General features: G+C 36.1%; 5 protein-coding genes across 8 annotated transcripts; 3 read left to right on the top strand and 2 right to left on the bottom strand.

The window, feature by feature from the left end:
* The first annotated feature begins 31711 nt into the window (after nt 1–31711).
* On the top strand, nt 31712–36346 carry LOC104103089 (alpha-L-fucosidase 1). Its single transcript, XM_009610966.4, has 3 exons — nt 31712–32423; nt 34000–34239; nt 35371–36346. The coding sequence occupies exons 1-3, from the start codon at nt 31876–31878 to the stop codon at nt 36134–36136; spliced, it is 1554 nt and encodes a 517-aa protein (XP_009609261.1). The 5' UTR covers nt 31712–31875; the 3' UTR covers nt 36137–36346.
* Nucleotides 36347–37528: 1182 nt separating this feature from the next.
* Nucleotides 37529–46388, top strand: LOC104103087 (T-complex protein 1 subunit beta). The gene is made up of 12 exons (XM_070188460.1): nt 37529–37683; nt 38058–38119; nt 38213–38269; nt 38661–38726; nt 38820–38931; nt 39339–39467; nt 40243–40314; nt 40537–40652; nt 41935–42011; nt 42666–43151; nt 44826–45141; nt 45951–46388. Exons 2-12 carry the CDS (start codon nt 38114–38116, stop codon nt 46092–46094), a joined length of 1581 nt encoding a protein of 526 aa, XP_070044561.1. The 5' UTR covers nt 37529–37683; nt 38058–38113; the 3' UTR covers nt 46095–46388.
* Nucleotides 46389–50704: 4316 nt separating this feature from the next.
* Nucleotides 50705–55765, bottom strand: LOC104101362 (uncharacterized). Of its 2 annotated transcripts, none has more exons than XM_009608798.4 (11): nt 55613–55765; nt 55024–55080; nt 54512–54578; nt 53964–54029; nt 53584–53677; nt 53375–53491; nt 53026–53126; nt 52260–52334; nt 52072–52164; nt 51387–51707; nt 50705–51078 (listed from the first exon to the last, which is right to left on the bottom strand). In XM_009608798.4, the coding sequence occupies exons 2-10, from the start codon at nt 55035–55037 to the stop codon at nt 51396–51398; spliced, it is 939 nt and encodes a 312-aa protein (XP_009607093.1). In that variant the 5' UTR covers nt 55038–55080; nt 55613–55765; the 3' UTR covers nt 50705–51078; nt 51387–51395. The 2 variants fall into 2 exon arrangements, with proteins under 2 accessions (XP_009607093.1, XP_009607094.1); XM_009608799.4 differs by having other exon boundaries at nt 53381–53491; nt 55613–55764.
* A 4231-nt stretch (nt 55766–59996) lies between these two features.
* LOC104101364 (uncharacterized) lies at nt 59997–65575 on the top strand. 3 transcript variants are annotated; one of them, XM_070188461.1, is made up of 4 exons: nt 59997–60554; nt 60895–61015; nt 62824–63017; nt 65028–65575. In XM_070188461.1, exons 1-3 carry the CDS (start codon nt 60279–60281, stop codon nt 62994–62996), a joined length of 570 nt encoding a protein of 189 aa, XP_070044562.1. In that variant the 5' UTR covers nt 59997–60278; the 3' UTR covers nt 62997–63017; nt 65028–65575. The 3 variants fall into 3 exon arrangements, with proteins under 3 accessions (XP_070044562.1, XP_033513316.1, XP_033513318.1); XM_033657425.2 differs by having other exon boundaries at nt 59998–60554; nt 62824–63009; XM_033657427.2 differs by having other exon boundaries at nt 60000–60554; nt 62824–62985.
* Nucleotides 64545–67526, bottom strand: LOC104101363 (serine carboxypeptidase-like). Its single transcript, XM_009608801.4, has 8 exons — nt 67133–67526; nt 66677–66845; nt 66126–66245; nt 65880–66023; nt 65643–65793; nt 65410–65498; nt 65043–65304; nt 64545–64948 (listed from the first exon to the last, which is right to left on the bottom strand). Exons 1-8 carry the CDS (start codon nt 67477–67479, stop codon nt 64722–64724), a joined length of 1509 nt encoding a protein of 502 aa, XP_009607096.1. The 5' UTR covers nt 67480–67526; the 3' UTR covers nt 64545–64721.
* Between the last annotated feature and the right edge of the window lie 4563 nt (nt 67527–72089).

Below are 72089 nucleotides of genomic sequence, written 5' to 3'. Positions count from 1 at the left end.
CTCGCTCCACCATGGTGACCGTCATATGGTGAATAGTGGCAAGCCTCAAGAATTTCTACTTGTTCTTCCTCCGGCATACATCGTCGAATCACACCATCGGTGCAAATTCGGAAGAGAAATGGTTCATCCCAATAATAGGTAAAGCAATCCAGTTTGAGCTTCTTCCTTCCGTTTGAAGAGAACTCATTCGATACAATACCACTCACAAGATAATTTGCTAAGTCAGAGAACCATGGTATCTCAGTCATTGAAATGGCTAGAAGTTCTCATTGGGGAAGGAGTCATTAATCTCAAGGCTGTCATGTGGCCTCCCCTCCTCCTCCAAGCAAGACAAGTGGTCCGCCACTTGGTTTTCACTGCCTTTGCGGTCTTGAATTTCGAGATAGAACTCTTGCAATAAAAGCACCCACCGCATTAACCTCGCCTTTGAATCCTTTTTACTCATTAGGTACCGAAGCGCCGCATGATCGGTATGGACAATCACCTTTGTACCCATCAAGTACGGGCGAAACTTCTCCATAGCAAGGAGCTTATTTTCGATCATTGTGTAATTGACTTGGGCATCATTCATGGTCTTACTAGCATAGTAGACCGGATGGAAGATTTTGTTGATACGTTGCCCCAAAATTGCTCCGACTACCACATCACTTGCGTCACACATGAGTTCAAAAGGCAAGATCCAATCTGGTGCGGTGATAATATGAGTAGTAGTCAATTTGAACTTGAGCAATTCGAATGCCTTCATGCAATCCTCGTTGAAATGGAATTTGTCATCCTTCTCCAAAAGCTTACACAAGGGGTTCACCACTTTAGAAAAATCCTTGATGAAACGGCGATAGAACCCTGCATGACCCAAGAAGCTCCTCACTCCCTTCACGGATGTAGGGGTGAGAGTTTAGAAATCACCTCTATTTTAGCCTTGTTGACCTCAATACTATTCTTTGAAATTTTGTGGCCAAGGACAATGCATTCCTCCCCCATGAAGTGATATTTCTCCCAATTGAGCACCGAGTTTGTCTCCTCACATCTTGCCAAGACCTTATCCAAGTTTGTCAAGCAATCATTAAAGGAATTTCCAACCATAGAAAAATCATCCATGAAGACCTCAAGAAAATCCTCCACCATGTCGGTGAAGATAGCCATCATACACCGTTGAAAAGTCGTCGGTGCATTGCACAACCTAAATGGCATCCGCAAGAATACAAAAGTACCATAAGGACATGTGAAAGTAGTTTTCTCTTGGTCTTCCGGAGCAATAAGAATTTGATTGTAGCCGAAATATCCATCAAGGAAACAATAGAAAGCACGGCTGGCCAACCTATCAAGCATCTGATCAAGGAAGGGAAGTGGGAAATGATCTTTCCTTGTGACTTTGTTGAGCTTGCGATAGTCCATACACACTCTCCACCCGGTCACCGTTTTTATAGGAATCAACTCGTTCTTGTCATTGGTGCCCACAGGCATGCCCCTTTTCTTTGGGACACATTGCACCGGAAAGGTCCACGAGCTATAGGAAATAGGGTAAACAACCTCGACATCCAACCACTTTATGATCTCCTTCTTCACCACCTCTTGTATTGCTTCATTTAGTCTTCTTTGATGTTCAACGGAGGGTTTGGCATCCTCCTCCAAAATAATCTTGTGCATGAAAATGGCGGGGCTTATACCCCGAACATCCGCCAATGTCCATCCGATAGCTTTCTTCTTCTTTTGTAGCACTGCCAAAGTAGAGTGTACCTACACGTTAGTTAAACAAGAGAAAAGAATAACCGATAAAGTAGAACACGGGCCAATGAATTCATACCGGAGATGTGGAGGCAATGGCTTTAACTCCAAAGTGGGAGGCTCCTCGATTGAGGGCTTTGTTGGAGGAGTCTTCCGGTTTTCAGGATCTAAGGACAATTTGCGGGGTTCATAAGTGTAGGACCCCATTCCTTGCAATGCATTCACATATTCCACATAGCCATCCTTCTCATCATCATCATGATTAAGCAATACGGCCTCCAAAGTATCATCAACATTCATCATGGCACTAGCATCATCAACAATCACCTCGGTCACCAAGTCCATAAACGAACAAACTTCATTGCTATTTGGTTGCCTCATAGATTTGCACACATAGAAAACCACTTTTTCATCACCCACCCGGAAGGTGATCTCGCTGGCTTCCATATCAACAAGTGCCTTCCCCGTAGCAAGGAAAGGTCTACCCAAAATAATAGGCACCTCATAGTCCACTTCACAATCAAGAATCACAAAGTCTGTCGGGAGGATGAACTTATCAACTCGAAACAACACATCATCAATAATACCCAATGGTCTCTTCATAGTACGATCTGCCATTTGTAGCCTCATAGAAATGGGTCTTGGTTGCCCAATCCCCAATGTTTTGAAAATCGAGTAGGGCATCAAGTTGATACTCGCCCCTAGATCACAAAGACCTTTGGCAAAGTCGGCGCTTCCAATGGTGCAAGGGATTGTGAAAGCGCCGGGATCTTCCAATTTAGGAGCCATTGAGTGCATAATTGCGCTCACTTGATGTGCCATCTTTATAGTCTCACAATTCATCGACCTCTTCTTTGTCACCAAATCTTTCATGAGCTTTGCATATTCGGGCATTTGCTCCAAAGCCTCAACCAATGGCATATTAATATATAAGCTCTTTATCATGTCAATGAACTTTTTGAATTGGTTCTCGTCATTTTGCTTGGCAAGCCTTTGAGGGTATGGAGGAGGAGGCCTTGGCACTGGTGCCTTAGCCTTTGGCACTACCGGTTCCGGTATGTCAATAATGTGTTCCATAGACGGGTTCACTTCTTCTTGAGTCTCCTCCACATTTTCATCAATATCAATTCTCCCTTCGTCATTTGCTTGCACCACACTGTATGGAATCTCATCTTCTTGAGTCACGTGTTCATCATCCACAACTTTTCTTTGACTTGAGGTGGTTACATCCCTACCCTTTCCACTCCTTGTAGTCACGGCCATGTCATGTCCCGTATTATTCTCACCCTTCGGGTTCACCATCGTGTCACTTGGTAGTGCCCCCCTTGGGACGAGTGTTTAAAGCTTGCGTATTTGCCCCAATTGAACTTCCAAATTACGAATTGAATTGTTGTGAGAGGCTAGTTGAGCATCGGAGTCGGCATTCTTCTCCATCATTTGTTTAAACATGTTCTCAATTCGCCCTATCTCATTATTGGAAGAGCTAGGACCATAGGAAGGGTAAGGAGGCAGGTTGCTTGGTTGTTGATACATCGGGGGCCTTTGAAAATCCGACCCCCGGTTATCTTGATTATTGTTTCATCCCCCTTGGTTGTTGTCTCCCCAATATCCTTGACTATTGCCACCCCAATTGCTTTGGTTGTTTTGACCATTCCAATTACCTTGGTTGTTTTGATTGTTCCAATTCCCTTGATTACCTTGAGATCTCCATTGTTGATGGTTCGGGCCTTGAGAGTTATTTCTTTGCCCTTGGAAGTTATTCACATATAGTATTTCCTCCTCTTGTTCATTGTAAGATTCATCTTGGTCAAACCCACTATCTTCTTGCACATATTGTTCCGCATGGTTTTGCGCTTGTTGACCCTTTTGCCTTTGCTTGTTCACCATCATATTTACTTATTCCATTGAATTTACTTGCTTAGGGCCTTAAACTTGTTAAAGTTGAGCTTTGGCTAACTGATTCATTGTGGTGGTCAACTCGGCAATTGCTTGCCCATGATCATGTAATTCTTTATGTAGGTGAATCACATTTGGATCACCTTGAGGAACATTTGCTCTACTTTTACATGCCGATGAAGTATCTGCCATTTCATCTAAGATCTCACAAGCTTCGGCATATGGTATTGTCATGAAATTTCCACCGGCAAGTTGGCTGACCACGCATTGATTGGTAGTATTGATCCCCCTATAGAAAGTTTGTTGAATCATAGCCTCAGTCATGTCATTGTTCGGGCACTCTTTCATCATAGTTCGGTACCTCTTCCATATCTCATGCAAAGGCTCATTGGGTTCTTGTTTGAATGCTAGAATCTCGTCTCTAAGAGTAGCCATATGCCCGGGACAAAAGAACTTGGCAATGAATTTCTCCGCCAATTCATCCCATGTATGGATGGAATGGTGTGGCAACCTTTTAAACCAATCCAAGGCTTTCCCCCGTAGTGAAAAAGGAAATAGCCTCAACCTTAAAGCATCCTCAGAGACGTTTGTCTATTTACTCCCCTATCAAGTGTCCACAAATCCTTTCAAGCGATTGTACGCATTTTGATTCAGAGCCCCAGTGAAGAATTCCCGTTGCTCTAGCAATGTGATCATAACATTTATGATTTGAAAGTTTCCCGCCCTAATGCGGGTCGGGACTATGGAACATGCATACCCTTCATTCGGCAACACCCGGTGTGGAGCCGCTCTTGGTGGAGGTAGGGGTGGAACGGGAACGTTGTCTTGAGGTGGTCGACCTCGTCTATTTGCTTGAGGTTCATGATGAACCTCTTCAACTTGGTCATCTTCCATGTCCACATCCCCCAAAGTCATGTTTTCGAGAGGATCATTGTTGTTGAGAGCCATTGTTTCACCAAAACGATTAGTTACACAGAAGGAAATGAAGACAATTCAAAACACAAAATCAAAGATATAGCTAAATCCGTTTTTATGCTCCGCGGCAACGGCGCCAAAAATTGATCTCGCCCAAATCACACCTCAGTTTAGGGTTATGAAGCGGTCGATTGCAATAATAATACCCAATTATGAGTTAGAATCGAATCCACAGGGAGCGTAGATGGGATTAGGTATATATTTAGACTAAGCACGTAAAATGTCTAAGATGCACTTCCACAAACTGTGTTTTGATTCTACTTCTTAATTATGCTACAGTTTGCAAATGTAAAGCTAGAGAATAATATTTTTGGTGTTGTTTTTCAAGTATGTAAAAGATCTAGGGTTGTGACTTCCACCTACGTGTTTGCCTAACGAGTTGGGGGCTTTAGGGCAGGTTTGGTAGGTCAGGGTGTAATATAACAATCAACACGCAATTACCCAGTCAATACCTCTCGGTAATAGAGTGATTTTGCCCAATTTGGCTTTCTCAAGTCCAAATGGGTAATTCACAAAACAGTTGATAAATGCTCAAGTCGGATTTTACTATCTCTAGATTCAACCCTTTAATTGGGACTATCAATTTCTTGAGTTCACCTCAATTTCTTGTTAGCCAATTTTTTCTAGACTCAATCTCTCTTTCTCAAGTAGAGACTAAGTCAAATAGGCTTGAATCAATATTTGCAACAATTAATTTTACAATTAAATTAGGGCTGGCAAGTAGGCCAGTTCCGGGCCTAAACGGGCCAAGTGGGCCGGTCCAAACGGTCCCGGCCCCGGTCCCGGGCCGGTCCCAAATTAAACGGGCCAAACGGGCCCCGGCCAAAACAGGCTTTTTGTATGGACCGGCCGGGATCGGGACCGTTTGGTCCCGGGCTAAACGGGCTAAGTGGGCTAAGCGGGCCCAACATATATTTTTTAAAAAAAAAATTAAATAGATATTAGAGACAAAAGGATGTTAAAAAAAATATTTAAGGCAATGCTTTGTAAATTTTATTATAGAATTGTGACCTAAATTTTATTTAACATCCTAAATTTTAATATTCAATATTTAATATCGAATATATATAGTATATAAGATGTATATATAGTATATAAGATGTATATATAGTATATCGATATAAGATGTGTGTATATATATATATAAGCTATATTCTATAAGCTATATATACATCTTATATACTATATATAAGATGTATATATAGTATAGCATATATATTAAATGTATATATATATATATATATATAAGCTATATTCGATAAGCTATATATACATCTTATATATATACACATCTTATATACTATATATAAGATGTATATATAGTATAGTATATATATATATATTAGTCTAAATATATATATATATATATATATATATATATATATATAAGCTATATTCGATAAGCTATATATACATCTTATATACTATATATAAGATGTATATATAGTATAGTATAGTATAATATAGTATAGTATATATATTAAATGTATAATATATATATAAGCTATATTCGATAAGCTATATATACATCTTATATACTACATATAAGATGTATATATAGTATAGTATAGTATAGTATAGTATATATATATATATATATATATATATATATATATATATATATATATATATATATATATAAGATGTATTATTTTAACAGGATCAAGTGGCGGGCTGTAATCCGCGCGGCCTTCTCAACTAAGCTAAAACAGAAATCACCGTTTGACCGGGAACTGGAATTGTTTCATACCTCTGCTGACATTTATATGACCCCTGAGGTTTCCACCAGTTAAAGATTTCTATTTTAACACGTTTGAGAATTCTTAATCTAACTAATTCAGTACCCTTATATTTAAAGACTGGCGGTAATCCGCATAATCAGTAAGGATATAAGAATTGAAATATACTTGAGTTTTTTATATAGTTTAATGACTGTATGGAAGGTTAAAACCCTTTACTCAAGCAAGGGGCTTGTCCTAATATAATACATACTTTTATTGAGCCCATGTGTCTAGCAGTTCTAACCGTGAAAGAAGATACCCTTTTCAACTCCTTTAATCGGGCTAAGGTTCACGGCTGGCTAGACGAAGCCACTAAGGCAAAGCCAATAAAAGTAGTGCTATATTAGACTGTACCAACCATCTCGAAACCAAGTCAAAATACTATATATAAAACTCATTTATATTTTAATAGATGCCGTCGCTTTCATAGTTTATATAGGAGAGAAGTTAGATATTCAACATAGATATGAAGTCTCTTAGTCGGACATCGTCACGGCCAGAGAGGAGAGACTAGAAGAAAAACTAACTAAGAAAGAAATATGTACCTTTTGGCCAAGATGCAAGGCCCTGAAGATGAAAAACTGAAAACTTTATTTACTTTGTTCTTCTGTTACAAACTTCAAACTAAACTTCAAACTCTAATTACACTTGAAGAGAGAGAGAGAGAGAGAGAGAGAGAGAGAGAGAGAATTCTAGAGAGAGAGGGTCTTGACTCCTTCTCTTCTTCTGAACGAATGAAACGTATAAATAGAAAAGAAAAGAATCTATGAACAGTAAAAGTGAGTCCCGTGGGTCCCTGTTACAGTATTTTTACTATACGAAACAGTATTTCTACCGTTGATGAACAGTGTATCTATTGTTGATGAACAATATATCTACTGTTTGAGTGGGGTCCGGCGGCTTCACTGTGCTGTGGATCCGGCGGCTTCACTGTGCTTGTGGGGTCCAGCTGTTTCACGGTGCTGGTCTTTTGTCTGATTCTTTCATTTTGCGGAGGAATTCTTCCGCATCTTTTAAGTCTTCTTCAGATAACATCCTTTCTGCTTCAATGGGCTGAGAATCTTTAGCGATATTATCGTTGCTGGTTTCACTTTGCATTGAAGTATCTGATTTTTCATACTGATTTATTGAACGAAACAGATTTCTCTTTACTTCTTCCAAGTAATCATTAATCATTTCTTCTTTATCTCCCTCTTGAAAGGAGATCTTCCTAGCAATATGTTGTACTGAGTTGTCATCAACCTTCTCTTTTTGAGGGTTGCTCGAATATTCTTGGATTTTTGTTTTGATGGAATCCAAGAGTTCTTGACCTTGTGTCGATCATTATTATAGTAAAGCACTTTATCAAATGCTTGGATATAATCCCAATAGGTAAAACTCATTCGAGACTTGTTAAGGCTTATCTGCCTTTCTTTCATCGTGGATATACCCCAATATTCAACAGATATAATCTGTTTTATTATAATCTTCGAGAAATTATAAATGTTCTCGTCTGTGCTATAACCATAAAAGTACTGAAAACTGATGAGTATAGTTTTATAATAAGCACGGGTTTTGTATGACTCACCCGGATAATACAATTCATTTATTAAATACCTTTGGAATATCTTCCATGGCTCTTCTTTTCTCTGAATATCAAAATTTTCTAAAAGAAATATCATTTCTTTTTTGGATACTTTCTCATATGACTTGATATCATCATTGTCATTTTTTGTAATGGAAGCAAAAGTATCACTTTGCTTGGCAAAAGTATCTTTTTTGCTTTTGAGCAGTCAAATATGCCTGCAAGTGTGCGTATAACGGACTATCTTCTGGAATATCTTCTAGATGGACGGATGGTCCAATCGATGATTCATCTCTGAGAGATATCCTCTCATTGGTTAAACTTCTTCTTCCCATTTGTATAACTGGGGAGTTTGATGTGGATCCGTATAACGATCCTGGAGGTGGATGATCTTCCTCTGGACTGTGGGGATGATCTTTCCCAACCTCTACCTCTTCCCCTACCCCATGGGGGTTCCATCCTGTAAATATTCACGAGATAAGAAATCTAGCAAAGAATTATCAATTCCCTTCTTGTATTGTATTTCAAAATCAAAAGGGACAGAGCCTGCCATCTTGCAAATATCATTTTTGAGGCATCATGTTTAAAATCTTTGTTAAACATATATTTAACAGACTGTGCGTCAGTTTTTATCAAAAACTTTTGATTATACAAATCATCTTGAAATTTTAAAACACACTTAACTATGGTTAACATTTCATGTGCCACAATAGCGTATTTTCTCTGGGCTTCAGACCATTTACCAGAGTAAAATCTAATCAGATATTCTTACTTATTATTGGGATTTATCTGTTTTAAAATCCCTCCGTAACCAATATTAGATGCATCAGTCTCAATAATCTTTTGCCATGCAGGATTAGCAAGAGTTAAGCAAGGTAAAGATTTAACACGTTGCTTGATATTTTTAACTAAATTAGTATGACTATCAGTCCAAGAGTTTTAATAATCCTTTTTTAGCCTATCATATAAGGGGGCTAAATCTCGCGACAAATCTTTATAAAAAGGCGATATATAATTTAAACTTCCCAAAAATCTTTGTAATTGAGTTTTATCAGTGATAATATCGGAAAATTTTGAAGCAAAATCTATCGATCTTTGAATAGAAGTAATTTTTCCTTGACAAATATAATGTCCTAAAAATCGAATATTAGTTTGGAATAAACTCATTTATTGTTTTGAGATAACCAAACCATTTTGTATAACAATTCTTTTAAAAATATCTAGATGCTTAATATGCATTTCAAATATTTTGGAGAATACCAAAATGTCATCAATATAAACAATAATAAAATCTAGATAGGGGGTGAATATATCATTCATAATTTTTTGGAATTCAGAAGGGGCATTTTTTTAATCCAAAAGGCATAACATTCCATTCATATTGCCCAAATGGAACATTAAAAGTAGTTCTATAAGTGTGCTTTTTAAATATTTGAATCTGCCAATATCCAGATTTTAAATCGAACTTTAAAAATATATTGGCGTCATATAATCTAGACAATAAATCTATTTTGTTGGGAATTGGATATCTAACCCACTTCAAATATTTATTCAAAGGTTTGTAATTAATAACCAATCTAGGAATACCACGTTCCTTTTCAGCTGCGTTATTAACATAAAAAGTTGTGCAAGATCAAGGAGATTTTGAGGGTTTTATCAAATTCTTTTGTAATAAGTTATCAATCTCTTTTTTGCAGAATTCTACCAGTTCGGCGTTTATCTGACAAGGTCGAGATTTAGTAGGAATATCATCCTCAGAGAAATTATTATCATAAGGCAGAGTGACAATATGCTTTTTTCTATTCCAAAAAGCACTGGGATGCTCGGCACAAATATCAATAGCTATATTCTCGGAGATCAATTTGATCTTTTTCTGTACTTTAGTAGAATTTAAAGTATCAAATATATTCATACTAAACAATTCTAACTGTAAAGAATCAATATGTTTCTGCTTCATATCAATCAAAGCATTAATATCTTTAGTTACTGGATCTGTAACGAAAGTATAACTTATCTTATTTTCCCTATAAGTAGCTGTAAATCCTTTTGAGTCTATGCTGGTAAAAGGATAAATAGTATTAATAAAAGGTGTTCCAAGTATAATTGGAGGGTATAACTGATTTTTAACCAAGAAAAAGAAGTGAGGAATACAGACTTTATTCTGACATATAGCCGTATTAGGCAATTTATACTTTATATCTAAAGCATGTTCTGATGCAGATTTAACCATATGCGTAGTTTTTTGAAAATATTTAGAAGGTACTAAACCTTCTTGAATGCAGCTAACATCAGCTCCACTATCAATCATGGCAATATTTGTAATAGAAAAACTATTATTAATAAGAATAGTACATTTGATATACCATTTATGGGCAGTAACAATTTGCATCATTCTTAAAAACATATCATGTTTAGGATCAAAACTAATAGGTTTTTCTTCAATATCATTTTCAGAAATACCTTTATTTTTGTCATTGGATTTCTCAGCTAGAGAATTAATTTTCTCAATCTGAGTAATTCTATGATCACAAATCATTTGATTCTGTTTAAGAGATTTGATCTCTCTTTTCAAATTTTCAACTTAAATCTTTAAATCATCAAAAGAAGAATCTTTTATTAAAACTGTATTTTTAGAAATAAGACGGTTATTAACCTTAGATAAAGAATAAGGTGCAAAGTATTCAAATTCATTTTTTTATTTTTCAAAAGGTTTTGAAGAACTAGAACTTGAACTTGCAGCCAAATTAATAATTTTTTCACGAAGCTTTTCATCAGTAACTTCTTTTAAAAGTTCTATTATATTGTCAGATGTAATAGTTTTCATATTTAAATCTTGAAACTGTGATTGTAATTTATAAAATTCATCATCACAGGTGCATGTATCACCCTTGCATATTGTACAAGTATTATCAGCAATTTTATCATTATCAGATAAATCAAGCAAATCAACTTCAGTTTCAGATTCCGACTCAGAATAATAATAATCAGATTCTGACCCAGAAGTGTATAACAAACCATAAACCTTATCACGTAACTCATCGTCTAGTTCTAAGGTTTTCAGCTTTTGAAGCTTATAGTTTGGTGCTATATGGCCAAACTTTCCACATTTGTAACACTTAATATCAGCAAGATCACGCTTAGACCTATTTTTAGTAAATCTAGTGGACTTGCGATGGGCTTTCTTGGCTTCTCGTTCTTCTTTGGATCTATATCTAGATCTCTTTCTCCTATAAGGACTGTCTTGGTTGGGGTATCTATGATACTTATGTTTCTTCTTCTTATGAGTAGAAGTCTCTGGTAAACCAAACTGGGTGCAAAAGTTTCCTAATTGTGACTTTTTCTTAAGCTTATCCATCTTAAGCTGTCTAGACAATCTTAACTCATTGCACAGGTTTAACCCTTCCTGTGTGCAAATTTTTATTAACATACCATAGGTATAATCTTTATACGGAATTTCACCAAAGGTACCTCTTAGAGTCTTTCTAACTCTTTCAGCAAATAAGGAGGGAAGGCCATCTATAAACTTAGCTTTCCAATGTTCAAACTTATTTTTTGGTAGTTCCATCACTCTACTCATAAAAGTGTCCCTATACCATCTAAACTCGCTTAGGGTCCTACATCTAAGGCCATTAAGCATAGTACGGACAGTCTCATTCTGATTGGTAAATCTACCATTGAAGTGTTCTAATATGGTAAGAATAAGAGTGTAAATATCATCTTCTCTATTTGCTACTAGAGCCATGCCTAAGTTATCAACTCCTTCGTCAGTGGCTATTGCATTAATAACCATTGCCTTTTCATCAGTACTCAAATAATTATCCCACCAGCCACGAAGTTGGCCAGTAAAACCTGCAACAATCATTTTGCAAATAATTCTATCTGTATTTTTCACACTCTTACAGATAGTTGCATACATAAGTATTCTATGCACAAGAATAGTTAACTGTCTATCAGTCAGTCCATCAAGATTCCACTCATAAATTTCGGAACCACTATATGACGTATTAGTCTGATTCTAATCACGTTCCTCTATTAAGACATCTTGAGGAGTAGGACGATTATAATAATAAGTTTGCATTCTGGGTTTATCAGCATATCTGCTGTCAGCAAACTTACTATTCTTTTTGGGATAACCTCTGAGTTTATTAAACTCTGACCAAATCTCATTTTTGTAATCAAAAGTAGTATCTATTTTATCAACAAAATCATTTGATAAATCAATGGGTTTGATATTTAAACCAGATAACTTTTTATCAAGAAGTTCTTCTAAATCATTAAAAGATTTGAATTTAAAATCCTGAATCTCAGGGGGTCTTTGAACATGAGTAGGAACAATTTGAGCTTCTGATTTGCTTCCTGAAATAGATGCCATATCAGTTACTTTCTTGATAGTACTCATTTCTTTTATCAAAACTGTCAAATCAATAAATTTTTTATCAAGAGAACTGATATGTTCACCCAAAACTTTAACGTATAAACTCAAATAATTATTTTGAGAAATTAATTTATTAATTTCTACGATGCTAACTGCAGCAACATCTTCATCAATAAATTTTTGAAATGCAGTAAAAGTAATACCCGTATTATTAGGTAAGATAAAATGTGCTTGAAGAGGGTAGATGGCTTTAGTAATATTGCCACTCCCGTCTTTATAAGATCTTTGTAAAATATTTATATAAAGAGGTAAATAAGTGGTTATAAACCAAGGAACAAAATACATAATTTGATTATGTAAAGCACAAGTTTCATAAAATTCTTGAGAAATATTATTTAAATCTTCTTTACTATAAGTATCAAAAAAACAAGTTTTAAACTGGTTTCATTTATCGCTGAAAAATTCTTTTTGAATATAACCTCTAGCTTGTGACCCTAGACTAAAATCAATTTGGTGTGGGATCATTAAGTATCATTGGGGTTAAAATCTATTTCGGATGCAGAAGGAATATCATTATCAGAAATATTATCACTATCCTGAACAATATTTGTCAGGGGGTTAATCTTAACCCTTTCAACTGGCTTATCACCCACTTTAGTAGAAATTGTGTGTAAAGATGCAGCACAATTTCTAGCTGGTCCATAGACTGGTTCAACGGGAGAAATGTGTTGAATATCAGGCAACAGTCTACGATTGGTAAATGAATGTCTATTATAAATAGAACTAATAGCAGGCAAAAATCTATTATTAGAAAATGACTGCCTATTATAAGTGGAACTATTATCATCAAACTGAATGCAAATCTTACCATCCGGATTTTGAGTAATATGGGAATATTTAGTATTACTAACAGCATCAGTAATCTGACTAGGGGATATAACTGAATTCAAAGTCCAAGTAGTTGGAAAATTAATTTCTTCCCACTTAATAGGTCTCCTCGTGGTGACCTTAGACTTTGTAAAATTGGTTTCTACTAGAATAGTCTGATCAGATGTATCATATAATTTACATCTAGGGTTTAACGTGGATAGCAATTTAAAATAAATTCTATACGATAAACATATAAGTTTAGAACCGGGCGCATAATTATAACCATGCGTTTTCACATTTAATGTCAATGCATCAAGTATATTAATATCAGATAGAGATAATTGGAGATTGGGTTGAGTATTAAAATATACTGGACCGTAGGCCACAGTAGATTCAATAGAACCCATTAGAGACTGTCTGAAATTCAGATTTCTAGCATCTCTAAGAGCAGCTAAAAACGTCTCTGGTAACCCTTTAGGGGTTAATGGCTTAAAAGCAATTTGAACCATACCAATATGCAGATAATTATACTGATTTTTATAAATATCTACATCATGTTTGTTTAACAAACGAATAGTCTGTTCAGACGAATTTAAAGCTAAAGATTGCTCTGTTGTTTTAACAAGTTGTTTAGAAGAAAATTTATCAAACCATCCATAATCATAGATTGTTCTAATAGGGACTTTAGGAATCGTCCATTTGTTTAACAAATCAAGGTTTTGAGGTATATCTACCTCTTCCAATCTAGTATTTTTCATACTAGTTTCTCCTAAATCCATATTTCAGAAACATATCTATGTCGAATATTTCATATCTATCTCATATATACCATGAAAGTACCTAGGATAAGTTATATTCGATAAGCTATATATACATCTTATATACTATATATAAAATATATATATAGTATAGTATAGTATATATATAAAAGTTATATTCGATAAGCTATATATATAGCTTATATACTATATATAAGATGTATATATAGTATAGTATAGTATATATATTAGTCTAAAGATAAAAGGATGTTAAAAATAATATCTAAGTCTAAAGACAAAAATATTGTAAAGAGATATGCCTTGTAATTTTATTATAGCATTAAAAAATATGGCAATATCTTTCTTAGTCTTCATCCCCCTATGAAATGAGCACAACAAGGTGCTAATACCACCATTGAGAAGAAAAAGAAACTAATCAAGATGTGCCAAAATATAAGTTACATAATACATACTAATTTTTATTCATACAAGTTACATGGTATCTCTTACAAATTTCATAAATCTATCAAGGTCCGGAGGAATTTCCGTTGGTGGTGGCGGAAAAGTTGCTTGGTCATCGCCACTTCCGGGCGAAGCAACATCCTCCGCAAGTTCAGCTAGCATTTCTTCGTAAGTTTCGTCTTCATCTGGTTGTGATTCAGCAAGTTCAAAATTTCTTCTTTTTGACCGGATCTAATCTCTGAAAGGTACTGATTTTTCCAAACTCTCCCTCATAGACGCTCTATAATCACCGAGTTGAAGTCTTGCTTGACTGAAAGCGCTCTCTGATGCCACTATTGAAGCTTGAATAGTTAAAATATCTCGGGCCATCCTTGAAAGAACCGGAAAGTATTTTTCTTTATCCTTCCACCATTCCAAAAGATTAAAGGAACCGACGGATTTACTTCCTCAATTCCCTGCGATAAATAAACTTCAAGCTCATTTAATTGTGAAAAATCACTACTACTAGAACCTTGAGAACCCCTAAACCCCGCCCAAGCACTAAGTGCTCTTACTTCCGCAGTTCTTTTAGATGATTGAGAATCAGAAGAAGAATGAGTTGGAACATTTGGTCTAGCATGATTTAATGCAACTTGATAAGTATTAAAAATAGTTTGAGCATTTATTCTAATTGAGGCTATTGTTTCCGGAAGTTAAGACAATTCCTCATCTTTAAGTGCTAAACCATTATAAACAGTTTCATACCAAAAATAAGGACCTCCTAATTTTATACAAGGATTTAACAAAGCAGAAACACCATAAATAGGGGGAATAGGGAAAAAATATTTTTAAAACTTTTTTCTCATAGAATCAATAGCAAGTTTATAAATTTCCCCACCCTCTGAAAAATGAGCAAACAAATTTACAAGTTCTGCAATATAAACTAAACATTTAGAAATAGTAGGATAATATTGCCCAAAAAATTTATTTGTAGCAATATAAATTTTTTCTAAAAATTCTATAAGTATTTTAATATTAGCCCAATCCCCATTTGTAAGGTGCTCATCATCATCACTTACATGTGCATTAAATGTTGAGTTTATGGGATTTCTATATTCATATACAACAACCAAACTTTCATACATGTAATTCCATCTAGTTAGACAAGGTTTAGGAACCTTTCTTTCTCTTAGGCCAAATTCATCGCATCTTTTAAAATATTCTCTAAGTCTACTTCTACGGTTTGAATAAAAAGCCAGTTAAGAGCTATTTTAACCTTTTCAATTTCAATATTTAAAATTCTCATACCATCACCCACAATTAAATGGTAAATATGACAAATACATCTAACATGAAAAATATCACTAAATGTAGGATTTAGCATAGTGGTAAGCAAGGCTATAGCATTTGTGTTACTAGTAGCATTATCCATTGAAATTGACATTATTTTATCACTAATGCAAAAATATCTACAAATATCTGTAACTGAGCTAGCAATAAACTGCACTGTGTGACGTGAATTAATTATTCTATAAGAAATAATACGCTTTTGCATTATCCAATCCTCATCAATCCAATGACTGGTAACAGTAAGGTAATCACATTCGTTACCACTTCTACCAATATCAGTTGTAATAGCAACACGATAATTTATATGAGTAAATAAATAGCACAAATATTGTTCATATTCATGTTTATATTTATAAATATTACTCTTTACGGTTGTGCGAGGAAAACCTTTATAAGTAGGATTAAAAAAATTTCTAATATAATGCACAAAGTTAGGATCAGAAGGAAAATTATAGGGTAAACACATAACAGTTATCATTTTTGCCAATTCTTCCCGATCTTTTTTTGGATCATAATATAAAATATCATCGGTAACAGTGTTAATTCCCGGTTGAAATTGATTTGAACCGATACTAGGGTCAACCTGACTAGGAGTAGGTAGACTTTTCCCCTCGGCCAAAGTTTTCAGACGAAGATATCTCACTTTATCTTGAGGGTGTTTCATTATGTGTCTAGCCAAAGTCTCCTCCCCCCCTCCCCCGCGATCCAAAATATTTAAAAACTAACTCCGTGCCACAAGTAGCCTTATTTTCTGCAATTAGTTGAGTAAAAAATGGCCAAACGGGAGATGTTTCCGTCCGTTTGCTAGGTTGTCTAGAAAAAGTAGGGGTAGTAACAGGAGTATCAAATGGGGCATCATTTGGATTAGCAGGGTTACCACTAGTTGGGTTAACATCAGGAGCAGGACTAGTTGGTGTATCATCATCCGGTTGAGTTTCATCAAAATCTATTTCCTCATCATCATTTTCATCAATAGTTGGATTAGAATAAAGAGCATTCACTAATTCATGGTCTAATTGTTCACCAGATCTAATATTATGGCAAAATTGACTTTCAGTAAATTGTAATAAACTATTATCGCTATCAAGAATAGTAGGTGTAGGACGTATATGGAGTTTGGTTCGGGGAGCCTGGGGCAGTGGGGGAGGAACAGATTGAGCACTACATTCGTCACTCTTGGATTTTCCCTTATTTTTACCAAAAAGTTTTTTTAAGGAAGCCATCTTAAATAATAAAGTAATAGAAAATAAATAAAACAAACAAAATTATAATATTAAAACTTAAGAGTTGGAACGAGTTTACCGAATTGACGAACAACTTGTTGGAAATTGATTATCGTTGAATACTTCAATTCACCAACTTCACAATTATTTCACAAATTGTAACAATAAAGTAAGCAATAGTGGCAGTTATAAAAGTAAATTAGAGAGAGATTGCGATAGATTGATGATTTTGTAAGAAAAAATGAAAGAATAATGGGGTATTTATAATTGAAAATAGGAAAAAAGTATAATTATAAAAAGTTTGGGATTAAAACAAAGTTGGGGGGTTAAATGGCTATTTTATAAATAGCCAACGACTATATTTTTATTTATTTTTTAAAAATAAAATAATAAAAAAATAGCCGTTGGGACCGTTTGGCCCGCTAAGGGACCGGGCCGGTCCAGGGCCCTGGCGGACTAAACGATCCCGGGCCTGACGGGTCCAAATCATAGGACCGGACCACGAAACCGGCCCAGGCCCGCTAAAACCGGGCCAAACGGTCCTGGCCCGTTTAGCCCGTTTGGCCCGCGGTCCCGGGCCTGGACCGGCCCACTTGCCACCCTTAAATTAAAGTAAGAACTAGGCTAAATATTACACACTCAACCATAAACAAGCCCTAAATCAAACACCCATTAGGTACCCACACTAGGGTTGGGTCACAACCCTAGCTAGAAATTTAGCTACTCATAGATGCAAATGAAGAAATTAAAGAAGAATAAAAGATTAAAATCATATTCAATGATAAAGAAATAAAAATTCAATGTAAAATAGACAAACTAACATAAAATTTTCCTAAAGCAATAAATAAAAACGGCTCCCAAATTTCATATGTTCAAACTTAACCTAATTTTGTCAAAAAAGACTATTTATATATAGCTGAAATTTTCGAATAAAATTACCGTTTTGGAGGATTTGCGGCCACACAATTCTGTGTGCGGTCCGCACTTTGATGTAGAGCTTGACAGGAGGGACTTCTGCGGCCGTACAATTCTGAATTGCGGCCGCACTTCTTCAAATTATGCGGACCGCACATTTCTGAGTGCGGTTGCACTCTTGAGTTCTGCGGCCGCACAATAATAGTGCGGTCCGCACTTCTTGATGGACTTAAAATTGGGACTCTCTGATCTTCCTCTTCTGCGGTCGCACAATTATTGTGCGGACCACACTTTTCAAAGAAGCTCTGACAGAAATCCCTTCATGATCTGCGGGCGCAGACAAAATTCTGCGGTCCACACTTTACCCTTTTTGCTTGGTTTTAGTCCTTGTCCAAAAATACTCCTTCTTAAGTTGAACTTCATCGCTTTGGCTCATTTTCCAATACTCCTGCAAAAAATCATATTTTATCATTTTTCGAGAATACCTTTAAGCATTTTTGAGCTAAAACGAAAGTAAAAAGGGCGCAAATAAGTAGTCAAAATCTCCACTTATCAAGCTACACCTTGCATTTTTCTTGGCTATCCTTTTGCCAAGAAAGGGTACAAGTTATACAATTTATCTACTAAGAAATGTTTCATATCTAGGGATGTCATATTTCATGAGCATTATTTTTCTTTTTCCCTGTACAAAAATGTGCATGTCCCTTCTTCCTTCCCTTACCCTGTTTCTCATGTCCCTGATCCTCATGTCATTGATTATGATTCTTCTACTTCTGTTGTGTCTCTTGAACCTTCTCCTTCCTCTTCTATTTCTCCTTCTTCCCCATCTCCCTCTCCTCCTTCTCCTTCCCCTTCTTTTCCTCTTTCAGATTCTTCCTCTAATGCTGGTTCTCCTACTCCACCCATTATTTAGTCTCCTAGAAGATCTTCTAGAGATCATCATCCTCCTACTTATTTTCAAGACTACTTATGTAGTTTTTCTTCCACCTCTTCCTATTCTAATACAGTCCTTCAGCATGCTGAATTTGAACCTGGTACATATTCTCAAGCAGCCTTCATCCCAGCTTGGCAGAATGCCATGCAACAGGAGTTTGAGGCTTTAGATGCCAATCGCACTTGGGATATTGTTGAATTACCCAAAGGCAAGAAACTTATTGGTTGTAAATGGGTTTATAAGGTGAAATACAAAGATAATGGTAGTGTATAAAGGTATAAAGGTAGGCTTGTGATAAGGGGATATACACAGGTAGCACATATTAATTTTCATGAGACATTTTCTCCTGCTGTCAAATTGTCCACAGTTAAGTGTCTCATAGTAGTGGCTGTCAAAACAATGTGGCCTCTATTTTAGCTAGATGTAAATAATGCTTTTCTCCATGATGATTTGGATGAAGAGGTTTACATGAAGATTCCTTCCAGTCTTTCTATTTCTGCCCCTTCTCCTCCTTCTGCACCTTTAGTATGCAAGTTGAAGAAGTTTCTTTATGGTCTCTGACAAGCTTCTAAGCAATGGTATGCTAAGTTGTCATGTGCTTTATGTACTAGGGGTTTCACGCACTCTGTTAATGATTACTCTCTGTTTGTGAAAGTTTCTCCCGGTTCTTTGATTGTGTTGGCCGTGTATGTTGATGACATTATATTGACTGGGGATGATCCTAATGTTATTCTTGATTTGAAGTTGTTTTTAAATGACCAGTTCAAGATTAAAGATTTGGGTGCTTTGAATTATTTTTTGGGCATTGAGGTCTCCTCTTACTCTTCTGGTTTGTTGCTGAATCAAAAAAATTTTATTTCTCACCTTTTGTTTGAGTATCGTTGTTCAGATATTTCCTCTGTTGTATATCCCTTGGAGCTTAATAACAAGTTGTCTACTGATTTTGGTGATGTGTTGCCTCAGCCTGAGACATACAGGAGCCTAGTTGATAAATTTCTCTTCCTTACGCACACTAGGCCATATATCTGTTTTGTCGTTCAACACCTAAGTCAATTTTTAAAATGTCCTCGAGTTCCTCACATGTCTGATGATTTATACATTCTGAGATATCTAAAGGGTACTTTGGATGTTGGGTTATTTTTCTCCAACTCTTCTAATCTTACAGTGACTGTCTATAGTGATAGTGATTGGGGTGCTTGTGTTGATACCAAAAAGTCTGTGACTGGATTTTGCATTCTTCTAGGGGATAGTTTGATTGGATGAAAATCTAAAAAGCAGCCTATCATTTCCTTGTCTTCCGTCGAAGCTGAATATAGGGCAATTAGTAAGGTTGTTGCAGAGTTGACTTGGATAGTTCATCTTTTATCTGACTTGCATGTTTCTGTCTCACTTCCAATTTCAGTCTTTTGTGATAATCAGGTGGCTATCTACATTGCTAAGAACCCGGCTTTTCATGAGCGCACCAAGCACATTGAGGTGGATTGCCACTTCATTCGCACCAAATTGGTTGAGGGGCTCATTCACTTGGCTCATGTTTCTACTTCCAAGCAACTAGCAGATATTCTGACTAAGCCTCTGACTGGGCAGAGTCACCTTCATCTTCTTTCCAAGTTGCAGGTGCTTTCCCCCTCCAACTTGCGGGGTATTGAACTCGGAGACTATTTGGCTTCTGGGTCTCGGCAGAAATAGGCCCAAGTTTGTATAAGTTTATTTGTATAGTTTTTATTACTAGTTGAGTCCACTTTATTATTCCGGGTTTTGGCCCAATTTTTATATAACTTATTTTGTACACACTTGAACACTTATGTCGTTATGAGATAATGAAAGAGTCGGGAAGCTTCTTCTTTTCCTTTGTGTTCTCTTCAGAAACCCTAGTCAATTCTTTTTGACGATTTCATGATTTCCCAAGCTTTTCAGTATACAAGTTTGATCGCTCGTATGGGATATGGAAGATGGTAACTTCTTTTATATGATACTTTCCATATCAATTCTTCTGCAAAAGATTAGTACATAAGAATGTAAAAGATGCAATTCAAATTGCTTTACAGACTGCCTGTGTGCTTTAGAGCTTAGACTAAGTTGAATGTATAGTTTTTCTCCTTTGCTCTTACTTCATCTTTAGCTAACAAATTCTTAACTAATATTCTTTTCATTTTCGCTTATTAGCTTTGCTGTTATGGCAAATGAATGGTATAGTGGAAATCTTGCTTTATTCTACACACGGTGAAAATGCTACTCTTCGCAAGTGAGTTGGAAGCTAACAAAGCGTCTATCTAACATTTTGTAAGAATAGATTTATTATGCATTTATTTTTAAAACTTTTCAGTTTTTATATTTCTTATTTCTTTGTCTAATTTCTGTTTTCTTCTAACGCTCATTACTCTTATGTTCCCTTCAAATGAGTGACATAAATACGTCTCTCTCCAACACTCTAATTTCTTTTCTCCTGTCGCGATCCAATTTTATCTATAGGTTGTGATGACGCCCAACGCTATAGCTAGGCAAGCCAACTAGTAATTTAAACTCATATTCAATTCTTTTAAAAATTAACCGAGTAATTTAAACTCTTCTTACTTGCAAGGATTAAAACAATATGAAAAGATCTAGTAAATTAAAATAACCAAGAAAATAATTAAATCAAAATATTCTACTAGTGTGTGTGCCAAGACCTGGTGTCACAAGTGTATGAGTATCTAGTAGATTATACAAAAATTATAAATATTGTCTGGAATGAAATAGACAGAATAAAAATTCAGGAAGAGGCACTAGTTGCTGCAGAACGGCTCAGAAAGCAGCTCACCACTACGCCTCCGGATAACGCGGGTGCACGCCGATAGGTCCAACGATAGCAACTGTCTCAGGTCCTGCACAAAAAGTGCAGCAAGTGTAGCATGAGTACGTAAACAACGTATACCCAGTAAATATCAAGCCTAATCTCGAAGAGGTAGAGACGAGATGACCGACTTTGACACCCACTATGGGTCAATAATAATAATTGAAATAAAACTAGAATATCTAAATCAACATGATTCACAGAGTTAACAATAATTTTATTTAACCAGTAGAAATAATTAAATCCCTTCAAATGCAACAATTTCCAATCTATTAATTAAATTCATAAACTGCAATTAAAAATATCAAGGCATCGAGTAATTATTATTATTATTATTAGGCACGATTTCTGTCGAGGTCGTATGATCCGATCCAAAGTGTCGTGTACACTGCCGAGGGACGTGCGGCGCGATCCATAGATGCATCTATACTGCCGAGGCGTTAGACCCGCTACACAAGAAAGGGGAACATTTTCTTATGTATCTCCGGAAGAAGAGTATATTTATTAGAGGTTAATTCGAGAGGATAAATAAATTCTTTTAACAATTAAATTAATTCAAACAGAAAATTAAGTATATATGAGATTTCCATCTTACTATATTTCCCTAACAATTCACAATATATTTCAAATAATTTAATTGAGTAACGAATATAATTTATAAACGTAATTCATGATTTGAGTCCTAAACTACCCGGACTTTAGCATAAATAGTCGCTACGTACGGACTCTCGTCACCTCGTGCGTACGTAGCCCCCACATTTAGCAACAATTATTAATTTAAATCACCTATGGGTAAATTCCCCCTCACAAGATTAGACAAGAGACTTACCTTGTCTCAAAATCCGCTTTTCGGTTAAAATGTCGCATAAAAACCCCAATTCGGTGCCGAAAAATTCGAAACTATCCAAAAATTATATAAAATAATTAATACATGTTCAATAATTTAAAATTCATCTATTAAATAAATTACTCTATCCAAAATGGTAAGATTCCTAAAATTCACCCCTGGCCCACGTGTCCGGATTCCAGAAATTTTCGGATGAAAACGTTACCCATAATCTCAAGAACTCAAATATATAATTTTTATCCAATTCCATAACCATTTTTATGGTTAAAATCTCATTTTTATAAAAATCTAGGTTTTTCATCTAAACCTTTAATTTCTAAGATTTATCGGTTATAATCTACCCATAATCTATGTATTTAACTCAAAGTGTATAGAATTAACTTACCTTCCAATTGCTAGTTGAAATCCCCCCTCTCAAAAGCTCTGAAATCGCCCGAAAATTGAGAAAAAATGGGCTCAAAATGTGTGAGCCCCGATTTTTAACCATTCTGCCAAGCAGTGGTTTCACACCTGCTGATGGTGTACCGCACCTACGGAAAAGCCTCGCCAGTGTGAGTTTCACTCGACCTGCCTAGTTTCGCATCTGCGCATTCGCAGGTGCGTAAAAATTCTGCAATTGAGGTCAGTTGCCTGCCCTCCCCTTTGCGCTTCTGCGAGCCAAAGTCGCATCTGCGATGGTCGCACCTGCGGCTATCCAAGCGCAGGTGCGAACGTACCAGAAGCAGAAGGTTTCAACTCTTCTTCAAAATTTTAAAATTGGTCAGAGCCTCGTCCGGTTAACACTCGGGGCCCCCGGGGCCCCGCCCGAGCATACCAACAGGTTTGAAACATAAAACGGACTTACTCGAACTCTCGGAACATATAAAACAACATCAAATCTAAGAATCATACCCCAAACCAAATTGATTCAACTTAAAAATTTCAAATTCTTCAAACTTACTCCGAACGCGCCAAAATACATTTATACTACTCGGAATGACACCAAATTCACGCACATGCAAGTCTTAAATCACTATACGGAGCTATTCCCAGACTCAAATTCCAAACGGACCTCGATTACTCCGAAACCTATTCCAAACTAAATTTCAAGAATTTTAAACCTTCAAATAGTTGATTTTCACTATTAAGCGTTAAAACGCCCTCGAATTATCCAAAATTCGATTCGAACATACGCCCAAGTCCGAAATCATCATACGAACCTATTGGAACCGTCAAATCCCGATTCCGGGGTCGTTTTCTCAAAATGTTGACCGAAGTCAAACTTGGCCTTTTAAAGCCAAACTATGGAACCAAATGTTCTGATTTCAACCCGATCACTTTCAAATTCCGAACCAACTATCCCCGCAAGTCATAAATTATTAAAAGCACATCCGGGAAGTTTTATTTAGAGAAACGGAATTTTAAAAGTCAAAATAACCGGTTGGGTCATTACATCTCCAAATTCTCATTTTTTTTAAATTTCGATTCATAATAAATCTTACATAGATCAGAAAAAGAATGGTAATGATCTTGCTGAAAAGTAACTGAAAAGACATTAATCTAGGCACGGATAGTCAAAGTGTAGCTTTTTTTTTTTTTTAAAAAAAAAAAAAGTTTAGCTTTGAAATGAGAAATGTTAGAAGCAAGAAGTCACTTTTGTAACATTTTCTGCGGCCATTTTTGTTCCTACTCTTATCCGTTTGGCATAAAGTAGATACATTGTTCTACTTTGATTGTTCTATCTTGTGATTATAGATTTATATGTGTTTCTTTCACATAGTAAAGTGTGAATAATATCTTATTCGTTATTAGTAGCTCTATTTGTAAATTTATTAATGTTTTTTAAGACTTTATAAATTCAATGATATTCTTAAGACCGCGCGAAGCGCGATTAAATTTACTAGTGATGGTAATAATTACAATGTGTTCTTAGTTCCTACTTCCTACCTCTGAAAAATTACTAGCTTGTGTTACAAAAGCCCCAATTTTCCTTAATTATATAGGAAAAGTTTTAGCAACATAAATACCTTTTGCAGGAAAAGGAACCAGTGGATAAATCATGTTCGACTAATTTTAATATGGCTTGGTTTTCGTTACACATTGTGGTATACTCCTCGCAAGAGTGGGCTGTTCTAGTGGGGAGCACCCTCCACTTTCAACCAAGAGATTGTGAGTTCGATTCACCTCAAGAGCAAGGTAGGGAATTCTTGGAGGGAAGGAGCCGAGAGTCTATCGGAAACAGTATCTCTACCCAGGATAGGGGTAAGGTCCCAAACCCCACTAGTATATTATACTGGATTGTTGTTGTTGTATCGTGGCATACTTCTCTTACCTCAATATCATCTGTCCTGAATGATTACTTGATTCATCGACTTGAGAAAAAGAGAGAACAAACTCAGTGGAAGATGTATAGCTGCCTAGGTACGGTGGGCGCTAAATTGTGGATGCTGAAACATCAAACGATTACGAGAACAAATTAAAGTTCCTATCAACATAAATTGAAAATAAGTCGCGTATGTAACAAAATAATCTAAGAACTTGAGTAGTGAAAATGATTCAAATATAGTAAGGTAAACGGTTAAGATTTTATTGGAAAATCATCACAAGTTTCTTACAGAATCCTTGAGGCTTGTTTCATTCATGCAATAAGAAGATTAAAATTGGAAATGTGTAACGACCCGACTTGTCGTTTTAAAAATTTACGCCTCGATCAGTGACTTAAGATCTCGAGCAGTTTCACAATATGTATTATGACTCACAGGTGTGGTCGAGTTTGATTTTCGAAAGAATTCAGAATTTAATTAAAAGAACAATTCTTATTTAGAAGCTTAAATGGAAAGAGTTGACCAGGGAGTTGACTTTTGAGCAAACGACCCCATAATGGAATTTTTATGATGTCAATAGTTTCGTATGGTGATTTTTGACTTAGAAGCGTGTCCGAAATTTTTTTGGGAAGTCCGTAGGACAATTCGACGCATTTTGGCGAAAGTTGAAAAATAGAAAATTTTGAAAAAGAAATCCTACCGAAGGATGAATTTTTGATAACGAGGTCGGATTTCGATTCCGGAAATGAAAATAGCTCCATTAAGTCAATTATGACCTGTGTGCAAAATTTGAAGTCATTCCGGATTGATTTAATACGTTTCGGCGCAAAATATAGAAGTTGGAAGATTTGAAAACTCAAAATTTGATTTGACGCGTGATTCATAATTTCGGCGTTGTTTGATATGGTTTGAAGCCTCGACTAAGTTCGTATTGTATTTTGGGACGTGTTGGTATATTTGGTTGAGGTTCCGAGGGTCTCGGGTTAATTTCGGAAGGTTAACGGATCAATTAGGACATGAAGATAAGCTGCTAGAATTTTCTGGGCAGCAACATGAACAGTGATTCGCAGAAGCGTGAATAGTAATCGCAGAAGCGTGAACAGTAACCTCAGGTGCGGAACTGGGCAGAATCATTAAGGACCAAAATTGGTCATTTTGCCATTTTCGTTTTGGATTTTTGAAGCTCGGATTTGGACGATTCTGGAGGGATTTTTCACAAGCTTGGTTAGGGTAAGTGTTCTATATACTAAAGTGTTTATATTTCATGAATCCATGATTATATTCATCATTTAATTCGGATTTAAATGGAAGAAATCAAGAGTTTTGTAAAATCTTCCAAAAACGAAAATTTAAGATTTGGAGGTCGAGTTGTTATTGGAATTCGATAAAATTGGTATGGTTGAACTCGTATCGGAATGGGTGTTCGGATTTCGTAAAAATTATATTGGGTTCCGAGAAACGGGTCCCGCGTTGACTTTTGTTGACTTTTTGGAATAAATTTTTAAGTCGACGTATTATTATCCGGAATTATTTTCGATGAATTTTAATGAAGTTATGCAATTAATTTGGATAGATTTGAGCTATCCGGAGGTCAAGTCAAGCAAGACGGCTATTTTGGAATATCGGCCTAACTTCAAAAAGGTAAGTATCTTGTTTAACCTCGAGTGAGGAATTACCCCTTAGGCATTGAGTCTTATGTGCAATTTGGGTAATTGAAAATCAAGTACGCAAGGTGACAAGTACTACTTGGGTTATATGTGCAAATTACATTGGTTAAAATCCTTAGACATGCCTTATGTATTAAATGAAAAATTATTGCCACTTATTAAATCCTTTAATTATTTTGCCTAAATTCTAGTTTTGTTGGTTTTGTTTCTATATGATGATTTGGTGGTATTTCAACTTTGATTCTTATGTGAAATATTATTTATTGAGTTGTTCACTTCTGTATATATTTGTTAAAATTTTGTGCACATTATGGTCGAGCCATGGGCTCCTTATTATGAAAATTTATGTATTATTGAATTTTATGGCAAATTGTAATATTTGAGCACTTGATGTGCAATCTGTGATAAATTGTAATAATTGAGCACTTGATGTGCAATCTGTGATAAATTATAATAATTGAGCACTTGACGTGCAAATCTGTGATATATTATAATATTTGAGCACTTGAGGTGAAATTTATGAGATGTGATATTGGCACGTTATATTGTTGGGAAGTTTTGTTCGGGTGTTTGCACGAAATTTCTGTCGTGCTATTATTATTATTATTATTACTATTATTATTATTACTATTATTATTATTATTATTATTATTATTATTATTATTATTATTATTATTATTATTATTATTATTATTAATTTATGCACATGCGGCGTGACAAGGCGGACTATATATATATATATATATATATGGGGGTTACGCATGTGGCGACACAAGGTGGGAATATTATTGTGCGTGTGTGGCGAGACAAGACGGGCATTCACTTTATTATTGCACATGTAGCGAGACAAGGTGGGCTATGTCGGAAATTGAATTTTGATGACTTGTGATGGCCCGGGCATTGTTATTGTTGCATATTTACTTTTGGGACTACGAAATGGTATCTCGGGAGTGTCTTTGTTGACATTCTCTGTGGTTGCGCTTGTCTTCGGTTATTTTTATATTTCTCTGATAGGTAAATTGTTGTGTTCTTCTGTGATGTAATATTTGATTTTATTATATTTTTGTATCCCTTGTTGTAATGTATTGACTTTGGCTCTTGTACGAGACTCTGAGGATTTATGGTTCTAATCTTTATTAGTTTTCAAGGTTAAGTTATTTTGAATAAAAGAAATTGTTGTGTGCTTTAGTTCTTATAAGTTTTACATCCAAATCAGCAACTATCGGGTGCTTCATTTTAATTGAAATGTTATTTTCTGCACCCAAATGATTTCTAAATTAAATTCATTTCTTTGTTGATTTTTTTACTTGATTTAAAAATTTTAAACTTACTTTATCGGAAATAAATTGATCGTGTAGATCTTATATGCATTGATAATGATATTTGGCACGTGAATTGTCCGTGCAGTTGTGATATGAAATGAGGGCATGAGGTACCGGAAAAATATGATGATTTAATTATGGGCATGAAGTGTCGCGAAAATATAAAAAATGGGATGAGACCCGTGTTTACGAAAAATATAAAAATGAGTTGAGACCCGTATTTTTTATGATTATGAAATAAGTTAGGAAGGCGTTCGGAGGTTGATACGCGCGGAATGGATTTTCTGAAGTTTTGTTTAGCTTGCTCGGATTTGATTCGGCTTGTTAGAGGTAAGTAATATTTCTAAACTTGGAACTGAGGGTATAAACCCCTAAATTACATGTTATATGATTTGTTTGGGGGTGACGCACATGTTAGGTGACGGGTGTGTACCGTAGAAACTGTGAAGTAATTGATTCCGTGAATTGTATAGTCAAATAATCTTGGTATTGTCCATATACTTTCATGTGTTACAGAAATCGAGCTGAGAATCATATTAAAAATCATGCTGAGGCTATATGCCGATATTATTGAGACCCACAAAGGTCATGTTGCTGTTGAATTATTTGTTTAAATTATAATTTCGTACTCAGTCATATACATTCATTGCATATCATATCTCAGTCTCTTTTGTTATTTATTGATACATCATATCATCATTTTGGGCTGGTTTCATGACATTGTGAGCCCGAGAGACTGAGAGATTGATGATTGAGTGAGGCCGAGGGCCTGATTGTGAGGATATTTATGGGATCAGACTGCACGTTGTAGCAGCCCATATTGGTTTTATATACTTTTTAATTATGTGGATCGAGTTGCACGCCGCAACATGTCTTATAGGTTTTATTATTATATGGATCGGGTTTGCACGATGCAGCAGGCCTTCTAGGCTTTATTGCTATGAGATTAGGTTGTACGCCGCAACAGGCCTAAATGGCTTATTATAGCGCTTGGAATGAAGGAACCCCTCCGTAACCTGCACCCCCACAATGAGCGCAAATGATATTATATTTGGGATGGATTTCCTAGGTCATGGAGTTGTCTTATTCATTTATATTTTGGATGGACTTCCGAGGGCATGGAGTTGCCTTATTTATTTATAATTGTGATAAATTTTCTTAGGCAGGATTAGCCCTATACAATACTGAGTGGCTGAATGTCAGTTGCATTTTATATTGAGGGATGGATCTTCCCTGGGCTGGATCTGCCCCGCACAATAATGAGTGATTGAGTACTTTGAAAGTGTGAATACATGAGTTCTACTGTGTTGCATTGCATTAGACATGCTTACTTGATACGTAGGCATAGAGAAGTATTTTTTTCCCATGCCATATGATAATGAAATTTCTTATCTGTCATTAAAATTTTTGAGAAAAAGCACAAATTTTATACTTACTCATAATTTTAGTGATTTTCGGCAAAGGATTTGAGTTTTACTGTTATACTTGAAAAGAAAATGTTTATTTTCGAAAATTATGAACGAACAGAGCATCATATCTTGAGTTATTACTTGTATTGTTTTATTTATGTTGTTATAAACTATTTCCTAATTGTTGATGATGGACTCTGACTTTTGTCCAAACTCGTTACTACTTTCAACCGAAGATTATGTTTATTACTTATTGAGTACATGGGGGCAGTTGTACTCATACTACACTTCTGCACCTTGCGTGCAGATTTTGGATGTTGATGTTGTTGTGTATGGCCTCTGTTCCGGTCATAACTACCTCTTGATCTTGGTAGCTTTAGATTTAAAAATTTATTCTTGTATTTTCAAACAAAAGATGTATTTTATTTCACACCAACTTTGTAAATTCTGAATCTTAGAAGCTCGTGATTTGTACTACCAGTCCTTGGGGAGTGTATTAGAGTCAGTTAAATATTAATTGAATCGAATTATTATTATTTAGCTTACCTAGCGGGTGAGGTTAGGTGCCATCACGGCTAGTTGGATTTTGGGTTGTGACATGGATAAAGGTGGAGTAAATTTTATGGGTGGTCATTCAACTTTGTGTTTATTATCCAAAAGTCATTTTTCTTTCTTTTGTTACGTAAAAGTCACTCAACTTTATGTTCATTACTCAAAAGTCATTTTTCTTTCTCTTGTTACACAAAAATCATTTTACTATGCTCTAGTTATCACAATAATCACTTTGACTAGATTTTACAAATCATTCATTTGAAAAGTCTATTATGCCCTTTAAATCATCCCATTTATGTAATACCTTCTATATTATATGCTATATAATATACTTTTACACATTTATTTTACTTATAATTAAAATAATTTGATATTATTTATTATTTTTATAATATATTTGTACATTTAATTTTTTCTTAACTTTAATTTTCAAGATATTAAATTTGTCAGTAATATTACCGTGAACAAATCCCAAGTTCACGTTCTTAACCAAGCTTAATAAAATATTTTTACTGAAAACTATAAAATAAAAGCTTATTGATTTATCAGCCAAGCCATACTCATTAGTCCAATAAATAAAATACCCACATTTAACACAATGACACATCAAATTAATACTTTTAAATAAATAATATTAACGGATAAAACTTTAAGAATCTTAATATTAAATACAATTATTTTGAAATTTTTTATAAAAAAATTTATTGACTATAAAAAAAACTATCATCTGCTAAACAAATCTGTTTGTTATTATTTCAAATAAATATTAAAAAATAAATATTGTTTTTATTGTTTTGATATTTAAAACATGTTCATGTTTAAATATGATTAAACAAAGTGATTTCCATAAAAAAAATTAAATGTATGAATATATTATAAAAATAATAAATAAAATAATTTAAAGTTATTTTAATTACAAGCAAAATACCTAGGTAAAACTATATTATATAGTATATCATATAGAAGGTATTATATAAATGAGAGGATTTATAATGTCAAGGGCATAATAGTTTTGCAGATAAAAGTATTGTAAAATCTGGTCAAGGTGACTTTTGTGATAAATAGAGCAAAGTAAAATGATTTTTGTGTAACAAAAGAAAGTAAAATGACTTTTAGGTAATGAATACAAGGTTGAATGATTTTTACGTAACACAAGCAAAAAAAGTAACTTTTGCGTAATGAACATAAAGTTGAATGACCACCCATAAAAACTCATAAAGGTGCAAATAGTGTAGAATTCAATATAAGATTATGTGGTTGGTTTATATATGCATGTTGATTGTTGGTTTAATCAGCATGTCAACAGTATTTCTTGATTTTGAGTGTCGTTTGGAAGACTTCTTTTGAACTTAATAAATTGAGCATTCAATTCAAAAATTTAATTCTGTGATGGATAGATGGACTATTCTAAGACCTTAATAAATTCGTTTAGAAGTTCTTGCACCATTTCCACCAATTTACGTGGAACAATTACATAACATAAAACTTTTAATCCGTGTACAAAAAAACCATACTTCAATTACTATAAATTACCACAAATTATGGTACACTTCAACCTCATGCTTATGTTTTTTTAAATATAAATTGCTACAAGTTCGAACCAAAACTAATCTTCTCAGTATATTTGAGTAATATTACAAGAAAAGAAATAGATGGCAAAAAAGTAAGAGATTATGTAAAAGTGTAAAGATCAAATTTTGCATTATTTCTTTAAAGGTTCTTTTAACTATATGGAGTAGTTATCGATAGTGGATCATGTGACTCTTTGAGGTATAGACATTTTTTTCGGATCGTATGGTTGGAAAATAAGTGATCTCAAAATTAATTATCCCGAAATTATTATTATACTCTTATAAAAATAAATACAATCTCACATAATTAATTTTGAGATTAATTATACTATAATTTTATACTCAATTAAATATAGGGTAAATTTATCTCAATATTAATTATAGTAGCAAACGAACCCCTATTTCCAAAACATGGAAAAATAATTATGGACATTGAGGTAGTGACATAAAAGTGCAAAACCCAGTCCTCTTTCTTAAGTCAACACTTGGAGTCGCCGGAGACATAAAAGTCGCCGGTAAACTCCGCCACTCTCCGGCAATACTGGAGTCGCCGGTTTTCACAAGATGACATTGAACATACCCAATAAACTAAACCTCAATATCATCATAATCCTCCTTTTCATTTCAAGAACTTCACAATCTTTACATCCAAAGCCACCCCCAATTCCAATTCTACCAATACCAAAATCCCGCCAAATCTCATGGCAAATTGCAGAAATGGCACTTTTCTTGCACTTTGGTACCAACACTTTTACAAACACGGAGTGGGGAACAGGCCATGTTGACCCATCAATTTTCAACCCAAGTTCATTAAATGCTACGCAATGGGTTAAAGTGGCTAAAGATTCTGGTTTTAAGAGAGTTATCTTAACTGCTAAACACCACGATGGTTTTTGCCTTTGGCCTTCACAGTACACTGATTATTCTGTTAAATCAAGTCCTTGGAAAAGTGGGTCTGGTGATGTTGTAGCTGAATTGGCTAAAGCTGCAAGAAATGCTGGTTTGGAGTTGGGGTTGTACCTTTCTCCTTGGGATAGGCATGAATCTTGTTATGGTGAGACTCTTGAGTATAATGAATATTATATGGGGCAAATGACTGAGTTGCTTACTAGGTAAAATTTTTCGCTTTTTGTTCTGTGCTTTGTTTTTTAATTGATTCGAGATTGTGTTTGTGAATTTAAGAGCATTTCTTGGTTTGTTGGATTTTACTACTCTATTGTGGTGTTATTGTCGCAGACCTGAAATAAATAAATAAATAAACAAATAAAAGTGTTACCTTTCTAACAATTTAAGCTTCTACATAAGAGGTGAACGTAGTTTCTCAGTTAGTGAGATAATAGTTTTAACTCTTATTAGAGAAAGAGTAAATATGTGCTGTTGGATCATAGCTAGTTCTGGCATTATGAAGTTATTCGCGCTGTGATTAGGTATTATCTGTATTTCGTACTTCAGTTACTTATATTGACTAATATGACAAGCATTGACATCAATTAAGAAAATGCTAGTTATGGCTTTGTGAGTTTTAATGGTGCCAATTTGGAATGATTCTTTAAATTATGAGTTCTATGATGACCGGATTTGTGATTCTTTAGACTTACTAATGACTTCAAAGAACAGCAAAATCAACTACTACGCTTAATTCCAAGCTTGTCGGGGTCGGCTATATGATGAATCCTCATTATCTCTTTTGCTTCATTTGGTCTTGTTTCGTACTAATGCCTTTGAAGCCACACAAATATTAACATATAACAGTTTAATTGTTTGTGCCAGACGGCACATTTATAGGACAGTTCTTCAAAATTTTAGAAACCTTGAAGATTTATAGTACTTTTTTCCCTAGGACAGGCACATGTATCTACAGACACGAAAAACATGAAGTCACAACCTTACTCGAATCGTGGTAATTTAGGTCCTCGGACAAATGTATGAGAGGATCCGGCTCCCACCATGCATAAGTTTGTATGTGTTTTGGTTGTTTATTTCGCTATTTCTTATCATTGTAACCTAAACTTGATTAGTAATAGTTGTTTCATTAGTTTCTAAGTTGCCATTTGGCTAGATCAAGAACTTCAATCATCTTGCTGAAGAAAGAAAAAAGAGAAATCCTTGACATTATGAATGGTTACTCAAACTCTTCAAGTTAACTTTTCTTTCAAAATTTTAAGGGTTCCGTTAGTCCTGGCTCCTTGGAAGGTAAGTAGAAAGGAGAAGTAACAGAAAAGGATTTCCGCACCTTGACCAATTTGATTTGCTTGATTCTCATTAAGTAGTGCAAATCGCACTAATTGTATCTTTTACCATTTCTTATAATCACTTGTACTCATTTTCTATGTTGCTTGGATCTTTCAAAAATGATGCCGAGTGTGTGTCGGATCCTCCAAAGGCCATTCCTTTTTGGAGGATCCGACACGGGTGCAACGGCGCTTTGGAAGATCTGAGCAACATAGCTCAGTTTTATGCGGCAGAAATTAACTTGTTCGAGTGCTATGAACTATTATCCACTCACTTCCCTTAACATAAAAGGGGTTGCACGTCAAAACTTACACGCGTATTTAGACAAAGAAATATGTGAAACTTGATTACTCAGCATATATAGGCAGACCTTATGGAATTAACTGCTTTTTGTTTCCTGCTGACTTTCAATCAGTAGAGAAACTTCTAACAGCAATCCCTACCCTGATTGGGCAGATATGGAGAGATTAAATATATTTTTTTAGATGGTGCAAAAGGTGATGGTGAGAAGGATATGAAGTATTTCTTTGATGATTGGTTTAACCTTATTCATCAACTCCAACCTGGAGCTGCGATCTTCTCTGATGCCGGTCCTGATACAAGGTGGGTTGGGGACGAGGCTGGTGTTGCTGGAACCACTTGCTGGTCCCTTTTCAACTGCAGTGCTGTCAAGATTGGCGGTGATAATGATTTGAGGTAAGTCTTGTTTTACTAATCTCATCTTCATATTCTTATTTGCTTTCAGCAAAACTTCTTCTCTCATTGTTTTCCATTATAATGGGCATATCCTTCAAGCCCTCAGGGGTTTGGTTCAGTTGTAAGGATGCCCGATGTGTGGATTGGACACATGCCATGAGTTCGAACCCTGCTTCCGACACAAAACCTGGCACTTAATTGGGAGTAGGGTAGAGGGGCGGGTCCATATTCTCCCGAGTTTTTTAACCGGTAGGCCAACTGTGGCCAGATCAGCTAACTACAAGGATATCTGGGTTATCAAAAAAATAAAGTTCATATCATTCACTAGTAACCAAAATTTTTGCTCTAATATGTTTGTAAAAGTTTGAAGAAAAATCCTCCCATTTATAATTGTGATCAATATGTTTTCTTTAGAAAAGTACTTTACTAGTAAAAACTATTTTTAAAATTTATTGTTCTCAATACAGTGGCCCTATAGATCTGTCATATTAGTCGAATTTGACATTTTGCATGGAGTAAATAGACCATCTCTGTTTCCTGCAGTGGAACCTTGTTAAGAAGTAATGAATCCTGCTGCTCGAGTTGGAAGATTTTTGCTTTAGCATATTGTGAGAGTCAAAATGGTTGTAGCAGTTAGGGATAACCTTCTGATAGACGTTCTACATCTAGATATTGTGTCTTAGTAGGAGGTAATTTGGTGTCTTGGAAGAGCAAGAAACAGAATGTAGTTGCTCGGTCTAGTGCAAAAGCAAAATATCGAGCAATGACTATGGCGACATGTGAGCTAATTTGGATCAAACAGTTGCTCAAGGAGTTGAAATTTGGTGAGATCAGCCAGATGGGACTTGTGTGTGATAATCAAGCTGCTCTTCATATTGGATCAAATCCAGTGTTCCATGAGAGAACTAAACACATTGAGATTAATTGTCACTTTGTCAGAGAAAAGATGGTATTAACGCCTTCCATAAAATTTAAAGCCCCCTATCGCTCATAAAGTCCGTCAACTGAAACAAGAAATCTATATGGATAAAGGGCCTTCAAATGATGCATCACAGTCTGTTTTATTCAATTCTTTTCTCTATGCGCACTGAGCTTCCTTTTGTCTTTGGTTATTTTTCATGTATTCAACAGATACTCAAGGGAGGGGGACCCGTTTGGCCATGACTGGGTTCCCGCTGAGTGTGATGTGTCTATCCGACCTGGTTGGTTTTGGCACACATCAGAAAAGCCAAAAAGTGCATTGACTCTTCTGGATTTATATTACAAATCAGTCGGTAGAAACTGTCTCTTATTGCTAAATGTACCCCCAAATTCATCCGGTCTCATATCAGATGAAGATATACAAGTCCTCAAAGAATTCTCTGAGCTTCGTGATTCTATATTCTCCCATAATATTGCAAAGTCTGCTCTTCTTTCTGCCAGCAGTACACGGGGAGGTCCGAATAATTCTCAGTTCGGACCCCAGAATGTTATTGAGGAAGGGTTATATACCTATTGGGCTCCAGATCAAGGACAATCAGACTGGGAACTATATTTAGATTTTCGACAAGTTATAACTTTCAATGTCTTGGAACTTCAAGAACCAATTCAAATGGGACAACGGATTATCGAGTTTCATCTTGATATATTAGATGAAAATGGAAAATGGCAACAAGTGGTAAGTGGAACGACAGTAGGATATCGGAGGCTGTTAGTTTTTCCTACCGTGAAATCTCACCTGTTAAGGTTGGTTATTGACAAGTCAAGGGTGTGCCCTCTAATTTCCCACTTGGGAATTTACATGGATTCTTATTCTGTTTCAAGACATGTCTCTGATACACACACTAAATCAAAGTTCATTAACAGCTTAGTTTTCAGGAGAACTGCATACAACCGGTCTCAATCTGCTTCCATCTAATCTTTGTTGAGCATCTTTTCTGATGTTTTCGTGTGTGTATTTTTCTCCGATTTCAGGTGTTGTAACGTGTAAAGTTTATAAAACACAACTTACATTATTGTGGAGCAACTATTATGAAACTGCTCCCATCTAATCTTTGTTGAGCAACTTTCAGTGTACTGGACATGAACCTTGATTTATCTAATGCTTGTCTTAGTAATTTTAACCTCATTTCTAGTGTTGCAATATCAAGTTCATAAATCTCAAATATAAAATTCACACATTTCGAGATTCACTTATTGTTAGTGTGTGAACTCTGCAGGAACTCTCGTTTACTTCGATTTTTAATAATTTCCCATTGCATACTATCAGAGAGGTTTTGACATAATTTTGGTGAATGTTGTGTAATGTAATGTAAGTAAATGACCTCAAGTCATCTTAGCATATTTGAGTCATTAACTGGCTATAGAGTTAGTTCCATTTGTATGTATGGATAACTTTGCGGGTGCTCATTCAACTTTTATTTTATTGTATTAAAGTCGCTAAATTATTTTTTGTAATTAACTTTGAGTATCACATAAAGTTATTCCACAATATTTTGTAATAAAAAAGTCATTCAACTTTACCTAAATATTATAGAAAATGTGAGTTGATTGCTTATGTAGTCACTGAATCGTTAAAAATGGTGTAACATTACTTTTCTTTATTTTGTAGCAAAATAGTCCCTTTATAATTGCTACCACACCAAATATACTCTTAGTTAGAAATACATTTCCGATAATAATTTAATGATGTGGCACAAATGTTTGAAGCCAAAAAATAAAACCCACCATTTAAACTAAGATAGGACTTCCTGACTCATGGACTCGACTAACCTTACCATTGTTGTCTTTTACCAAAACAAGAAAACTGATCTGTGAAGAGTATACAACTTCTCTTTACACCCACAATAAAAGCTCAAAAGACAAAGCAGAAAACATACAGTTATCCCCGATCAAACTAGTGATCTCAACCCACCACTAGATTTTAAGTTTATGAGTAATGAATTTGTCATGAATTGGTAACTTGTCTTTGTTAATGGGTACGCAATTGAATATTTATACACATTTAATAAATTTTTATATAAATATAAAATCTAAGCAAATATTTTGAATTCGTCTGAACCGGTACTTCATACTCTAACTCCGCCCTCACATGTGCATATCTCCATCCAAGTTATAAACTTTAAATATTAACCATCCTCAAATTCCTCATAAAACTCAACACCTTAACACTTGCTTCTCAAGTGGCTAGACTTACAAATATTTAAGCATTTAGGTCATGGCTTAAATATGAGTCCCAAAATCGGTTATCTGTGCACTTGCCCCGATCTTATTGGATCCGGCAAAACGAGCAAGCCCAATTAAATTCTAAGGACCATTATACCCTCAGTAAACTAATAAAATACCAATCAGACCATTTAAACCTCCATTTTCCCACTTCCTCCCGAACCCTTCTCACTTTCCCACTTTCACTAGTGCCAGTAGCTTTTTCCGGCGCCGCCACCGTCGACGGCATTATTATTTCAGGTTCATTGTTTTCTTTCCCATGCTCTTTTATAGCATTAAACAAGCCCTGTTCCTTTAATTTTTCCTTCTACACATCTTTTGCCCTAGTCTTGATTTTTCATATAATTTCCTTAGAGTTCTCTTGTGGCTGATTTACTCACTATGTTTGTTTTCTTTAAGATTTTCCAACTAATGGGTATTCTGTAAATGACCTAGTTTTGCTATGTTTTGCATTAAATATTTGATTTTTATTCACTATAACAAAAGATTTGATTTTTTATTTCGTTAATTGAAAAAAAGAAGTAGATTTTATAATTTGATGGTTTTGAATAATTACATTTGTTCTTGAACTGACTCTGTAATGTTGTGATATAACACCTGTTTTGTTGTTTTAGATCGTTGTTAAAGTTCAGCTTTTGGGTTTCAGCTTCGCATCTCCATTTTCTTTTGAATGGCGGTATGTTGTGATTGCTTTTCCCCCACCTTTTTGGTTTGTTTTAAAAATATTTAGCTTGTGGATTCTATGTCTAATGTTCTTTTATGTTCTCAGATTGACAAAATCTTCAAAGATGAAGCCACTGAAGAAAAGGGCGAGCGCGCTAGGATGGTAAGTCTCATTTCTCAGCAAATACCGACTGAGGTTGCTTAGAAGCTATTTTAACAAGTTACTGAGCAGTGGCGGAGCCACATAGGCTCAAGGGTGGTCAGTTGAACACCCTTCACCAAACAATTATATTGTGTATATAGGTCAAATATTACTTTGTATGTATTAAATCTTGAACATTCTTAGTGAAAAAATTTCTGACTTCACCATTGAATATTGAATATCCGAGCATCATGTGATCATAGTATACAGTTATGATAATTTTCCATCTATGGTGAGAAAAGACAGGTTTATATGTTGCATTGCCATGGTAATATATGTGTTTTTTTTGAGAATCTGCTAGATGCTTAATATTCTTTAGTTTTCTGAAATCATATAGTGTTTGAAATTCTAGGCGTCGTTTATCGGAGCAATGGCAATTGCTGACTTGGTAAAGACAACCTTAGGACCTAAGGGGATGGTAAGCCCAGTCTTTGATTATGTATTTTGCAGGTATTGAGAAGAGTTAGGGTTGTGGTTTGACAGATACTACATTTTTTTTCAATATTTGCAGGATAAAATTTTGCAATCGACAGGCAGAGGACACAGTGTTACAGTTACCAATGATGGTGCAACAATTTTGAAGTCCCTCCATATTGACAATCCAGCTGCCAAGGTCCTCGTGGGTATCCTTGATATTTCTGTGTTTCTTGTTATTTTTTCCTGAAGTAAGGGATCATTTTTCTTGAAGTAATAGTATCTCTAGTTGGTTGGTAACTCCATGGACACTACTAGTGAAGTTAAAGTTGGTTCGCATCCGAATATGAATCCATGTAACATAGTGTTTAATAGATTACAGTGGACAAATCAGTAAACAGGTAATAAGGGTTTCAGTGGAAGATTACACCACTACTCTCTTCCTCTTTGTTTTCTGGTTTAAGTTATAATTAAAGAAAAAGGCCAGATATATACCGCTTATTTAAGACTTTTTACAGATAGTTGAAGGAGATAGATGCTGAAACTTTATCACAGGAAATATCCTGGGGAACAAAATGATATGATTTATGAATGTTATACCTTGACCCTTCGTAAGATATCTCCAAGGTACAGGATGATGAAGTTGGTGATGGGACAACTTCAGTAGTCGTTTTGGCTGGAGAACTTTTGAGGGAGGCAGAAAAGCTGGTAAATTCAAAAATTCATCCGATGACAATTATTTCAGGTTTGTTCTGATGATATGATGTCTTTCTTATACACATGTGTATGTATATTATTAAGGCATCCTTCAAGCTTCCTATGTGCAGAACAGTAGAGTACAAACTACTTACTGTGCTGCTTTATCAAATTTGCTTGCTACTTTGTCTTTATTTGGGCATCTTTTCTTTTATCTATTGAAGCATCTGGTGTACTTGCTTTCTGAGGCTTGACACTTGTTAAATTTAGCAAAAAATTGATCCTTGGATGATATTTGAATGCTGCAGTAGCAAATATCATCCAAATATGTCACAATGTTGGTTTTCATGATGGAGTCTATGTTAGTTAGAATCTAGAGTTTCATTTTCATGATGGAGTCTGTGTTAGTTAGAATCTATAGGTTCTACCTAATACAATTAAAGAAAATAAGAACTCAACTACTATTTCCAGCAAGACAAAATTACTAGGTGATTTCATCTCATTTGCCGTAGTGTTGGTGGGCTGAAAGTTACCTGGTACGGAGGTAGAAGGTACTTGGAGGAATAGTCAAGGTGCAGCAAACTGGCCCAGACACCTCAGTTTAAAAAAAATCTACTAGTATAAAGGAGAGATTGCCAAGAGACGGCATAAATTCCTTCCCATCTGGACATTTCCATCCAAAACTGCGAAAATCTATTTCTATTCTGTTTATCAAAGACAAAACATAGCAAGTTCCTATTTCTTAGCAATAAAGTTAAAGTTCTTGAGGTTTTGGTATCATGCTTAGTGTACCTTTCACTTGTTTATTTGCTTCTTTATATCAGGTTTCCGGATTGCATCTGAGTGTGCACGCAATGTTCTGGAGCAGAAGGTCGTGGATAACAAGCAGGATGCAGGTATCGTTGCTTGAGTTGTTTAGCTGTATGTAACATCGTAGCAGAGAACCTACATTCAGTGGCATATATTGATTTTCCTTAGACTGGTGTACCACTTTCTCTTTGCACTATTCCAAGATAACTTTTCATGGATGCTAGTAGCTGATGGCCAAGAGTTATTTATTTATCTTGATTTTCTCAGAATGATATGGTCATAATTTTTTTAATCTTTTGATGTTGCAGACAAGTTTAGATCTGACTTAATGAATATTGCAAGGACTACTTTGAGCTCAAAAATCTTGTCTCAGGACAAGGAGCATTTTGCAAAACTGGCTGTTGATGCGGTTATGAGGTTAAAGGTGAATATTTCATCTGTTTTAGCATCTTATGAAGAGCATATTTTTCTTTTTAAACTTGTGATCTCAGCTCTATCGGCAATTATTTTTCCAATCCCTTTTTTTCTTTTGCATTATCCTATAGATGTTTGTCTGCATCAGTTATGTAGCTTGACGACTTTGCAATGAGGTATAACTGCATGTTCTGACAAAGCACTTTGACTTAATTAAGTTGTTGCTATGAGAATCTAATTGAGTACTGTTGTTTAATGTTTGACCTTAAATACTTTCCAATTAAATTGATGAAGTAATACACTTAAATCACTTTGTTTGACTCAGTGAGCAAAAGGAAGCATTTCGATAGTGGAGTATTACGTTAATAGTAGTTCTTTTGTCCTACTCTTGCTTTGCTTGTATAATGCATTAGTCAAGCATTACAAGTACTCAACTATGTGTCATTCAATGATCAGGAGGGAGTATTTATTATTTACAGTTAGAGTGTCATATAGACTAATTAGGGAGTTGTTTACTGGTAAATATTCCTGCATCACTCAATGTGGATTGTTGGGTAAGAAGATGAAGAGATTAAATCTGAAGTAATTTTTATGTGGCATCACATCCCTGAAGTGTTGTATTACTTTTTGAGTTTAAAATTTATGTACACATATTAACACAATGAGGTCTCTTATAAAGCTGCAATTACAGGTAAATCTCTATGATAAACATTAATGAGAAATTGCAACTCTCTACTATCCCTGGTTAAAATTCACGGATAGTGTAAAAAATCTTTAAGCTGTAGTGTATGTAACTTAAATCATTGCATTTTTTATGCTTGTGAGACACAACATTGTGGGAAGGGAGCTACTGAGATTCTCGTCAAAGCCGATGCAACGAAGTCTTATGTTGCATGCGGATAGAGAGGAACTATGTGACTAAGATCAAAAAAGGAGAAACATTTGAAAGTAATTTCATTTTTTTAAATCTGAATGAGACTTAGTTTCCTCTTCCTTATCTAAGAAAAACATAGTTTTTTCCTCTTTCCTCAGTCAGAAACTAAGTATTTTTCTTTCAAGGGGTTGAAATTTGATTTCGCCAAAATTAGGACTGTTTCGCTTTCTTTCATATTGTGGATTCATTACCTTTTGCCTTATATTATCTAATGTGAAAAATTAACATGAAGACATATCTGTCACTTATCTATTGGTAAAAAGTGTGTTTTTCCCCATTAACTCTTTCACATTCCCTCCTGCTAGTTTTATTCATTTTTCGTGTTTTAAATCTTTTTTTATATTAATTGTAATGACAGGGCAGTACCAATCTTGAGGCAATCCAGATAATTAAGAAACCTGGAGGTTCATTGAAGGATTCATTTTTAGATGAAGGGTGGGTCCTCTGGTTCGAACTATTTACTACTAGATGTATTTTCGTCGCATGTCTAGCTCTTCTTTGATTAATTATTGTTCAAACATGGTAATTTCCAATCAAAGACATGACTATTGTTTTATGTTTTCTTTGTTTACCTTAGTGAAAGCAGCCTGTTTATCCAATGTTATTCCAATGCATACGTTACTATATTGATCAGTAGATGAACCTGATGTTCGTATATATGGTTTTCTTGGGCCTAAACTAATTTTAGAAGATTCTGCCTTGAACCAGCATGAAGCTAGGTTATTGTCTTATAAGATGGCTATCTAGGATGGATGTACGGAATCTTTCACAATGGTCGGTCGACCTTAGTCCGAGAATTAACCGCAAAACTCTGTTCCAGTACAGCTAGATTGGTGTTTGTTTATTCCAGGATTCTCTAGATTAGAGTAGCTGAAAGCACTCAATCCGCATTAATGAGTCCAAACCATATAAGCCAGACTTGATTTAGGACAGAATTTCTCGCATTTTATGCGAATGAGAAGTTTTATTATGCTAAATGGAACATAAGTTTCTCCGTTCCTTTTTCTCTTTGAAAGACAAAGCTACGTATCTACGACAAGCGTCGGATTACATGTTCTCTTTTGAAGTGGTAAAGTTTCTTTTATGCAGGTTTATTTTGGACAAAAAGATTGGGGTTGGCCAACCAAAACGCATTGAAAATGCTAAGATTTTGGTGGCAAATACTGCTATGGATACAGATAAAGTGAAGATATATGGAGCACGTGTTCGAGTTGACTCAATGGCCAAGGTTGCTGATCTAGAAGCAGCTGAAAAGGAAAAAATGAGAGAGAAGGTGCAAAAGATCATTAGTCATGGAATAAATTGCTTTGTTAACCGACAGCTTATCTACAATTTCCCGGAGGAACTATTTGCTGATGCAGGGATACTTGCAATAGAGCATGCTGATTTTGATGGTATTGAACGGTTGGGTTTAGTTACTGGTGGAGAAATTGCCTCAACCTTTGATAATCCAGAGTCTGTTAAGCTTGGCCACTGCAAACTTATCGAGGAGATTATGATTGGTGAAGATAAGCTGATCCACTTCTCTGGGGTTGAAATGGGCCAGGCATGTACAATCGTTTTGAGAGGTGCAAGGTACATTGGTGTTATATTGTTCGTCTTTTATTGTAATTTCTCCTCTGCTTCCTTTGTTGGTATAGAAGGCTGGGGAGCAGGGTCATTGTTGTCTGCATGGTGGTATGATTTTGTTGAGATTGTAAATGACCACTTATCTTTGGTGATGTATCAACTGATCATGTTTCACTAAAAAGTTTTTTATTTCTTTCACTTGCTTGTTCAAGCTTGTTATGCATAACTAAGATATCCCTTTGCATGAATATTGAGCCAAGTCATTGTAGACGCCTAATTTTTACCCGCCCCTCTCTTTTAGGCTGTTTGGTCATTTAAATTGTTCTAGAAGTCTAGGGATAATAAATTTTATATGTAAAAGAAAAAGAAGAAAAACTGGTGAACAAGAAAATACAATATATATATATATATATATATATATATATATATATATATATATATATATATATATGAGAGAGAGAGAGAGAGAGAGAGAGAGAGAGAGAGAGAGAGAGAGAGCGTGTGTGTGGCGTGCTTTTAATATTTTAAACTTTACAGGTTTTAGTTAATAAAAAAAATGACATTTTAGTAAATACAATAAATAATAAAGAAGAGATAAGATATAAGATGAACAGTAGCTAAACAAGGATACAAGAGATTAATTGTGCTTTTGAACCTTCTAGAGGTGAAGTGGTGTTGTCAGGAAACACAAAAGAACTACTGCTCAGCTGGAACAGGAAAGGACTAGGATACAAGAGCAATTTGGAATTCTATCCCTGCAGCAATATGGTGGGAAATATGGAGAGAAAGAAATCAGAGAATCTTTGAACGGAAAAAGGAGAACATATGAAATCAAATACAAAGCAAATCAAAGGATGTAAATAATATAGATTGCTTATTAGATTTACTCAGTTCCTTGAATGTGCAGTAAGGAACTGATTTTTTGGGTGGCTGTTATGCACACAATACTGCACCAGCTTGGTTGTGCAGCTGGCCCGTACACCACGGTTATTAAGAAAGACACTGCACCAGCTAGGTGCCAGTTTATAATTAATTCAATTACTTTACCGGGTCAAAATAAAAGAACCGGAACTAAGCTTGAGAGCTGAATTCAAAGGACCATCTGGACCAAGTCCAAGAAGACAGCACAGCTATTGAAAAGATCTAAAAAGGGCCCAAAACAATGTGTTCCAATTAGAAGCCCAGTGTCTTAACTGTCTGATACTTGTTCACCCTATTTAAATCCCTTGCCTGAATCTAATACACTTTCCTTCACTCAAACTCTTCCAGTGCCACAGGAACTGAAGACAATGAACAAGGAAGTAAAGTATTTTAACAAAATAAAGATTAACTTTTGATTGATTGATGTTCTGCAACGACAACATAACAAGTTAGAAAGACTGGAAAAGTAAAGATATGATGTCAATTGACAAGCTTCGACTTTCAATCAAGACCCCTAACTTTGGACAGTGTAAGTAGTTTTACTGCAACATTGTTGGACTGTTTGATTATGCTTTTACCAGAGGGCCTGCTCGACTCCTCAATGCTTGTGTTCTCTGAAAATGGAATTCATGATATGTCCATAATTGGTCAACTTGCTTTGCTTCTGGAGTTGTTTTGTTTTCTTTTTGGGGATTTTAACTGTGATGATACTTGTGATGTGTTTCCTTGTTAACATCTCCCTTTATCCCTTATTTTCAGCCCTCATGTACTGGATGAAGCTGAAAGATCTCTGCACGATGCATTGTGCGTACTGTCTCAGACAGTAAATGATAGTAGGGTTTTACTTGGAGGTGGATGGCCTGAGATGGTGATGGCTAAGGCGGTTGATGAACTAGCTAAGAAGACTCCAGGTAAAAGATCTCATGCAATTGAGGCTTTTACCCGTGCACTTTTGGCAATTCCAACGACTATTGCTGACAATGCCGGATTAGATAGTGCGGAGTTGATTGCTCAGCTTCGTGCGGAACACCACAAGGAGGAAAGCAATGCAGGAATTGATGTCATCTCTGGATCTGTGAGTAACTGATTTAAGATTTTTGAAATGAAGTTTGTTGTCTCTGCTTTATATTTGCTTGAATTTGCCTTTAATTAATGAAGGCAACAATGGAAACTATAAAAGCTAAAATTGCTTTAATATCTTAAAGTGCATGTGTGATTGTGTCAATACTTTCAAATGAGATGTCGTACATCTTTACTAAGCACATATTTCACAGTATGGTCATTTTTCTGTTTCTCAAAAGCAAAAATTATATCTCAAGTCAGATTTGTTTTCCGTCTCAGGAGATTTCACCGTAACCACCATTTAACTTTGAGGCATTATTGCTTAATTTGTTTGCAACTCAACGTTTGATAAAGGCAATCCCCCCCTCCCCCCCTGCGCGCGCGCACGCGGATAAAGTCATTGTTTTCGTATCTGTTGCACAAGTGTTGCACAAGTGTTCTTTGGTACTTAAACAGTAAAACATCAGCTATTGGGACCTACTCTGATCTCATTTTTCCATGCCTGTTGGGTTGTTAGTTAGCTGTAGAAATAAGAAGTCATAAGTGAGTTAGTTGACATTAAAAGAAATAGAAGAGATGGAAGGAAGGAAAATAGCGTCTCCTTGCTTAAATGGAAAGGGAGAAGCAAAGAGAATGTCTTTTTCTCTTCGGACTTGGGAGGGACTTTCTTCAATCTTTCTTGTTTTTGTTCTTTATGTTATTTCCCTTGTTTCATAACACTAATAAAAATTCGTAATCATGTGCAGATGATTAACTATCTTGCTTGCGTATTGACAGTAGTACTTATCTAAATTTAGTTATCCAACTTGGCATCTTTGACAGGTTGGAGATATGGCAGAGCTAGGAATATCTGAGTCGTTCAAAGTCAAACAGGCAGTGTTGCTCTCTGCCACTGAGGCTGCTGAGATGATCCTAAGGGTTGACGAAATCATCACTTGTGCCCCACGGAGGAGGGAAGGAATGTAAAAACAATGTCGTTCATGTTTAAGCTGTTGAGATGACTCGTATTTTATTATGGTTTGAGCATTTGAGATGGTAGGTGTGGGCTGTAAACCAGCCAAATGATAGATTGCTATTGGAACCATGCTAAAGTGCACTGCGCTGAGTAGTTTCTTTTGAGGAGGAAATGTTTTGGTTTGTTTTCATCATGTAAGCTTTAAGAAAATGCATGCTTCTAGATTTAGTTGGACAATATGTATCTTCAGCGGGCGAGTTTGGATAAGCTTATTATTTATAACTTAGGTGCAAACATTTGTTCAATACGCAGTTCTCACTGATGACATCAATATTTTGAGTGGCATACTATAGAAAATTTCCTTCGAAGGAACACGAGAGTTTTGGTTCCACGCTTGTGACTATTTTTATTGTATGTGCTAACTTTAAAAAAGAGGTGGAAACAAACTTTTGAGGGTTGATTAAGGTTTTACTGAAATGAAGTACTCACTTGCCTACTATATTATTACTTAAATATTTGATACTGAGCTACATCGCCAGATTACTCAATAGGAGTTGGATGGAGAAGTAGAAGCAATAAGCGTGAAAACAGTGGAATATGGGGATATCTGTCGCGGACCCGTTTTCTGGGGGTTCGGCGAGGGCAGTCTACTACCCTTGCTTCAGCCCTTAATAAGAAACAAGCACAAAATCGTGCTTTGGACCAAGGCAATCACACAAACTCAAAGGTTGGAGGAATAATGAAATGAAAGACACAAAGATGGGAGGACAGGGTCAATTTTCGGGGTTTATCTCATATACAAAAGAAGGAAATACAAGTAAAGAGATATGCCTTCTAACAAGGCCTAAGTATGCCTATTTATACAGAAAAATCTCCACATGCAGCTAAGTTGGTTGTGGGCCCGTCCAGTCTATGGTGCACTGCTTTGTGCTGGCTTCATGTGATTTCCAGGAAGGTGTTGGCAGCCCATGTGCCAATTAACTTGTCCAGCTGTTGTGCCCCAGTTCTTGCTAGCAGGCAGTTGCTCCCATGTTCATCCAGACAGGATGTGGCCCTACCTAGCTGTGCAGCACATGCCTTTGCTGGCAGCATGTTGCTTCCATGATTGTCCTGGTAGACTGTGGTCCTGCCCAGTTGTGCCGCATGTGACTTTGCTGACGAAAAGTAGCCCCTAGGAGGGCCCGGACAGCCTGTCGGATTGTTGCCTCCATGTGCAAAGACCTTCTGATCTTTGGCAGCCAAGTTTGGCTCGTTTGGCAGCCCTTTAGGCGACAAATTTGGGCGAAAAATATGCGGGTCGGTGCACTCTCCCCAACTTGAAATAGCGACGACCTCAGCGCCACAACGATTCAAGTAGTCGTGAACTTGATCTTTGAATGACCACAATGCCTCATATTTTTCCCACGATGGCCCTTCTGGCGGTTGCCTTTTCCATCGGACAAGAAATTGGGCGCTTGAATTGCCCCAACTTACTCCTTGTATCACCCGATGGTTGATAATGGTCTCGACCTTTTTGTCGGCGACCGAAGAACTTGTGAAAACATTTGGTCGCCCGGATTGCCTTTGTTCCCTATCACCCTTGTCTCTACAAGGTGCCTTTAACGGACTGACATGCCTCGACCCAAGCAGCTTTCCAGGTTGCTTCCTTGAATCTTCCAACTTTAGAGGTGCCATGTACGGACCCATGGCATGCGGCTTCGCCCACGGAATGAAGTCCTTATCCTTAAGGACTCGCTATTCACAAGGAGTCAAGGCTTTGTCCATCTTGACTTCCTTAGTCTTTGTCCCGATTGCCAAAACCGGTGCTTCCTCTTCCTTGAAGCCTTTTGCGATTTGAATCGCGGACAACAAACTAATAACTTGCAGTACCCGAATTGTCGGTACCACACACGGACCCCTTGGGTCATAAATGTAGATCTGGTTGAGAAATGGGCATATGAATGCCTTCACTGCATCCCAATAGTCCAGCCCCAGTACAAGATCAAATACATCCAGGGAAGCGACAAAGAAACTCACGTTTCCCTGCCAAGCTCCTAAGTTGAGCTACACATTGCGGGCGATTCCTTTCACGTTAGTGGGTTTGGCGTTCACCGTCTTCAGTACAGAACTGCTAGGACCGAACACAAGGCCAAGTGACTTAGCCTTTGCTTCGGACACAAAATTGTGTGTCGCGCAAGTATCTACCATTATACAGACTGATTGTCCGTTTAATTGTGCATCCACGAACAGTGATCCTGGTTCTCCTGACTAGCGCTCTTTGCCAATCACATCGTCGCCTAAAGCGTGAACTAGTTTGACAATGTCATGCTTAACTTGGGTTATTTTCTTCAAAGCAGGCTTTTCTGCTACTATTGCGCCCAGTATCATGTTGCCAAGATAAGCTATGGCTGGTGGTTGTTGAACTTCTCCTTTGGCCCGTTCATCAGCTTGGATCCTTTCATCTGTTAGCCTCCGCTCGGTCGTAATTATGGCACCAAGTTTCTTCAAAGAAGGACAATCCTTGTAGCCATGACTAGTGTCCTTACAGATATAACAACCATTGCGGGGACCAGCTTTATTCCTCCTTTGGTTGTACCGGTCGCGCCAATGCGCCTTGTTGCCTTGTTCTCTGGAATCGCGGTCAGGGGTAGCAACTTGTTTGCCCTTGTCCCGATATCCATGGTCTCTATCCGGTTGGAAGTTGGCGTCCCTTGCCTTTCTGGCTTCTGTCCTATAATCATTTAAGGACTCTGCCACTGCGATAACTTCATCGACGTCTTGGACTTGACGTCGCTGCAATTCCTGTCTTGCCCAGTCTTGAAGGCCATCGATGAAAGTGAATAACAAGTCATCGCTTGCTAAGTTTGGAATCTGCAGAATGAGTTTTGTGAAATTTTTCACGTACTCGCTTATGGAAGTTGTTTGCCTGAGCTCTCTTAACTTCCTACGTGCCTCGTTGACAACGTTTTGGGGGTAGAACTGGCGCTTCAGTTCGAACTTGAACTGATCCCAGCTCTTGATGGAGCAAGTTCCCTTCTCCATGTCGGCTTTCTTCCGTCTTCACCAAAGCATGGCGGTATCGGCAAGATACATCGTTGCTGCCCAGATCTCGGCAGCCTCATCAACGATGTAAATGTGCTAAAAGTAGTCTTCCATCTTCCAGATGAAGTTCTCTACTTCTTGAACGTCTCGTTCGCCCCTAAACTCCTTTGGTTTTGGGCCCTCGATCTTGGTTTCCCGCGCTGTCACGTGACCAGTGCCACCGGCTAACTCTACCGCCTTCAGTTGTTGCCTTAGGGCCTCAATTTCCCCGTGCAACGCCGATACAGCCTCGGTCAGCTTAAGCTCAATGTTGGTCAGTCCTTCCTTGTGCTAAAAAATCACTTGATCTACCGACTCTTTGACCTCATCTAGTCCATCTAGAGTCGTAGACTCAAGTGCTTGGAAGTTGTGCCACTTCTCCCATGTGCTGGTTTAGAGCATCTAAACTAGCTTCAGTGAGACCCATTCTCACGTTTAAAGGATTTGAGGCAGAAGCCTCACAATCTTTACCACGGCTAACCTATTGTGGGGGCAGCAATAAAGCTGGCGCCTCACTTGTTACGGCTATGGCGGGATCTCGCACTTTGCTTGTTCCTCTCTTCTTTGGTTTCTGCCGCTTTGTTGGTGACTCGTCTCTGCCACGAATGTTATCTAAATTGACGTTATCTCCATCAGTTGCCATGGTCGATAACCTTTGCTCCGATACCACTTGTCGCGGACCCGTTTTCTGGGGGTTCGGCGAGGGCTGCAAGATAGCCTGACTACTACTCTTACTTTAGCCCTTAACAAGAAATAAGCACAAAATCGCATTTTGGACCAAGACAATCACACAAACTCAAAGGTTGGAGGGATAGCGAAATGAAAGACACAAAGATGAGAGGCCAAGGCCAATTTTCGGGGTTTATCTCATACACAAAAGAAGGAAATACAAGTAAAGAGATATGCCTTCTAACAAGGCCTAATTATGCCTATTTATACAGAAAAATCTCCACATGCAGCTAAGTTGGTTGTGGGCCCGTCCAGCATGTGGTGCACTGCTTTGTGCTGGCTTCATGTGATTTTCAGGAAGGTGTTGGCAGCCCATGTGCCAATTGACTTGTCCAGCTGCTGTGTCCCAGTTCTTGCTGACAGGCAGTTTCTCCCATGTTCATCCAGACAAGATGTGACCCTACCTAGTTGTGCAGCACACGCCTTTGCTGGCAGCATGTTGCTTCCGTGATTGTCCTGGCACACTGTGGTCCTGCCCAGTTGTGCTGCATGTGACTTTGCTGACGAAAAGCAGCCCCTAGGAGGGCCCAGACAGCCTGTCAGATTGTTGCCTCCATGTGCAAAGACCTTCTGGTCTTTGGCAGCCAAGTTTGGCTCGTTTGGCAGCTCTTTAGGCGGCAAATTTGGGCGGAAAATATGCGGGTCGGTGCAATATCCCTTCATTGAACAACATTTCTTTTAGATGATAGTGTCCCGACTCTATAGGAACAGGCTTCTTTGCACTCCTCTTAACAATGATCTGTCTAGGGCTACTTTCAGAAATTCTGGATTCTGTAATAAGTGATTAACTGAAGCATCATCGGACTTGTTAAATTAGTAAAAAATCAACATCTAAACTGAACATCAAAATCATAAGATTGAGAAATCATTTTTCTTTACACAACTTCAAAAACCCAAACAAGTTCGAAAACTGAGGTCTAACATGCTACTAGTAAGTTGCATCTAATGCACTTACACCTTGCTGTTACAGGTACGCTGCCAAAAAGCTTACATGTCCAACTTTGTGGAAGCATAATACATGCTTCTTTCGATGTAATTTTCACTTGAACGTGGACCATAAGAAGACACTTCAAAGACTAGAACTTCTGGCGAAAAGACAATCTTGCCTCAATGTCCTTGCCTCAATGTCCTTGACTCGTAGCGCAGCATGCAACAGTGTTGGCAATTGTAATGCCATTTTAGCAAGAGAAAAGACACAATAGATACCTGAAAAAAGTTTCCCATGGAAAATATTCGTCAATCATTTTCCTGAATCTAATAATAAAAGTAGCTCGTTGGAATCGTATTATAGAAAATATCTTCCATTTTCCTTGCAGGAAAAAGAACGGAGAAAAAAAGAATTGGACGAGTCTGGATGCATGGACAAGGATCATAATATTTCTTTTCAACTTTTAACTGTTATACTTTCTTTTAGTTTTGAAGTTATTAAACACTTACTAATTCGGTTAATTTGAAGGATATGCATACACGTAAGAAAAGTATAATACAATGCAAACACAAAAACATCTGCTGACCTCTATAATTTATGTTATCTTGACATCACGAAGAAGCCTAGCAGCCATCGCACCACATCTTCTAGCTTCCCAATCACTAAGCTTTCTGTTATCTGGATCCAAAACCAGGTCTTTGTCTACCTTGCCCTCATTGTCAGTCGCGTCATCTTTATTAAACCCATATTTACTATCATCTTCTTCTGATCCATGCATAGTTTCTCTTTCCCCAACCTCTTCGGTCTGCTGCTGAGCCATCTCTCTAACAGTTTCCGAGGTATTTCCTTGTGGCTTAAAGCCCATTATGTATAACTGGATGCTTGGGTGTTGATAAGTACTATGCATCTGCATAAAAGTAGGCCCACATCAGTTAAAAGATAAGGAATTATCAAAAATCCTAATTGATCTATAACCATAACTGGACATAGGACAGATTGGAGACGCAAAATATCAGCTCCACGGTTGGAGAATTTGGGATCAAGAACTTAAAACGCGACGAAACATTCATGGGCAATCTGATTATTTATCGGAAAAGCTTTCTACACAAAATCAACAAAACCATTTCCAAATGCAAAGTTTACAGCGTCTATCTCAAGAAAAGATTACCACAATTAAGTTCCAGAATATACACACAACTGATGATGATCGGAGAATGTATGGCCTAGTTGATGGCTAGCATGAGATGTTACCAGGATGGACTGGAAGTTACCTTTGATTTTGGAACAGTTTTGACCTCAAAATTACTCTTCCACATGTCAAGCATCTTTTCATGGACATTTGTTGATCGGATTTCATGACCCAACTATAAATGAAAAGTTCATTAATAAAATCAAAAAGGGCTCTGGATAAGGAGAATAAATTTTTGTAAGTTCTATAAAAATTTAAAGGATACAACACCAAAATTGTCGTCTTCGGTCCAGACAGTGCAAATATTGTCTGCAAAAGTGGTTCCAACAGATGCTCTGCATAAACCTAGTAAAGACAGGTAATTATTAGTGCAGATAAACTACAATAGAGAAATAAGACAGTTATTTCCTAGTTACTTTCTATTGATTAGTTGATAGCCAAAGGGAAATTCTGACGTGAAATTTAGATCCTAGAGAGACGCTTAACTATTCTTTGTTTCCTGCATTTCAATCAAATGGTGGGGAGTGGAATATTGCTTAAAGAAACAATCTTGGACAATGAGAGAAGCAATAGCAATGTTTAGGAATACATATGTTCCAGAGCACTAGATAACTTAGAGAAGTAAAGGCCTAAGATGATTCCTGGAAACAATCCTGGTACCAGTTTCTGCACTAATTTATAGTATTTCATAAACGATATCCGGTGTGCAGAAACCAAAGGCTACTTTGACATATTGTCATCTATGAAAAGCCCTACATGCTGCAAAATCATTAACAGAATTAAAAACTGTGGCATAAAATATAATATACAAGTGAAACCAAATGAGAAAATATACAGTATGCCCTAATAGAAAATCATCATGGATAAATTTCCTTGAATTTTTAGTACTAGCAGTGCAATGTATATTCATATTGGTTCCAGGTAAACTCTATGTCTCCCGTCTCTTAACAGGATAAAGAAATTTATTCTCAGTGCAAAGCAAAGGCATGCAAAGGAGCAAACAGAATTCCACTACCCTATCGATGATAAAACTTACAACATCAGTCCCAATGATATAGTCAAATGGAGGTTCAACAGCTTTTATATGATTCTCATTACCCCAGTCCAACTCTGCAGCCTCTATGGAACCAAATGAATCTACAAGGAATAGAAATTTCAGTCAGATCATAGTAAATAAAACCACATACACTCAAATTTAAATTCCAGTATGCAACTTTCTGTTTGATAGAAAGAAACACCACTAAGTTAACAGGAAAAGTTAGGTTCTTTGAAGAAATCAACGGAACAAAATTTAATTTGCATTTGCAAAAAGAAAACGACAAATGATAAAAAGAGTATACGGTACAAAAACCTAAAATGATCCAAATGGCACATAAAGTTGAAACCTGAACCTGAGCCTGTCTGCATTATCCTGGAAGTATTACGCTCCATATTTCTCATTAGCAATGGCAAAACCTCGGTTTGGTCAGTTGAAACAACATCACATCCAAGCAACGCCATGCCTGTGGAGAGGTTTGGTCGACCTCAGACATAAGCCGCCTCACCGTAAATGGCATCGAAAAGAACTGAGCCTAACAAAATAAAGGCAGCTTACCAAATCCTGCAACACCGCAACCTGCTCCAAGTTCAATCACACGCTTTCCTCTCAATTTAGATGGAGAAAACCTCCCTTTTCGACAGTTTTTTTCCTATAATTTCAAATCAATAAGTTCCCAGCTGATAATCTAAAAACTGAAGGAATACGAATGCACAAAGCTGTAAATACTAGTAAGTGTATATAAGCATGAATAACGGAACAAACAGACTCAACTTTTAAAGTCAATAATCCTCTCTATTATAGTCACCACTCAGAAAGGAAAAGAAAATGAAAATTTAGAGCAGATCGAAACCCATATTTTTACGAATAGCAGATCGAAACTAGCTCCGTTGAAGAAATTGAAGCTGAAGTGTATCAGAGGGGACTTTAATCCTTACCAGAAATTTTACTAAAACCATTGATGCATCCCAAACTGTAGTGCCTAAATGCTTCGAATTGGGATCCTGCCATAATTAACACGACAAAGAAAGGCCAACAACTCAAGATAGACTAGCGGAAATTTGAGGAGGCCAGACCTTCAAAAAGAAGCTGATAAGGAAGTAAAGACAAATATTTTGACAAGAGACGGCAAGTAAAAACTTATATCCACACAGTTTATGGTAAACCAGGAATCTTCTAGATTCCAAGATATTGCAAAATGCCTTGATGAACTGAAAGAATGATGATAAGTATCACTGTCAGTGAAAGCTAATGGCTCTCTTTGGAGATTGTTGATGTTCACTCCATAATTTTGATTTTTTTAAGTCAAATTAAAATGAAAATCTGATTCTCATTTTCGTTATCTCTCAATAAAAAATATGCAATGCATGAAGTATCTCAATAGAGGTGCCAAATTCGTGAGATGAAATACACAGATGGCTATGGATCAAGGGGTCAGTATCATAGCCAAAAAAAATGATCAGAGTATCTTCAAAAGCTTAATTACCTGGCAAAACTGAAGTTGATGGCCAAGAACTTCAAGGCAAATTGCAGAAGTGTGTGGAGAATTTAACCTGCTATGAGTTTAGACTTTAGAGTAGCAAATGACATAAATACAAGAAAGTCATAAGCAAAAATGGCAATATAAGAGATGAAAGGAAGACTATAAATTAAGTCAATAACAATATCTGTATGTATGTAAAAATTAGGAATAATGTCAACAGAAAAAATGAGCCTCATTCTTCCTTAATCATAGCTTGACGAGATGTGAAGAATGACTTTGAGCATGTTAATTACCTGGTTTCCCGCGGTGTCCAAGTAATTTGTACAAGAAAATATTTCACAGTGATTTCTTTATAAGGACAATAAAATAGTGTATACTGATGACTAATGTGGTTTAAGAAGTTAAATTTTATAAGGGGGTGGCTTTGAATGTATTTTAGCAGTTTTAACCGTCCAAAAAAAAATAATCAAATAATCAAAACAATGAAGGAAGTATTAGTTAGAAGAGGCACAAACCTGTCTTGCTCCATTGTGAACAATGCACTGAGTTAAACCGTGGTGAAATCTATGTTGCTGTCAAAAGGGGGAGGGAAACAATAACAATAAATAATTTTATTCTTTGAAAAATAACATCTTTTTCAATCACTAATTTTGGTCTGCATAATTAATCTTAAGCTATTTAGCAGGATTAAAAGTTTATGAGTTAACATACAGAGTGGAAAAAAAACAAGAACTTACTCCATAACTGATAATCTCACAGAAATAGCAGTCAAAGTTATATTCTTTATTTTATTGTTGTGAGTTTTCATTTCATTTTCTTAAAGTTCTAATAACAAGAATGGTAAATGTAGCTATATTATAGCATAAAGGTATCAACAAACACTCTAACAAAGTAAAAAAACAGTATTACCAACCACCCAGAAAGCAAAACAAGTGTGTGGACCAACAAATTTAGGTTCTTGCATTCAACTGTTTTTTTTTTTTTTTTTGACTTGCTGATAAATTGCAAAATCCAGCAATTGCAAGTGAAAATAAAATTGAAAGTTAAAAAAAAGAAATTTTTTTCTAGTGAACAAAAAACAAGCTCAAATTAGATGTGTCATACCTGATCAGATTGTGCGATTTCTCTTCCAATTCGCCGCCAGGCGGTGTCCTAAATATGGAGTTCCTTTTTACTATCTCAGTTGTACTTTGCTTTTGCTGTGATTGTACCTTTTACTTCCTTTTTTCCAGTTAAATTTTCAACGGAAGAGGGACAAAATTATCCTTCAACTATTTGAAATAGCTCACATTTACCCTCCATTTATTTTCGGTATCAAAATTACCCTTGTCGTTTATGTTTTGGACCACAAATGCCCCTTAAAACGTTAGTCTTGCAATTAAAACTGACATGGCAGTCCAACTGGGTTAAATTTACTTACATGGCCATCCACCTAAGCAATCAAGCATGGCAAAAAATTTATGATTTGTTCTTCCTTGTTGAATCGTAATCACAAAAGAAAAATAAAAAAATTTAAAAATACCAAAATAGTTCTTGCATGATTGAGGTTTATGATTTGATTAAAATACTCCATTGTTCTTCTTGTGAATTTATGATTAGTTTGATCTAAAAAAAATTATGCTTATGCATCGTAGCTTCACAACATCAACCCCAACAATCCCTAGTAAGATTTCGATCAAACCAATCATAAATTAACAAAATTCTTTTTCAGATTTTCAAGCTTTTAAGAACTTTTCCATGAAGTTTTTCTCTTTTTTTGGGGGGGGGGGGATAAGTTCAGATCTTCAAATCAAGAAATCAGTTGTTAAAGTTCAATTTTCAGTTTCAATCACAATATCCAAGCAATTTACAGTAACATACAATTAAAACTCTTAAAATTTGAAAATTTCTACACTTCAATAACCCAACAACAGCTAAAAGAATTTCACCAAGAAGGTTTCAAATCAGCAACTATTTTTGAATTTCGACACACAAACACAAGTTTTCCAACAACATTCAACCATTTGAATTAAAATTTGAACCTCAGATCTGTTGACCATAAAACCCAATCAATGAGCTCGATCCTTCAACACATAAGTACAACTTCAAACAATCTTCTGCACACTGCAAAATTGGAGTTTCAAAGTCCGGAGAGCAACCTAAACAAGAATAATGGAAGAATTATTTTTGGTGTATTTCAGTTTTCTGAATTCTTTTTTTGTAATTATGGTTCAACAACGAAGAACAAAACATAAAAGGAAGGGAATTTGTGCCATGTTTGGGCTGCCTAGGTGGACAACCACGTCAACAAATTTAACCCAGTTGGATTGCCATGTAGATACTAAATTATAGCGGGATCAATAATGAATTTTTTCGTAAAATACAAATTTTCTTCTTTTCCTTACCCTACTTTTCTTCCAAAATATGGAATTTTTGGCTTCAAAACTATGCAAAAACCGCATTTTAAAAAATATTTATAAAGTGAGAAATGCGTTTATAATTCACAATTTATAAATGGACATATAAACCTAAATGCCACTTGTATTTATATGTAGATGGTGAGGTTCTATGATGTATGTTATTTGTAGATGACATAAGTCTGATTGGCAAGACGCGAGGTGATGTTAACGAGAGGCTGGAGGTCTGGAGACAGACTCTTGAGTTTAGAGGCTTCAAGTTGAGTAGTACCAAGGCAGAATACATGGAGTGTACGTTCAATAATATTACCCAAAAGAGGACATAGATGTGATGCTTGATACACAAGTCATACTAGTACCTTGGATCAGTAATACAAGGTAATTGGGAGATTGATGAAGATGTCACACATCGTATCGGAGCATGGTGGATAAAGTGGAGGCTCGCTTCCTGTTTCTTGTGTGATAAAAATGTGCCATTGAAACTTGAAAGTAAGTTTTACAAAATAGTGGTTAGACCGACTATTTTGTGTAGGGCAGAGTGTTGGCCAATCAAGAACTCTTATGTCTAGAAAATAAAGCAACTGAAATAAGGATCATGAGATGAACGTATTGTCACGACCCAAACCGATGGGCCGCGACAGGCACCCGGTATCTTACTCAACCGAGTACCAACATAACATATCTTTTCATATCATACTATCATAGAAAAATGAGACGGAAAGACTGCCGTGAGATAACTAGAATAAAACATGTAATTTCAACTTATACATGAGACATACTGTCTATAAGACCAAAGAGATCACTCGTATACTGAACATAGGCCGATAAGGCCATACAATCTTTCATATACATGACATTTGTCTACAAGCCTCTAAGAATACATAATTGCCATAAAGGGGATAGAGACCCGCCATACCAATCAATACATATCTTAATCATACTGACCAAATAGCAACTCCAGAGCAAATGGAGCGCACTGACACCTTCCTTTGAGCTGATAGCCTACTTGGAAGACTCTCGACCTGTCTATCGGGACCTACGGGCATGAAACACAGCGTCCCCAGGCAAAAGGAATGTCGATACAAATAATGTACTGAGTATGTAAGGAATGAAAATCAGTAAATAATAGACATGAGAGAAACATGAAGTAAAAAACTCGACATGTAAGTCCGAATAACTCTGTGAATCATTAATATTTACAACGTCATGCATATGCGTATATATGTAATACCATGCTTAGGTATATGCATTCATAACATTATTAAGCCTCTGAGGGCATTCCATCATATCATCTCGGCCACTATGGGAAAATCATCAATGTATACCAGCTGATCATGTGGTGGTGCGTATATAATGCCGTAACCTTTTTCCATATTCCATATACATATAATATGCGCATATATAACGCCATACGGTCATGGGTCAATGTACATGTATAAATGAATGAAATGCATATGACATATGTTAATAAGATCTCTCGGTACGTCATAAGACCATTACGCCTCTGATTAATATCGTGAAATAAACTTTATCAACTTATGTATTTTCTGAGTCCCATGAACAAATGATAGAATAATAGAACACATGGGGAATCAAGAACATAAGCATCTCTAGCATTTCTATGAATAGAGTCATTTATGAAAGTTGCGTGTTTTGCTCTTTTCGTTTGTATCATTTGGATCATGCCAAAAAGAAAGAAGGGATATCCTTAGCATACCTCAATTCCATCTTTTGATGACTACGACTAGTAAATCCTTTTGATAAACATCTAACATCGAATGCTCATACGAACTCGTCAGCTACTAGCTCCGTCATCACGAATAATATCTTAATACTTTATGGCTCGCTGTTGTTGAAATCCGTAGATAGATACGAATCTGCTCTTAGTTTTCGCTAATCACACGAGAAAATACAATATCGCCCTTCTTCAAAAGATATCCCTTAAATTTAAAGTAAATGGAAGGAATTAAAATAACTCCTATGTTTCCTCCCTTTAAACACTACTACCGCCGGCTATCCCTTCTCTCAAAGTCCCATTTTGATTATGTCACCTATTTTAATGAATGTAAGAGTCACAATTTTCCCAAGGCAAAAGATGCCACGTGAGGTTCTTTAACTTATCCAAAGATTTTAATTAATTAGTTAATCTCCCACTAAAAATTAATAATTATCCAATTATTCACATAATTAAGAATTATCCCAAATTACTTAAAATACTACTCACCTTTAATACACTTTATACACCTTACTATCATGGTCATGTGGTATTTTGCATGGTACTAGTCCATAAATACCGGGTATTATAGCTCGGATCGTATTTTATCTCAAAATGACAAATTTCAACGAAACTCATTTTCTTCGATTTGCTTACTCTTTCACCTTCACGAATTTACTTATCACTTGTTTGAAAATAGCATAATACTTATAACCTCCAAATAATCTCATTCCCGAGCTTACGTCGATTAACTTACGATGAAACTTTAGCGTACGAAAATGCGGGATGTAACATCTCATTTCCGAGCTTATATCAATTTACTTATGGCGTACTTTCACATACGAAAACATGGGGTGTACCACATATAAACATACTAGGTTAGATAAGATTATGAATAAAGTTATTCGGGAAAAGGTAGGAGTGGTTCCGTTGGACGATAAAATGCGGGAGGCGAGGCTAAGATGATTCAGGCATGTTAAAAAGAGAAGTACAAATGTATCGGGTTAGGAGATATGAGAGGTTAAACTTAGTGGGTACGAGGAGGGGTAGAGGTAGACCAAAGAAGACTTGGAGAGAGGTGATTAGGCAGGACATGTCGCAATTGGATCTTATTGAGGACATAACCCTTAATAAGAGGGTGCAGATGTCGAGGATTATGATACAAGGTTAATAGGTATTTCCCTTTATCTTCCTTAGTTCGATGGCATTAGTGTTAGTATGATATCTTTTTATTCTTAAATTGCTATTACTACCTATACTTAATTGTTTAATTGCTATCTTGTCGTTGTGCAACTGCTTCTTTCCATATTTTCTTTAGCCGATAATCTATTTAAAACAACTTACTAAAGCCGGGATAAAGTTGCATACATCATACTCTCTCAAGATCTCATTTGTAGGAATTTTGTTGTTATAATTGGCATCACAGTCGATCTATAAGTTGCAATTCCGGAATGCAGCTTATAAATCTCAATCTCTGAATGCAACTAATAAATCGCAATGCGTAAATGCAACTATAATCGCGGTTGTTGAGGCAACTTTCGAATCCGGAAAAGTCCCTGACACGCCATTCCAGATTCAACTATTTACTCAACAGCAGCTTTCACCTTCCACTACCCATTCGAACAAACAACATTCTGACGGAGAAAAATTCTCAGCGGCAATGAATCCTGAAACCTCCAATAACCAAACAAATCCCACAAAAAGAACATTTGCAGAAATAGACAAACCAGCAACAATAAATTGCATGGTTGTAGCCATTGATCACAACAACCTTTACTACACAGTCTGCTCAGTTTGTGAAAAAACCCTCCCTGACCCTTCTCCCAATACCCATTTTCCCAATTCTTCAATTCCCATTTGCAAATACTGCAACTTTAACAATAATGGCTTCTTCAACCCTGCCCCTTCTGGTTCCAAACGCCTCTTTCGTGTCCTTGTATGTAATTTCATTCTTTTTTGTGTCCTTATGTGCAGTTTCATCCTTTTTTTTAGTTTAATTGTTTACCTTACATGTAACCTGATTGAGTATATGTGCTGAGTGCTGACAGTGTAAAGATTTTTTTTTACAGTACCAGTGTATGATGTTGTTAACAGGTTACTTATCAAATTTACTAGGTAATCAGTTAATGTTTATCACCTTATAAGTGACCTGATTGTTTAAATAAATTTTACAATGTTATTGCATAGAACTTAAACGATTCTGAATATGCCTGAAGCCTGGGGAATGAATTTTAGGTTTTTTTTTTTTGGGTTGAATTTTTGGTTTATTTTTGCAGATGTCTATTGCTACAGACAAAAAGGTGGTCGTGGTGATAATGTTTGATAGAGCGGCTAGGGTTTTGTTTGGTTGCTCTGCTGATGAGTTCTTTGATTTTGCCAAGACTCATCCTTTTGCTGGTAACTTGAATTAATTTCCAATTTTTTGTTATTTCCCATTTCTTCAGCTTTTTACAGTTGCATTACATCTTGCAGTTTAAAATGACATTTTCATTTATGCTTGAGATAAGTAGTATTCCCCCCGTCCCATTGTATGTGACTTCTTTGGCTGGGACGAAGTTTAAGAAAGAAAGAAAAAACTTCTGAAATTCGTGGTCTAAAACAAGTAATGGGCATCTGTGTTGCTATAAATCATCTAATTAAGGGAACTGAGAAGTTTAAAGTTAAATTATTTTTGTATATAGGAAGACTTTCTTTTTGGGACAACCCAAAAAAGGAAGTGTGCCACATAAATTGGGACAGAGGGAGTAGTAAATAAAAAATGCAAATTTTCCCTAGCTTTAATCATCATGTTAAGAGTTATAATATGCTTCCCATTTGCTTTGGTAATTATATAATAAATCCAGTGTAATTCCATAAGTGGATTCTTGGGTGTATGTAGACCTTATCCCTCCCTTGTGTAGGTAGAGAGGTGATTTCCGATAGGCTAAGAAAAAGTTTAGTCACAACATAGTTGAAAAGAAATACAGTAACAGGGAAACCATGAAAAAAGAAGCAATAGCAAAAATCAGTAACAACATTATGGTAATAAGATAAGCGAAGCAAAAGAGACAAATGGTAGTAATAGAGATCTGAAAATCCGCGAATAATGATGATACTACAGTTATGAAAAAGGAAAAGCTCGACTATCTACTAACCTTCTACTCTAATTCTCGACCCCCATCCTATCAAGAGTCATGTTCTTAGTAAGTTACAGATGTGTCATGTCATGCTTTATCACCTCTTCCCAATGCTTTTTTTGCCTACCTCAACCTCTCCTCAGACCCATCATGGCCGACCTCTCACACGTTCTCATTGGGACATCTGAGCACTTCCTCTTCATGCCCGAACCATCTCAGCCTCACTTCCCGCATCTTGTCCACCATAGGAGCCACTCCCATCGTGTCTTGAATATCCTAATCTTTATTTCTCCAAGTATGCCCACACATTTATCTCAGCATCCTCATTTCCGCTACTTTCGACTTCTAGACATGCGAGTTCTTGACTGGCCATCACTCCGCCCCATACAACATAGTCGACCTAACAACCACTCTATAGAACTTACCTCTAAGTCTTGGCACATTCTTATCATACAAGACACGGGATGCGAGCCTCCATTTCATCCGCCCGGCTCCAATACGATGTGTGACATCCTTGTCAATCCCATTACCTTGGATTATTGACCCAAGATACTTGAGACTTGCTCTCATAGGGATGACTTGTGTATCAAGTCTCACTTCCACTTCAGCTTCACGAGTCACGTCACCGAACTTGCATTGCAAGTATTGTTTTTTTTTTTTTTAAAAAAAAAAGAAAGAAATACGAAATGATGAGAACGTTTCTGTAGAAATTGAAAATTCTGATGAAACTTATTCTCTCAGTCCCAATTTATTCGACAGTCTTTTCATTTTGAGACGTCCTAAAATGGTTGATGCAATTTTATTTCAAATTCATTAATCTATTCAAATTTCATATTTCTGTTGAGATTTTTCTCCTTCAAACTAAACTTTAACCATTACTTTAGTACTTTCTTCCATTATTGCTAAACATAATACCTAAATCAAATTAATATCTTTGTGTCCAGTCAAAACTGGGATGGAGAAAGTATTTTGTTAGGCTGAAAAAGGCGGTCCAACAATCTTATATTCCAATTATTCTTCGGATGTTTTCCTGTGCCATTATGAAGAGGAATTAATTCTTCTGACTGATTTGAGAATGTTTTTATGCAGCTGCAGCTGCAGGTAGAGCTTTGGAAGGAGAAATGTTGAAAGTCACCTTGTCCCAACCAAAGAACGGGAATGCACGACATCTAAGAGTGGTATCAGTTTTGCCATTGCGGACAGGTTTTCAACCTGTGATTGAGACCTTGAGGGAACTATATCGAGCACAAGGTGGTTCATAGCTATTGTATTCAGGTGTTTGTGTATGAAATTTTTCTTGAGCAGCCTTAATGTTTGTGTACAGATGAATGCATTTTTTGTTAAGCATTACTTTCTCCTTTAACCACATGTTTGAGCTTGGCAGATCACGGGGCACGTCTCTTCAGAAAATATACACATTAAATGAACGTGAAGTCAATCTTGAGAACAGCTCAAAATTTGTTTAGTGAGCCATCTAACTGCCCCATGCTATATGTGCTATTCAATTATTAAAAGAGAGGATATCTGGATTTAAAAAAAACAATCTTGGATGTAACTAAACTGGTTTAACTGATAGGAAATGCAGGCGATAAGTATATCGTCTTTCAAGCTAGAGAATTTTCTTTAAGTTGGGCATAATGTCAATAAACGTCTGTATCTGAGCCAGACAGATAGGCCCCTTGATCAGCCATGTATTCATCTTGGTCGTAATTTTATTTAAAACAAAGTAGGTGCAGCCGTGCAGGGGACAAGCACATAGTTTTTTAAAACTAGTCCAAATATCTGATTGTAGGATTTCCTTTTAAGTTGGTATGTCAATACAGCTTGTACCAGAGCCAGAGGTGTTAGGGCATTGGATCAGCTGTGTATTTGTTTTTGCGATCAGCTATGTGTTAATATAGGTTATCAAGAGAAACTATATAAAGTTATAGATCTAGCTGTGACAATTAATGTGTTGTGATCTTACTGCTTGAGCTTCACCAACAAGAGGGGAAAAAAGGATGAAACTTTTTAAGTATTGAGCAATATACTTCAGGGTTTTAAGTGTTCCTACATGCACAGAGGTTTGGGGGGAAAATCCATCTATTTGTTTTCCTGAAAACATCGATTACAACAACAAACAACAACAACAACAACAACAACAACCCAGTATAATCCCACTAGTGGGGTCTGGGGAGGATAGTGTGTACGCAGACCTTATACTTACCCTGGGGTAGAGATGCTGTTTCCGATAAACCCTCGACTCCTTCCCTCCAAGAACTTCCCACCTTGCTCTTGGGGTGACTCGAACTCACAACCTCTTGGTTGGAAGTGGAGGGTGCTTACCACTAGAGCAGCCCACTCTTGTCCCTGAAAACATCGATTAAGATCATATAATTGTTAGGGCAGAGGAAATACTCAAACAACCAGTTCTTGATCTTGGTTAAGCTAGAAAATAGATTAGTTATATTGGCCTAGGTATTCTGTTTAACCTCCTTCCACATGAGGAAATTGCAAAAGAATATTGAAGATTGATAATGAATGAAAATTGTTGATATGCTTTCTCAGTTATTGTTGAATTTACCCGTGTATGCCCTTTTCTTATCCCAAGAAAATTGTTTGAGTACCGTGCCCCCGATTAGCCTTTTATGAAAAAGGCTAAAAACTATATCCAAATGCTTGGCAGATCTTAGATGCAAAAGGTTTTACATGATTTAGTTATTTTGACACTGTGCGATGCATAATCCAAGGTAGGGGGATAACAAATCTCAAGACAAAACAGTGTGCTTCACTATATGTTATAATGCTTAATTCAATCTTAGAAGAATATATTCACCTCAAAGATAAAAACATTTCATTGACAGATTTCAGGGTAACCTGAAAAGGTGAAATGTATCTACATGATTTTCTATGTTTTGATGGAATTTTAAAGCTGGAAAAATGTTAAATCTGTTTCAGTTAAGTGTGGTTCTTAAATTGATGCTTCACATGTGAGCAAGATAATCTTCTTAGGACAATTTGCCTTGAGCAGTCCACCTCTGGAGCATTTCGAGTGCTGCCTTTGGTTGGTCCATTGGCACCATATGACCTGCATCATGGACTTTGAGGAAAGTCAGAGGTCCATAGCTCTTTTGAATTCCTTTCTCCTCACCATCTACTGTGAAAGAAACAGATGGTGCAGCCCCAAAATCTTTCTGCCCAGACCATTCCACTGCATGCACCCAATTTGAGTTCCCTGTCCATGTCAAGAAACAATAGTTTAGTCGTTAACTCGTACCTTTTGGATTATTATATGAATTCGATTTGTGTCACAGGTGAATGAAGCTTACCAAGCCAGTTGCAGATAAGGTCATATTCTCCAGCATAGATAAGTAGATTGATACCATCCTCAAGAAGTTGAGGAATGCCTACTTCAAGATTCTTCATCCAATCCGCCTCCATCGCCTGATAAACTGTCGAACTACATGATACAAAGTCAATGCTGTTGGGAACACCGAGGGCTTGCTTAACTTGGTCATCGTTGAGGTAAGTTTCCATTCCCGAGAAGTCATAGCAGAGGGACCCCTGACATATCTTGCGGATATCATAGTACTGCAGGTAAAAGATCACAAAATTCATTTGATGGTTAGAGATGAAAATGCTTGTAGTTGTACCATTGTCTCGTTGAAAAAAATGAAAGAAGTTCTGCATTCTTACATTTTTATCGCCCACAACGTCCATTATACTACTGAAGATGTTTGTGCAATGACCAAATCCGTCCAAGCAAGCATCATCACTACCATTTCCTACCAATATATTCACCAAAAATGTAAAGAATATTTTCTATTGAATTGAAGGAAGGTTCTTTCTTTTCTTTTATGAATTTAACTTCGATACACTGACAATTTAACATAAAATGGGTGCATGTACTAAGTGGGATAAAGAGTTACCGCAAAGCCTAATTTCTTGTTGACATTGTGGATACAATTCATTTATGGCGTCGTAATCAGTTTGATTGATCAATTTCATGTCCAACGCATAGTCAGTGTAGGCTTTGTACTGAATTTCTGGGTTGGTGAGTCCATTACCAATGGCAAATCCCTGATCAAAATAGGCATATAAATAAGTCCAACCAAAACAAGTTGAAAATTACTGAAAAATGACATACTATTTAAGAAAAAAGGTACCTTGAGGTTTATGTTAATTCCTTCTTTATTTTTGTTTCCTTGGTTAACACGAGAAGCAAATGCAGGAATATAATGTCCAGCATATGATTCTCCAGTAATGTAGAAATCATTATTTACATAATCAGGATGAGCCTTGAAGAATTCCTATTCTCAAATACATTGTATATTTAGAATTAGTATTAATCAAATTTTCCATTTGAGAGTAAAGCAAAAGCACACAAAAATTGAAGAAAAAGGGGTGCACACCTGTAAGAAGTCATAAAGGTCATTGCTTACACCCGTTTCATTGCGACGAATGTCACTGTCATCAGTACTATAACTGAAACCAGTTCCTGTTGGTTGATCAACGTATATAAGGTTTGAGACCTGTCGATGTAAGTATTATTCTTATTACTAAACTAGCATAACAAAATTCAAAGAACAAATTGAAACCATTGATCAATGATCAAAACAACAAAAAATTACAAAAAGTTAATGATGAAAAATAAGGGAGAAGAAAGAGAAGGGAAAATTAACCCTCCATGATCAGATGGTGACATAATTTAAAAGCCATATTAGTCAATAACAAGAGTTGAACTACTTTTGAATTTATAAAAATTTTACAAAGTCACAAGTAATGAACAGCAAAAACGTCAAAGAAGATTAGTTAGCTGGTAAAAAGAGACTTTGCACGATAGGAAAAAAATTAATATAGTAACTTGCTAATACCATGTTCTCTTTATCGTATCCAAAATATCTAACCCAACTAATATTAAGTAAAGAAATATACAAAATATTAAAAAGAAAAAAACAAGAACCTTGTCCCAGCCGAAATCATTCCAGACAAGAGACATGTTGTTAGATAATTTAAAAGGTCCATTTTCATAAAACAAAGCCAATTCACTGCTACATCCTGGCCCTCCTGTTAACCATATCACTACTGGATCATTCTTGTTGCTTCTCGATTCAAAGAAAAAATAGAACATCCTACAACAAAACAAAACATTTGCATTAATAAAACAAGAAAACAAAAAGAAACTCAAACAATAAAAGACAAGTCCGGTGACAAAGCATCCCGCCAGGGTCCGGGAAAGGGCCGCAACCTAGGGTATGATGTAGACAACCTGCCATAATGCAAGTACTAATAGCTATTTTTACGGCTCGAACTCATGACCTATAGGTTACACGGAGATAACTTTACCGTTGCTCTAGGGGTTTTCTTCAAATAAACTCAATAATGGCATTGAAATATAATCATAAAATAAAATCAATACCTTGCAGCTTTAGTATGTGCAAGACGAAAATAACCAGCGTGATGACCCAAGTCTTGGACAGTTGCACCAGAATCACCAAGATAAGGTAAATTCAATTTCTTTTCAAATAATCTCTCTTCATTGGCTAGTGCAATATTATCCTTTGAAGAAATAATATTAATATCATGTTTAGGAAACAAGTTAAGTTGTCTAATGAATTTTTCAGCCATTGTTACTGGGATTTTTTTCTGGCTTATTATAGGCTTATGAAAAGGCAAGAAAGACTTTGATGATAATGAAAGAGCAATATGAGAGAAAGAAGCAAGAAATAAAGCAAGAAAGGGAATTAGAGAGAAAGAAGAAGCCATTTTTTTGTACTAAAGATTTTGAATGAAGAATATTTGAGTTGTAGAGAGAGTGTAGAAGTTTATTTATAAGTAGGGAATATGAGTGTGAAATGAATTATTATACTGTGTGTATGTGTGTGAAGGTGAAAGAGGGAGGAAAGTGGGGGAAGAAACATGGGATTTAACGGTTTGTTTACAATGCTACTAATTTGGACTATTATTAATTTTGGGGGAAAATAGGTGCATGAAATAGGAAATGATATATATTCTCCATTCACATCTTTTTACTTCTTTTTTGGTTTTATCTATTTTTCTTTACTTATTATATTACAGCCGGTTCGATATTAATTATGCATTTTTGTAATTAATTAATTTCACATTTTGGTTTATCATTTTTTAAAGAAAAAGTGATTTATTCCATACAATTAGCATTATTCCACGGATTCGAACCGGGAAAGCAACCACTAATACTTGCATTAAGGTACGCTGTCTACATCACACCCCTTAGGGTGCGGTCCTTATCGGGACCCTGCGTGAATGCAAAATACTTTGTGTTAGCTCTTTTTATTAGCATTTTTTAAAAGTAAATATTTTGGCAGCATTTGTATTTGTTTACAATGCTGCTAATTTGAACAACTCAAGTTAACGTCTTAATGAAATGTTAAACTTGTTTAGTGAAATAGTCCACTTAACCTAAAAGTCAATGAGCACAATGAGTTGTAGTTGGAACTTTCTGATAGTTTCAAGAAATAGCCCAAAATTATCATTGCATTAAACTATCTTAGGAGAGAGATTATGCTTGTGAAGGAAAAATTATCCTAAATTGGAGGGAGTTTCTTAATTAGCATTAAATATATGATGGTAAAAAAAAATTGAAATATTACAAGTTTCCTTTCAAAAATAAAAGAAACAATTTAATACAATCTTATAAGAAGTGAAATCTATGTTTCCATCATTTCCTTTGTTATATCTTTCTTTTGAACTTCTTCGTCCCATTTTATTTTATTAGATTTTACTTTATTAGTTCTGAAATTTTGACTATATGTTTTAGCTTTTCCCCTTTAAGGTGTTACTTGTATATTATCTCAATCATTAAAGAAGTTTACATGAATATTATAAATGGATTTAGCGATAATTAAGGATGTTAAATGACACTATATAAATGGATATAGGATTGGAAACTTTTAATAGTGAAGGGCGGTGTGTTCACAATTTCTTAAGTGAAAGCTGTCAAATCCCACTAATTGTGAAATTATTATAATTGGGGAAAATTGATACTATAATCAACAATTAAGTATGTGGCTTTAGTGAATCCAATATACTTACGCAATTATTTCGTCAACTAAATGCACTTAATTAATCGAATCTGTTAAGCGTAGTCGTCGATCAATTTTCTGTATTCTTCCAACAAAATAAATGAAAATAAAATGCATAACTCTTGCAATTCTTTATTTTATTGATTGGTTTTGAATGATTCCGAAATAATTAAAATAAATAATTCAGCAATTCTTATGCCTACATTTCCTTATAGCTATTCCGGTATTTTCAATCATTTTTTTTTGAATTATTTTCTTTTTCCACTCTCATCTTTAGCAGTGGCCCATAAAGTAAAATCGCAGGACAGTCCAATATGCAAAAAGAATATTTGCACAATTCTTGTGATCAAACTCTCTTAACTAATATTAAACAAATTTACTCTGTCGACATATCTAGGGTGAAAAAGAAAAAGAAAAGAAAAGGCAAGCTGAAACTTGAAATAAAAAGAACCCATTGAGGTAAAAATCTCGGAACGACAAGCAGAAAATATATAATTATATATGAAAATCCTGATTTCTTCTTATTATTTTTAAATTTTTAAGAACATAATTCGAGTGTGGATTTAATATATCTCCTCACAGGGTCAGATCTAGTGCAAATATTATGGGTTCATATGAATCCAGTAACTTTTATCTAGATCCTATATTTGTAATAAAAAATATATAAAAATATTTAATTTGAAACTCAGTTCATTGGTTCATTATCATTATATATTAACCTTAGATCATTATAAGAAAGAAAATGGATGTGTGAGGCATTGATATATGTAAATCCTTTAGCAAGTAGGAGAGTTAAAACAAAATATTCAATAGCCGCTTTCCTTAATAGTTAACCGAGTGATATAACTTAAAATTATGGAACCGCATCTAAAGAAAATTTGACGCTGAAGTATGTGGATGTAAAGACTATTAATTTCCTAGACATTGGGATCCAGCATTTGAAACAATTTCTCTTAAGTGGAACGTATATTCAAGGACTAATGTCCCTTAAACCAATGAGAAATTAAGCCTATTCTTGATCAAAGAAATCAACACTTTATTTAATTTGGAAACTTAAATTATTATGCTTGTTTACCCTTAAAATGGATAATAATTAAATTTATACGCGGTTTTAAGAATATGTGGGTTAATCCGATACAAGTGATTAATAATGTTAGATAAACAAATGAAAGATAAAATAACTAACCAAACCAACAGTTGTATTGAATTCGAGCTCGGTTATGGGCTTAACAGTTAATCTGCTTTCGATTCATAGCCAAGATATGTATGAATAGTTATGAACAAGAATAAGAGCCTTTGAATAGTTTAGAAACAGAGAAAATACGTTTATATTGCCTTGATGTGCGTGTTACATTGTCCTCATTGGATAGTAAACTTCCTCTTTATATAGTAGGGGAGTTTTACCCTAAGTTGAATTCTAAAAAAGGTAAAAATCTTCCTCTTCGCTAATCACTGATCTACTGCCGATACGGGCCGAGATCCACGTCGTGATATCCGGTTGGGCGCGAATATCACGGGCCTTTGTTAATCATGCGCGGGCGTTTGGTAATATTTTTGAGGTCTTGAAACTCGAACCGGATCCGGGGGACGTGGTCTTGACGGCTCCGAGGGCAGGTGTTTTATTCGGGCCTTGATACGAGAGGCTCCTAGCTTCGATTCCGATTCCCTTTAGTTACGTCCTTGCTTTGTTTCCCCCTTTCCGTGAAATTGGGGTACTCATTTGCCTCGGTTTTACCCGTACACAGATAGTCCCCTCGTTTCTCAAAGAGTAGGTTTGCCGAAATGATAGATCTTCTCCGGTTCCTTCCTCCGTACGTTACAACCGAAACGACGAAGAAGTTGAAATATCCCATCAGTCGCGACGCTCTGACTTCGAACACGTGTCAACCATCGGCCGGTTGCCTCTGAATGTGAAGCGTCGCGTACTTCCCCTATAAAAGCTTCTATCCCCTGTTCTTTTTCCACTTTCCGATCAAGCTTCTACCTTCGAATTTTCTAGCTATCACCAACTACCTTCAAACCTTCATATCTTCATCCTTGATCTTCAAATTCTCACAGTTGTTCTTTGGTTCTTACCCAGATTTTCTTAGAATCTTCATACTCTGTTCTTTAGCCTTCAAACTTTTTCCTTCAAACTTCCATACTTTTTTTTTTAAATCTTCAAACTTTCTCAGTTAGTAATGGCCAAAACTTTCAAGCCAGTCCTCTTCATCTTCCCAACCGGCCGTCGGTACTGAGGCAATCTCTCCCGAAATAGTTGTTCTTGAGACGGCTGCTCCCGAAGTGGATGCCACCGAGTCGATTGCCACCGAATCGGCTCCCGAGACCCCCTTGAAAATGTTTATTCCCGGGGGCTGTTCAATTGCGGACGACTTCAAGGTCAAGAAACTGTCATCCAAACAAGACCGGGGTGAAGGAACATCGAGGTATATATGCTCTGTTACCGAAGTCGTCCTTCCTGCGGTTCGAGAGCACTGTAAATGGGAAGTCAAAGACGTAGTAGTGCTGGTAGGCTAGAATCACGTATTTTAGTCATAGGTTGCACTCTAATTACTGCATTTTACTTGTGTTTGAGCTTAAATGTTAGTGTATTATACTTATTATGTGTTTTATGCCTTGCAGGAAATGATTCTGAGCTATTAAGATAATTTGGAGCTAACTTGAAAAAGTTGGAGCTTTGAAGTCTGAGTAAATGCCCAAGAAATTAAGTCGGAATAACGTTCGGGGGTCGAGAACCAAGTCTGGATATCAAAAATCGAAGAAAAACATTTTACTCTGGAAAACTTCCACTGCCGCGCCGCATGGGGCGGCGCGACAGTACATTTTGCTGATGTCTGTCAGAATTTGCTCTCTGAAATTCCCCACTAGTGCCCCGCATGTGGCAGGGCGACGCGCGATGCGCCTGTGTAATTTTCTCAGAGTAGTTGTCCTGTTTCGGCTTGGAAAAGGTAATTTCGCTTGGGCCCACTCCTACAAGGTATAAATACACCAAAAAGATATTTTTATTGGATTTTTGACCTAGCATTGGAGGCTACAAGATACGAGATTCCATCATTTTTCCATGAATTCAATACGGGAGTGGATTGTAACGTTAGATTGATGTTTTCTCATTCTTTAATTATATTTGTGATGACTTCCTCCATGATTATGGAGTAGTTGTTTACCTTAGAGTTTGACATATATGGTGTTTTGATAAATATTTGTGGATTTTAACTCTAGTTCTTGCTTGAATTCGTTGATGGAGTTTTGAATTGTTGCAACTTTATTCATCAGTTTATTTAATCGAAAGAGGAATATCTTGGTGATTATATTTTC

This window comes from Nicotiana tomentosiformis, chromosome 11 (genome assembly GCF_000390325.3).
Source record: "Nicotiana tomentosiformis chromosome 11, ASM39032v3, whole genome shotgun sequence".
In the NCBI taxonomy this organism is placed as follows: domain Eukaryota; kingdom Viridiplantae; phylum Streptophyta; class Magnoliopsida; order Solanales; family Solanaceae; genus Nicotiana; species Nicotiana tomentosiformis.
This window is presented reverse-complemented; position numbering and strand designations above follow the sequence as displayed.

Coding starts and splice junctions, on each gene's coding strand:
- LOC104103087 (XM_070188460.1), top strand. Junction 38,270..38,660: donor AGGGCGAGCGCGCTAGGATG/GTAAGTCTCATT, acceptor TTGAAATTCTAG/GCGTCGTTTATCGGAGCAAT. Junction 38,727..38,819: donor CCTTAGGACCTAAGGGGATG/GTAAGCCCAGTC, acceptor CAATATTTGCAG/GATAAAATTTTGCAATCGAC.
- LOC104103089 (XM_009610966.4), top strand. CDS start 31,876: ATGACATTGAACATACCCAATAAACTAAACCTCAATATCATCATAATC. Junction 32,424..33,999: donor ATGACTGAGTTGCTTACTAG/GTAAAATTTTTC, acceptor CTGATTGGGCAG/ATATGGAGAGATTAAATATA. Junction 34,240..35,370: donor GGCGGTGATAATGATTTGAG/GTAAGTCTTGTT, acceptor TGTATTCAACAG/ATACTCAAGGGAGGGGGACC.
- LOC104101362 (XM_009608798.4), bottom strand. Junction 54,030..54,511: donor ATCAACTTCAGTTTTGCCAG/GTAATTAAGCTT, acceptor TAATTATGGCAG/GATCCCAATTCGAAGCATTT. Junction 53,678..53,963: donor TGGTTTTAGTAAAATTTCTG/GTAAGGATTAAA, acceptor TTGAAATTATAG/GAAAAAAACTGTCGAAAAGG.
- LOC104101364 (XM_070188461.1), top strand. CDS start 60,279: ATGAATCCTGAAACCTCCAATAACCAAACAAATCCCACAAAAAGAACA. Junction 60,555..60,894: donor AACGCCTCTTTCGTGTCCTT/GTATGTAATTTC, acceptor TTATTTTTGCAG/ATGTCTATTGCTACAGACAA. Junction 61,016..62,823: donor CAAGACTCATCCTTTTGCTG/GTAACTTGAATT, acceptor GTTTTTATGCAG/CTGCAGCTGCAGGTAGAGCT.
- LOC104101363 (XM_009608801.4), bottom strand. CDS start 67,479: ATGGCTTCTTCTTTCTCTCTAATTCCCTTTCTTGCTTTATTTCTTGCT. Junction 66,024..66,125: donor ACCTTTATGACTTCTTACAG/GTGTGCACCCCT, acceptor ATTTGAGAATAG/GAATTCTTCAAGGCTCATCC. Junction 65,499..65,642: donor ACAAGAAATTAGGCTTTGCG/GTAACTCTTTAT, acceptor ATATATTGGTAG/GAAATGGTAGTGATGATGCT.